General features: G+C 50.7%; 1 protein-coding gene across 8 annotated transcripts; it reads right to left on the minus strand.

Moving 5' to 3' along the window:
* Positions 1–334: 334 nt before the first annotated feature.
* LOC122380082 (afadin- and alpha-actinin-binding protein-like) lies at positions 335–43,111 on the minus strand. Of its 8 annotated transcripts, XR_006256277.1 has the most exons (15): positions 42,910–42,997; positions 40,009–40,129; positions 39,454–39,633; positions 39,095–39,226; positions 29,325–29,419; positions 28,709–28,837; positions 28,247–28,379; positions 27,883–28,033; positions 26,984–27,106; positions 18,047–18,204; positions 14,537–14,868; positions 13,785–13,921; positions 2,341–2,435; positions 1,741–1,784; positions 335–1,241 (listed from the first exon to the last, which is right to left on the minus strand). XR_006256277.1 is itself a non-coding variant. In XM_043362882.1 (14 exons), the coding sequence occupies exons 2-12, from the start codon at positions 40,126–40,128 to the stop codon at positions 13,789–13,791; spliced, it is 1,686 nt and encodes a 561-aa protein (XP_043218817.1). In that variant the 5' UTR covers position 40,129; positions 42,910–42,997; the 3' UTR covers positions 335–1,207; positions 1,741–1,784; positions 13,785–13,788. The 8 variants fall into 8 exon arrangements, 7 of the variants coding, with proteins under 7 accessions (XP_043218817.1, XP_043218816.1, XP_043218815.1 ...); XM_043362882.1 differs by lacking the exon at positions 2,341–2,435 and having other exon boundaries at positions 335–1,207; XM_043362881.1 differs by lacking the exon at positions 2,341–2,435.
* Between the last annotated feature and the right edge of the window lie 9,219 nt (positions 43,112–52,330).

Raw genomic sequence — 52,330 nt, forward strand, 5'->3', positions numbered from 1 at the left:
CCAGCGCAACCTGTTCCATGTACCGTACGCGCGGGTGACCACTGTTAAGCAGGGACTATTTTGTCGCATTCCGCGAACGTGCAACACATTTCTTAACGAGCAGCGTGAGGCAGACGTTTGGCACCTGAGCGCCCTGCAGTGGAAGAAACTGGTCGTGGCATATTGTCGAATGCATTGCTGATCCATTTTAGTGTATGTATCTTATTATGTGTATTTTTAACCCATTTTAACTTGTTGTCTGAAATGTGTACTTCACTCGTCAATGGGCCCACCATATCCCGTGAGTGTTTATGTAATAAACTAAACTAAACTAAACAGTGCCAAAGTCAAAACAAACATAATAAGCACTTTATTTATCAACAAGACAATTTAAAACAGGTTACATGCCACCTTGAGTGTACAACTCTTCATAATGACACTGGAACATACAGGACCCGTTTTGTGATTATCGTTGATAATCTTGCATTAACAACTGAACATTCTTCACAAAAATAAATTCTCTTTTGGTGCACATGAGACTCGATAAATCGATCACAAAAGCAAGGAGTGATGCACCACAGGTGATGCTAATCACTCCAGAGTTTGGACGGTTTGCGGAATGGCGTGCTACTTGAGATCGCTCGGGGTCGGCTAAAGGAAATCGATAAACCATTCGGAGTCGGTTGACATCAGTAGAGATCATCAGCAATCGGTAGAGATCGATAGATGCGGTAGAGATCAGTGGAGATCGGTAGATGGGCTGAGATCCATTGGAGACGGGCTGAGATCGGTAGGAGACGGGCTGGGTTCGGCAGTAGACGGGCTGAGTTCGGCAGTAGACGGGCTGAGTTCGGCAGTAGACGGGCTGAGATCGGTAGATGTGGTAGAGATCGGTGGAGATCGGTAGAAGACGGGCTGAGTTCGGCAGCAGACGGGCTGAGTTCGGTAGAAGACGGGCTGGGTTCGGCAGCAGACGGGCTGAGTTCGGTAGGAGACGGCTGGGTTCGCTCGGCGTCATGGTCGGCAGGCCGCCCGGGCACTGTGCTGATACCAGCTCGCTCAGCCCCCGTTCACGTCTCCCGCGGTCGGGAGATGAGACTCCGATCCCGTGCGGCCGTCCGCCGTCACCTGTCGGCGGCGCGGCGTCCCGCTGATCTCCGCTGGGGACTGCCCACGCCCGGACCGCGTCAGCTCACTGTCAGCTTTGTCACTCAGTATCAGCGCCGACCTGCCGACCGGCGCGGACACCTCGGTCACCGGAACTGCAAAAACGGCAACACCGAAAATATCATCAAATGGTCGGGCATCGGGCTCGTCTCAACATGTGTAAAAAAACACGAACTAAAATGTTAGACTTTGAGTAAGTGACAGAATTGAAGATAACTCTGGCCTTATTGTTTAGCCATAATAAAAATGGTTTGCATGCATAGCTTAAGTGAAAACGAATACCATTAATTCGAAGGATACGAAAGTGCTTTATACAAGGAACGCATCATAGACATGGCTGACTCAGTAATCCAACGATTTAGCGTATGCACACGCCTACCTCCCCTCCCATCTATCTACACCGGACACCTTTTCCACGTCCGATGCCAGTCTACCAACCAGTTCCCCTTTTTATAAGGAAGTTAACTTTTCACCTATAAGTACTGTGATTGGGCGATCGACGAAATAGCCTGTAAAGTGTTTCATAAGCTCGTGTAGGTTGAGGCAGCATGAAGGGTTTTATGATTGATTATTACAAATACTGCGTATGCTTACCCCAGAATGAGCACCGGAATCAAATGCCTCGGCAATCAACCACTCTGTAATCCAAAGAAATCGCCGGTAAGAAGGGCTCGTAAAATAGCCACGCTTTGTGTGGCTTGCTTGGTTGACATGATATAAATGCCACTGTAATGTGACAAACATTGCCTTGGCATTTTGTTTCTTACTGGTTGCCTACATTATATAAGTAGCATCCTTTACGTCCCATTTCTGTTCTATTTTAGTTTTGCTTGATACCCATCATATTCGGTATCCCCGCAATGCTACTCAGCGACATACCGGTAAAATTCCTCTCAGTTTCCGTCACAGGGGGTGACCCACAGATCCGTCTGTAAATTTAATCGTTCTGTGACGAGCCCCGCGGAGCAGTCGCGGCTCGGTCTGGCCACAGTGGCAGCGCGGCCCTGATTGCCGCGGCCGCGCAAAGTTCGGTAATCAGACGGCCAGGCGGACGCGGCGCAGTCCTGTTATGACACAAACTTGACGCAGGTACACGGAAGCGTCGCCGGGCGGGCCCGGGACCGGCGCCGATTGGCCATAATTAATACAGAGCATAGTTCAGCTCCGGGATTAGTTCAGAGGGCGAGCTCATACCTGCGCCGCAGCCGGCACGGGTGGAGCATTCGAACCACGCAGTTAGCCGTTACACACGGGCGGCATTCAAACGGAGCTAGCCAGGCAGATCTGTCCTGAAATTTAATGAGGTTTGTCTTGTAAGGAATGGTGTCCTCGATATAAGTTGTATTTCGAACAAGTCAGGAATTCTTAAAACCTACCTACTAGGAGGCTGGGTAAGACAGCTTAGGGTGGGATGGTCACTTTAATGCAGGTCATGGTTTGGCCACAGTAGAGCTGGGACTGTGTACAGGGTGTCCGGAAATTGATTGCGCACTCTTCTAGTCCACTTTACAAGGAAACAAAACGTGCATGGGTCATGGTTTATTTACCGATATACCCTCCACCCAATCGCACACACTCCCTCATACGGTCGTGCATGCCACACATCAGGTTATACAGTGTCTCTGCACTAATGCTGAGCCACGCTCGCTGGAGGTTTCTGATAAGCGCTTGCTCGGTGATCGCCGGCTCCATCATGTCGAGCTCGCTCTGCACGATAGCCGCAAGTTCTCGATGGGAGACGGGTCAGAGCTGTTGCCCAGTTACACACCCTTGTCCCAAAACCCTGGGAGGTTGTCCCAGCACCACCGTTGAGTGCTGGCGTCGTGATGAGCTGAAGCACCGTCTTGCTGGAAGATCGCCTCGGACATCTTCGGGAGCAGCTCGACCTGTGTTGGCGCCCCCGTCTGCCTCTTCCGCTTATCGCGGACGCTGCAGACTTCTTCAGAAGTCCTTCACGTAGTACTGGGCCGTCACGGTCTGACCGCGGGGGGAAGATGTGGAGCTCTGACAGGCCCCAATGACTCATCATGGCTCAGACCATGAGTTTCAGCGGCTGCTTCACCGTGTCGATGGCAGGCACTTCAGCACTGTCGTGCGCCCGGACGCGCTCGTTCTGGCGATTCAGCGGGTGCATGAGCTCGAACACAGACTCATTGCTGAACAAGACGCGCCGCCAGTCCTGAATGGTCCAGTTCTTCTGCTCCCGGGCAAATACCAGACGCTTCCGCTTCTGGGCTTCGGCCAGTTTTGGCTGCCGGCGCAGATTGAGCGGTTTGAGACCCAGGCACTTGGCCATGTAGTTGTGAACAGTGGTCTTCGACACCGCTTGACCCTTCTCAGTCAGCTTTTTGGCCAGTTTCCGCGTCGATTGGCGTCTTTTCAGCACGGCCTTAGCGAGCACGATTTTGGCCAATCTGCTCAGCACAGTTTTTCTCCCACGGCCTTGCAATTCTCCAGTGCTGCACCGCTGCGGTCGAGAACCAGTCAGTAATGAAGGGTCCGGCGAGATACATCCACTTGTCGGGCAACATCACCTACCGTCATCCCGGTTTCAACCATTCCAACCGCGCGGTAGCGCGTCCCCAAAGTGTGCTCCCTCGCCATTCCCGATATGGGGCCCGCGCGCGAAGACTGCCTCTCGGAAAGCGACCTGTGGCCACTCACTGCCGCTGGGGTCAGGTCACCTGCTGGGTCACGTGATCACCTGACACGCTGGGGTGCCCGGGGGCGGGGTCGCAAACCTCCCTAAGCGGTTTGGCGGGAGCACCTGCAAGATACGTGAATATGGACAGTGTGCAATCAATTTCCGGACACCCTGTATGTCAATTGTGCAAGCCTTTACAAGGGATGGCATTTGGAAGAATTAAAATGATTAAAGGGAGCGCTTATTATCATAGCAAATGAGCAAGCCTCCACTAATAGGAATGGGCAGAATGGCAGCAGCGACTCATCGGCATCAACTGCAGTATAGATAGCATGCCGTTGAACGTATTTTAAGGTCTAATTAACAGTAACAATTGCCTTACACGATGTTATCATATCGCACGAAGAACTGTCATGATAAATGGTCCCGTTTCCCAAACTCCATCTCAAGTGAGTATACAAGGTATAACGGAGAGTTGATCATGGATAGCCATGGACGAAACGGTCAAAACACTTGACCAGCACGGGCAGACAGGAGCACCTGGCTGCTTCCCGCCGACTGCCCCCCGGGCTCGGCCGGAGAGTGGAGTCGGCCCGTCCGCAATCAGCGGCTGTCCGACGTTCAAACGGACTCGGGACATGGAAGGAGTGGCGGGAACAGGCGTCGAGGTCGAGCTATCCAGGGTCGAAACTCGAAACCACCTTCGAGGTCTCCATAAGAGTGCAGCTTTGTTTTATATTTGCTTTAGTGGATTTGAGTGTTACGAATACAAGGATGTATAATGTATATTGTGCTTATCATGTTTTCTGAGAAAGGATGGATTGTTTTTGGTGAGGTTCTCAGTGTCACGCAGTAACGTATTTGATCTGGTATTGTGATTTCCGTTTTTCAGTTCGCCCCAGGCCGGGTCGAACGTCAGAAGGCGTTGCGGTTGAAGTCTTCGTGTACATTGAGTGGCGTGTGTTGCGGACGAGTTGTTGGTGTGTCTCAGTGTTCCCTGTTCCCTTTCTTTCCCTCTGACGTGTCCCCTCTGACGTATCCCCCTTTTCGTTGTCCCGACCTTTTGGTAAAGAATCGTTTCCCGTCACCTAATGTATTTACTAAACTACAAATGGGATAGCAGTGGCAAAGCAGTAAACGGTGCGGACTCAGGCCGCCAGCAAGCACCTCCGACCGATCTACCAGGAACTGCGAGTAAAGATAATCACGCCAGAAACACCTCCGAACCTAACAGGTGACTGATTACAGTTACATCGAACGAGCCGATGCCATGATGACGAACACGAACAATTATACCGAAACGTGCCGATGCCATGAGGACGAACAGTGGTGTAGTGGAGCCATGTCAAGTGTGAACCTGGGTCTGAAGGGCAGCTGTGGGTGCGAAGAGTGGAAATGAGAGTGTGTGCGGTCGGCCGGCCATTGCCGACTCACCTGAAGGTTCGGAGTACCAGGGTCCGTAAAGCTGGTCTCGAGCACAGTGTCCCTTTCTCAGTTCATACACGCTTTATATACCCGGTTTGGCACGCACAGCACGACCATATAACGGCGTCATGCGGCGAGCGTGTGGGAACCGGACGTCAGGAGCGTATGGGAACCGCGCGGAAACCTCTGCAGGACCGGTCCTTCGTGAACCCGGATCTGCAGTGATCTCACGCACCTGACTAAGGCTACGCGCGCTTGTCGCGCTAATCCTCTGTACAAAAGCCGGTAAATGAACTTATCCTGTTCGCTCTGTATCATGACATCGGCATTGTGTGTCGGGCCAGGGTTTCGGCATAATTTCCGAAATGCGCCACCAGAAACCCGTCATCGGTTCCCCCTAAGTCCGATGACGTGTCAATAATTGGGTAATCGAGAGTTCGAGCTGCAGTCTCTCCCTAACGATCGCGTTATGCCTTACGCAATGTGCGGGGTTCCTGGGGCGGGAACCGCACATCCCAATAATTGACAGCAACTCGTCAGTTGCACTTCTACTCCTCTTATCTCTTTATCTTCATCGTACTCTCATCATCTCAGCTTTCCGTCACTATTACACATGTTTCAAACTACGGTGTCTCCTTGTCTTCGCTTATCTCTTAGCATCATCTTCTTCCTCTTATCTCGTATCTCTTATCTCTGCGGTCTGCCTCCCCTTTCCCAATTTTTGAGAGCATTGTATGGTTATATGCGTATTACGGCTCACGTCCGGGTTCCACCGTGATCGAGCGTCTTTCTGAATTGCCTGTTTAGATACGGACCATGTCCGTTCCGATAATGCCTGGATTTCACTGGACTGTTAAGACGAGAGCTGGGGCCCTACGGTTCCTGATTAGATCTTGGTAAATCGGAAGCCTCGGGCGAACTGGTATGGGTGACTGGAAGTGATCTGAAATAAGTATTCTCGTTGGTGCAATGGTAACCATAATTAACAATAAGTATGGTTGAGCAGGGCGGTACTTGTCAGATCCTATGACGCGCACTGGTCCCTTGACAGGTAATTAAACGACCGATGGAATAAATCGCACACCTGTGTGACCGTGGCGTAGAATTCCGTGTTCACTAGTCGCCCTGGTGTGCTCATCTCAGTCTCTCCACTGATATTTGGCAACAGTCTCGTAAAATGTCACAAAAATGACATTCCTGGCTTGACGGAGTACAGTCACAGAATTGCAACTCGGTATGGAGGCAGGAACGCCTTTGCTGAGCCCTTATAGTAGCAATGAAAAACTATACAATGCTCTGATGGCTTTGAAAATTTCGTCCCATGAGACAGCGACTTGTCTCGCTACTTCTGTCGTGCGCATATACCTATCTTTTCTTCGACTACTTATCTCCTTCCGTATCTGAATCTCATGCAAACGTATATCTCTCTCTAGATACCTCTGTAGTGGATACCACTTATACATCAAGGAGGGTTCCAGACTCCCTGACCTCTCAATTTCTCTTTTCTCAAGACCTCTCAATCCCATTTCTCTATTCACTCCCTCTTTTCTTGTCCACGCACCGATGCTATGCACAGATCTAAGCGCGGAAACCGTGAATGCCTCTTCTCGGTCAGACGGCACCTTTGCTGCTTTTAGATGGCACCTTTGCTGTTTTTAATTTACCAGAGAACCGTAAGTTCACTCTGGGATTTAGAGTCGACCGGCGCGAAAAGACCAATCCTAGCGGCTTGCCTGCATCAAAAGGGAACATCTGCTGCTACCAATAATGCATGGAACACAATGAGCGCTTCAAAGTCGAACTGACGCGAAAACCATTCAACAATGGTGCAGACTGCTGATATGAGTACCTCGAAACGCATCTAAGTTGGAAGGACCTAAGGAGAACGCAACAGTGTTGTCAATGCTTCCGTATAAAGTGTTGAAGGTGGGAACGGCCTGTTGTTACGTAGCGACGCCGCATACGGTACTGAATGTGTTTCTGGTTCGAGAAAAAAAAAACGACATGATGATAATTCAGCAAGGGCGCAAGTGTGCTGTGTGTACCAAGATCGATAGTGGCGCGGATATCTCAAGACCGAGACGACAGAAAATGCAGCGACGGTGTATACGCACCTACTGTACCGGGCGTATCAAAATTGAAATGCACGATAAAACAACAAAGATGCAACTGGTGCCATGAGCGTCTCAAAATTGCAAACGATGGGACGAAAATGCGTCAATGGGTTTTGTTCAAGATTGCAACGACGCGACGAAAATGTACCAATGACGCAACTGATGCTAGAGTCGTCTCAAGATTACAACGGCGATGCAAACGGTGCCAGGAGCGTCGTATCAAGATTGCAAACGACGCGAAGAAAATACAGTAAACGAGCTAGGGGTGCCTCAAGATTAAAACGGCCTGATAAAGCAACAATGATGCAAACGGTACCGAGCTTGTTCATGGTTCGAAATATGGCGTGGGTGTCTCAAAACCGCAACAATGAGGCGAACGGATGGGGGAAGATTGCAAACGACACGACGATAATGCAGATGCAAAGGATGCCATGAGCCGAGCGTCTCAAGATTGCAAGCGACGCGACGATAAGATGCAAAGGGTGTCACGAGCGTCTCAAGATTGCATCGACGCAATGAAGCAAAAATGATGCAAACAGTACCGGGTACTCAGATGGAAACTGCCCAATGCACCATGCCGCACGTTGCATAGAGAACAGTGAATGTCTCTAAGGTAACGACATTAATACGGCACTCATAGAATTATAAAGCACGCTTACTAATGCAACTTTACGGAGGACGACCTTGTCTTTCTCGACAGCTCCTTAACCGCACGAAAAAGATAACTAGCAGTTATAACGTGCGTTTGCAAACCAAATGTGCCTGATGAAGCCAATTGAAGATCATATGAAAATTTTTGTTTTGAACCATCCACCACTTGAACCGTCTATATCAATAGCATGAGAGTAAGGTAATCAACAGACGAGAGGTTGAACTACAATGTGGGTGAGTTATAATGTAACCGTCAGTAGGTAGCATATGTAGCAAATAAGTACTTTTAATTAAAGTGCAGTGAACAACCACAAGACACGGCACAATTAAAGTGCAGTGAACAACCACAACACACGGCACAATATCAAGCAGTGAACAACACTTGTGTGATCTGTGAGAGCGTTCGTGGCAGTGGTTCTGGGTGGCAAATGGTTTCCGGTGGGAGAATCTGTTTGGTAGTGACACTGGCGCCTCAACGCGCACTCATTTGACCGCGTGTGGAAACGAGAGTGTATGACAAGTGAAAGCGAAACCTGGACCGGCCGATACCGAAAGTGAAACAACTGACAATAGCGGCGAAAGTGCTGATGATTACACAAAGCGATAAAGGCAATACGACTCCTTCCACGGCTCCACCACTTTTTGGAAGAATGGTCTTGCAAAGTGGACCGACCAAGATAATGCAAGACAAGTCAACCAAAATTATTCGAAGCAAACACAATGTACTGGACCGAACAGAAGTAACTAAGTAAATTTAAAGTAGGTTCGTCTGCCCGAACAGGATCAAGAATATCCCACTTCTGACACCAATGTGATTTCCGTTTTTCAGTTCGCCCCAGGCCGGGTCGAACGTCAGAAGGCGTTGCGGTTGAAGTCTTCGTGTACATTGAGTGGCGTGTGTTGCGGACGAGTTGTTGGTGTGTCTCAGTGTTCCCTGTTCCCTTTCTTTCCCTCTGACGTGTCCCCTCTGACGTATCCCCCTTTTCGTTGTCCCGACCTTTTGGTAAAGAATCGTTTCCCGTCACCTAATGTATTTACTAAACTACAAATGGGATAGCAGTGGCAAAGCAGTAAACGGTGCGGACTCAGGCCGCCAGCAAGCACCTCCGACCGATCTACCAGGAACTGCGAGTAAAGATAATCACGCCAGAAACACCTCCGAACCTAACAGGTGACTGATTACAGTTACATAATTCGCGGTCTGTACGGCATGTACACGTGGAGCAACAGCAACAAGTGTCAGTATGATGATGATAAACATGTGCACACACACAATTGTGAGAGAAGCGAGGCTGCGATGTGTTTTGGCGTTTTTTGGACGTTTCCAATGCCAAAGGAAACCAGACAACCAAGATTTTAATAAACACATACCATACACAAAGGTAAGAGGTGCAAGGCTGCAACGTCGCCTATTGGTCTTCACACTGGAGCTGTTCCCAAACGAAACCCGACGAGCAAGAAATATAAAGATGGACACACTCCATACACCAAGTTAGAAGTCCATAATTTTGGCTTCAGCTCATATTGGCAGAAAATGAGTGCATCTATGCTTTGTACCGTTGAACGTGACCCTGATGGAGTGTAACGCACGTGGCTCTACAGATTCGAGCAGGCCGGCGCGGAGCCGTCCGGATGTCGTCGTGCGGCATGTGGTCCATGTCGTCGAACGATGGTGTCGGTGTTGATGTCGGAAATTCTAGCCTAAGGAGGAGCCCAATACAAAGAGAAGGGTCATTGATACCGTCGCGGTCACTCGGAGAACCATGTCCGCCTTTGATGGCGGCATTGTTCTTGGAACGGTAAGACCTGCATTACAACGGATCTGGAATCACGATCCTTGGCTCGGTCGTGGTCAGCTGGTATAATATATAAAGTTGCCTCTTAGGAATCCGGAAAATGTTCGGCACCAATGTGTTTCTTTAGCAGCCGTCGCGCCCACTACAATGTATCCTTCCATTTAACCTAGTCACCTGGGACATCCCAAATCCTTCTTTCGCCATTTTCGTACCTAAATCGCGTTGAATCCCAATCCCCGCGCGAGACAAGAGGAGGCAATAAATAAATATGAGACAAAAAAAATTATGGTGGCGATCTATCTCTCTCTCTCTCTTAAACTACTCGGTCCCTTCGCATGGGCAACGATTCTGCAACAGCCGCGGCTGATGTCCGGAACAATAAGGCATCGCTATCCAAATCTCATGCGATCCTTAGGGGTGAAAACTCTTTTCTCTCATCATCTCTCGTATCATCACTGCTTCATCCGACTCGCGCGCGCAAAGGTTTCCTAACAATGCGAAGATAACTCGTTCCGGGGCATCGCATCAAGCCTTTAAGCAGTTGTTGAGAAGTTACCCAGACCTAATTTAGAGAGTCGTGTCAATGATAAACACCGTCACTCTCGCACCCGGCCTATCATAGCTGCTCAGGCGATGAAGTCACCTGCAGAGCTCTGATGGCGTGGTATCGAAATGCGCCACCAGAAACCCGTCATCGGTTCCCCCTAAGTCCGATGACGTGTCAATAATTGGGTAATCGAGAGTTCGAGCTGCAGTCTCTCCCTAACGATCGCGTTATGCCTTACGCAATGTGCGGGGTTCCTGGGGCGGGAACCGCACATCCCAATAATTGACAGCAACTCGTCAGTTGCACTTCTACTCCTCTTATCTCTTTATCTTCATCGTACTCTCATCATCTCAGCTTTCCGTCACTATTACACATGTTTCAAACTACGGTGTCTCCTTGTCTTCGCTTATCTCTTAGCATCATCTTCTTCCTCTTATCTCGTATCTCTTATCTCTGCGGTCTGCCTCCCCTTTCCCAATTTTTGAGAGCATTGTATGGTTATATGCGTATTACGGCTCACGTCCGGGTTCCACCGTGATCGAGCGTCTTTCTGAATTGCCTGTTTAGATACGGACCATGTCCGTTCCGATAATGCCTGGATTTCACTGGACTGTTAAGACGAGAGCTGGGGCCCTACGGTTCCTGATTAACAAAGCATAGATGCACTCATTTTCTGCCAATATGAGCTGAAGCCAAAATTATGGACTTCTAACTTGGTGTATGGAGTGTGTCCATCTTTATATTTCTTGCTCGTCGGGTTTCGTTTGGGAACAGCTCCAGTGTGAAGACCAATAGGCGACGTTGCAGCCTTGCACCTCTTACCTTTGTGTATGGTATGTGTTTATTAAAATCTTGGTTGTCTGGTTTCCTTTGGCATTGGAAACGTCCAAAAAACGCCAAAACACATCGCAGCCTCGCTTCTCTCACAATTGTGTGTGTGCACATGTTTATCATCATCATACTGACACTTGTTGCTGTTGCTCCACGTGTACATGCCGTACAGACCGCGAATTAATACCGTTCCAGCACTTCACACCTGAAAGACCCTGTACATATAACGCCAATCTGTACACCGGGAGGCATAGCGCATATCACCGTTCGTTATTGTATATATGTAATGTTTACACTTCCAAAAACATTTTTAAAAGTGTGACATATATGATTTATATGATTCGTTCGCCAGGTCTGCCACGGTCCACACGACGACGGCGCTATCACCTTCCGTATCGTATATAATGGTTACACTTCCGAAAACCATTTTTTAAAGTGTGACATATGTGATTATATGATTAGTCGCTTGTTTCGGTCAGCGCCTTTCGATTCTTTCTATGGCGCAGTAAGCACGGCCGGTGGGCCACATATAGCTCTCGTTTTCACTCGACAGGGCCATCTATCAACAAAGAATGGTCCTTCGCTTCAGCGTTTACATCACTTCTACAGGGCGTGGCCGCATGGTCATTGTCCGTCCACCGACTCCCAGCGAGGGTAAAATTACACACTCAGGAAACAGCTCACGGACGGCCGAAAAACAACGAGCGAGCTGCTGCGATGGTTTAGCAAATCTGGGCCATTCCGTCAACCGCGGTCCAGCGCCGCTGATAACCACCCTCTGCCCTCAGAGTGACAGATCGAGCGATTTAAAGGACGTCATCTGACCTCCCACAGCGGAGAGTGCGCCGTCATGGTTGCACCGACTGCGGCCGCATCCGTCAACCGCGGTCCAGCGCCGCTGATAACCACCCTCTGCCCTCAGAGGGACAGATCGAGCGATTTAAAGGACGTCATCTGACCTCCCACAGCGGAGAGTGCGCCGTCATGGTTGCACCGACTGCGGCCGCATGGCCCTCACGCGGCGCTCTCTCTCTCTCTCTCTGATGCGGTAACTCACGACCGCCAGTCGCCGACGACGCCGTCGCCATCAACCAAGAACGACGGTGCCCGATCCAGGATGACCGACGACAGATGGTGGCCGCGTATAGCGGACACACCGCCTGGGGATCGCGCCTCCAAGGGCGCCAAAGAGCGTCAAGGGCCGACGGGGATATTGTGTCACTTTATCCGGCCGTATGTGCTCTCTATTACGCTCGTAGGGTCACCTTATCTGACCGTGTGTGTTACCACGTGTTTAGTGCCGTTTATGCATCTGACCATGTGCGTTTAGCTGACGATCACATGTATATGAGTATGTACTATGTAGAGTGTGGTATAATATTGGAACGAAATTATGCCGAAACCCTGGCCCGACACACAATGCCGATGTCATGATACAGAGCGAACAGGATAAGTTCATTTACCGGCTTTTGTACAGAGGATTAGCGCGACAAGCGCGCGTAGCCTTAGTCAGGTGCGTGAGATCACTGCAGATCCGGGTTCACGAAGGACCGGTCCTGCAGAGGTTTCCGCGCGGTTCCCATACGCTCCTGACGTCCGGTTCCCACACGCTCGCCGCATGACGCCGTTATATGGTCGTGCTGTGCGTGCCAAACCGGGTATATAAAGCGTGTATGAACTGAGAAAGGGACACTGTGCTCGAGACCAGCTTTACGGACCCTGGTACTCCGAACCTCCAGGTGAGTCGGCAATGGCCGGCCGACCGCACACACTCTCATTTCCACTCTTCGCACCCACAGCTGCCCTTCAGACCCAGGTTCACACTTGACATGGCTCCACTACACCACTGTTCGTCCTCATGGCATCGGCACGTTTCGGTATAATTGTTCGTGTTCGTCATCATGGCATCGGCTCGTTCGATGTAACTGTAATCAGTCACCTGTTAGGTTCGGAGGTGTTTCTGGCGTGATTATCTTTACTCGCAGTTCCTGGTAGATCGGTCGGAGGTGCTTGCTGGCGGCCTGAGTCCGCACCGTTTACTGCTTTGCCACTGCTATCCCATTTGTAGTTTAGTAAATACATTAGGTGACGGGAAACGATTCTTTACCAAAAGGTCGGGACAACGAAAAGGGGGATACGTCAGAGGGGACACGTCAGAGGGAAAGAAAGGGAACAGGGAACACTGAGACACACCAACAACTCGTCCGCAACACACGCCACTCAATGTACACGAAGACTTCAACCGCAACGCCTTCTGACGTTCGACCCGGCCTGGGGCGAACTGAAAAACGGAAATCACAGTATGTGTTTCCCAGATCCATGTAGATCAGGTGCCACTGGTCTGACCTAGGATCCCAGTCGATTTCAGAAGCCATATGATAGTCGCCCTGACTGACCTCTGAGACACTGGGTGACCCCACTTCAGCGACCCTGAATGACCTCAGTGACCCCGCTGATCCCTTGTGATCGTGACCGATCCCAGTGACCGGGACTGATCCCAGTGATCCTGACTGACCCGCAGTGACCCAGGTGACCCGCAGTGACCCTGACTGACCCCAGTGATCCTGACTGACCTCAGTGACCCAGGTGACCCTCAGTGACCCAGGTGACTCTCAGAGACCGGGACTGACCTCACTATGGCTCGCAGTGGTCGTCGTCGACCATCCTGTCGGTTGGCTCGGCGGCCGTCGCTCCCGGCTCTGGTTTGTACAGGCTGGACGGCAGTCCGAGCTCAGATAGGCGCGGCCCCGAGAGACGCGGCTCCGAGCTGGAGACACGGGTCACGTCAGGGCGATATAGATACCACCGCTGGCCACCGCGGCAGATACTGGGATACCAGCCATTTGAGGACGCTCACTTGCATGCCACTATTATAAATATGCACCGCAAAAGAATGAGATCCCTGCACGGGAGACGAAACTACAGGGCAAATTTATCTCAATGGGATTGGCATTAAAAGTAAATTTCCGATATCATGTTGCTATCCAATCATTATTTGGCGTAATCTCCCCTGTAATTTCTATCTAGCGAGAAAATTACCCTGAATAGATCTACCGTTCCCGGCGCTCCTGATGCAATTTCATCCGATTATATGTTAGAACTGTTAGTACAAATTGTTCCAGGAAAGTGCGGCTGATAAGCGAAGTTCATTGCATTTCGATCGGTTCACTTACCGCAGTCATCCGATCGCGATTCGATTGTCGATCAGAGATTCGATATAATCACTTTCCTCTTCGTCAAGGACAAATGAGATGTGGCATAAGACCATTTGCAGAAGCAAGTCATCAAAATGGAAAAGGGTGGATAAGTTCGAGTTCCAGCATTACACTGAATTTGTGTGCGGCTAGCGCCTTAACCCCCGGCGAGTGACCCCCGGTCGCACCTGGCGGGGGAGCGCTGGACGGGGGTGCTCCGCTGGGACGTCGAGGGACTCCTGCGCTGGCCGCCGGCGCCGCGGCCCACCGGTGACGTCAGACGCGGCCTGGTGACGTCACCGGGAGAGAGCAGCTGCTCGGCGCTGGCCCGCAGTGCCGGCGCCGTGAGCAGCAGGTGGTCGCGGCCCGAGCTCGGCCGGCGAGTCGGTGACGGCGGCTCCACCTTGGTGGCGGGTAGGGGCGAGGCGCGCGCCGACGCCGGCCGACGCGACAGCAGCGGCGAGCTGGCCAGGAACTGGCGCTTCTTCAGCTCGGCGCGCTCGGCCTCGAACGCCATTCTCTGCGGACAGAGACCGGAGACTGCAGGTTGAACGGGGGCCGACACTAGGCACCAGTTGACACCACCACGGGCGCCAGCCGACGTCAGCCAGGACTAACATCAGTCCGAAGGGTGATGACGGGACGATAGACAGTTCCTTTTGGTATGTTTTTTTTTTTTTAATATTCATAAGACAAATTACACTATCAAATTTACTACACTTAGCTATTTCATCCTGAGCTAAGAATGCTGAAACATGGTAATTGGACCTCAGTACAACGAAAGACGCCCTATCAACCTTTGGGCAAGGAATGCATGATAGGACTGCCGATCATTCCAAAATCGTTTAACTTCTTCAAAAGCCTAAAACGTAAGCAGACTGATTTACGTATTATCGTTACTTGAGCCATGGTTCATGGATGACGCTATTCAAAGTCTTAAATTATGATCAGTGGACGAGCCACCGCGACTGCAAGCAGCGCACCGATATGGTCCAGCACAGCGCCGAAACTTCCCATGTAGTTTGCAAGCCGCCACTGCCGCCCAACCCTCTATTAAAGGTAGTGTGCCAGCTTTCTTGGACCGTATGGAGATAATGGCCCAGATAAGGAGAACCGGATTTTTAGAACTTATCCATACCTTCAAAACTCATGGAAACGTCTTAAATTCTTCAAATTTTGAGTACCCCAGTGCGAAATTCGCCCCGACGGGTTGTCGGTCGTACCCCAACCACATTTCACACCACTATGAACAATAAATGCACACACTGAAATCGCTATTACCGATATGCTCATCCAATCAAGTTTCGATAAACCCATTCATCATCAGCTCCTGCGGTTTCGAACACGCCTGTTAGGTGGTGCGGTAGACCACGCCCAAAGCCAGGGCCCCGGTAACGTGAGGTAGCCGAGTCAGGGCAGCGTGCGCTGACCCAAGCCGGAGCCGCGCGTCCTCCCGGTGTCATGTGATAGCCCGGGGCTGCCCGCGGGGATGCGGTAGACCGCGCCCAAAGCTGCGGCCCCGGCTTGGGTCAGCGCACGCTGCCCCGACTCGGCTACCTCACGTTACCGGGGCCCTGGCTTTGGGCGCGGCTTCTGCTCATACTTTGTGGTGCGGTGGTGGTGCGTCGGGCTGCGCGCTCTGACTTCGGCCAAGAAAAATGCGTCAGCTGATCATTGTCATTTCTGCCACTTGCGTGTGGTGAAATGGGGTCATAACTTAAACGACGGCTTTTTCATATCAATTATTTTACATAAAATCATATTTCAAACCATAAATAATGTTCGACAGCCAAATAAAAGAAACAATACCAATACGGGCTTACAGTTTAAGGCTCGACATTGTGTTGTCTACGATTAGACAGCTGATAACTCATTCCCGTACGTCGTATGGTCGTAACACTATAATGACCTTTGCTTATTGTCACAAGTGCGCCGCATTCGCGATTGTTGCCCGACGCCTGTTTGCAGGTGAGCCCACTACAGTTGTTATACACATCTAAAAACCGATAAACTTTTAGGCAAAAAAGGCACTATTCCAGGCCCATTTTTGATTTTTTTTTTTGCGATATTAGGTAAAAACAGAAGCTTCTTATCCTAGGAAAAATAAAATGGGAAATCTTTCAAAGGTGGCACACTACCTTTAATCGCCCGCCTTCGGCGCCGCCACCCCCAGCTTTCATCCATGGTCCCAATTAGGAACCATGCACACCGACCGACGCCGTGAATCGGCACTCCGACACCGGGCCTGAATGGGTGCCGGGCGGAGGCGGGAAGCGCAGGAGGCGGCAGCGGCCGGCCCGACTGGCACCGTCTATTTCCGACATCCAAATCGGAGCCGGCGCGGGCGGCGCGACCAGCTCGGAGCGTCGCGCCCGGCTCCGACAGCCGCTTTCAGATTGATGCAGCGCCGGCGGTAGCACTGGAGCGCGACCATCGGGAGAGGGCTGACCGGAACAGAGCCCGGCCCAGACGTGAGCCCCGCCCACCCGAGAGTGGTCACGGGACAGGGTACGGCCACCGAGAAACGCTGAATGATAGGTCAGCGCTCGGAAGTCCTTATGCATGTGCCAAAGTAGAGGTGTTCTTTTTTCAAAGATAGGACGTGAATGACATTATTCCCTATGTGGGTCTCAGCAAGTAGCGAATGAGGCAGTAAAATGGAGGATAAAAATTTAATCTCCGTGTACTTTTCCACCACACAGAAACTGGTCTCTTATCAACAGCGTTTCACGAGCGTTTCACTAGCTAGTCTCGCATATGACATATGACGCTAGCGTCTCGCATATGACAAGCTGATTATGAAGAGAACTAAATCCGGTCCCCCAGGACTATAAATAATGAGTCTTATAATGCCGCGCTTTCAGGGATCTGTCTACCCATCGCTCATTTGCAGATTCCCAGCTCGCCCCCGACTCGACAGCTCGGGCTGCCGGCCGGGCCGCGCTCCGACCCGGCGCGTCACTGACACAGACCGGTAACAATACACCGGCCCGTGCTCGACACCCCCGGGGCCGACAGGCCATATCTGTCGGTGGCACCGAGCCCTTCCGTCGTACGAGCGCGCACAATGACGCCGTCTCCGCTCACGGACCGCCCGAGGCTGCCGCCGCTCGGTCGCCATGGCAACGGCCGTCAACAGGCCGACCTCCCGCCGGTGCGGTCTGATTGGATAGCGGGGGTTAAGGTCGCCGCCGGGCGGCTTAGTTTAACGCCGGACGAGCGAAAGGTGGGAACAACAAGGAAAAATAAACAAGAAACTTTTGCAGCCATTTGAACCCCCAAAAGCCTACGTACGGCCCTCCAGCAAAAGAATGGTTGGTTAGCCTATGTGCTTTTGGTGTAATAGCTTTAAATGACAGAGACACTCCTGCAAAATGACTCAATAGAAATGAGAAGAGGGTTCGTGCACACATTCCGGCTGCGGTTTTCAACAGCCATTAGACGTATTCATCAATGCAGATCGATTATTGTGATGTTGGCAACCAACCACTTAATACCTGGAGAGCCGTACCTTCAATGATGAAAACGACTGAGCTCCGGCAGTCAAACAATATTTGGCACAGATACCTTCGAGTCTCAAATCCAACACCTGCTACAGGTACATCGACAACGCAAGCATAGATGGACCATTACCTGTAGCATGTTTTGCTGCGGAGCCAGTCCACTGATACAGAAAATAGCCCAGTTTGCCCGCTCACCTCTCGCCCCAGCCGCAGCACGGCCTCTGTGTACATATCGCGCTCCCGGGCCAGCGCCTGCCGCTGGTCGGACAGCATCTGCTCGCGCATCGCCAGCTCGTCGCGCTCCTCCACGAAGAAGGCGTTCCGCTGGAACGAGTCGTCGCAGGTGTCCCCGCCTGTGGACACAGGGGTGCTTTGGTGCTTACCGCCTGGGTCGGGGCAAGGAAAAATGCCGTAACAGACCATGTCGCCTTTTACCAGCAAAGGGTGAAAGTGAGTAGAGAGTAATATGATGTGAAGCATCGATAGCATCATGCACTATATCAAATTGCTGTGGCTTAACCCGCGCGGGGCTGGGGGGGGGTAAATTTTACCCCCCCCCCCTCGCGAATTTTTGCGATATCTCAAAAACGGCGGCGCGCAGCGCCGCCAAACTTTCAGTACCTTTTCTTACATCAATTTGACACGTTCCCTGAAAATTTGAGCGAAATCCGTCGGAAAATTTTTGAGAAATTGACGTTTTAGTGACGTCATGTTCGCGATTTTCGCCTCAAAAACGGCAAAAGTTCAAACGCCGCTAACATCTTCATTTTTAAAGGAATCAAGACGTAACAAAAAAGGTTATACGTAATTTTACTTTGTCTATCAAATGGCTATCTCGTTTTTTTTTTTTGAAAATTTTGGATTTTGGCTTAAATTTTATTTCAAAAAACTGATTTTTTTGGGAAAATCATTATAAAATCCAAAATTTTGAGTCTATCGAAAAAACCGGAACATATGTCAGAGAAGTGGTCTATGTGCACCTACATACCAAATTTTAGAAGAATCGGTTCAAAAATGTGGGAGTTATTCAAAAATTTTATGACGTCACGACACACAAAATTTTTTAAAATGACTTTTTTGGAAGTTCTAGACCTCGTACCGAAACAAAAATAGCACCATTCGATTCGCCGTGAAAAACTGCATCAGATAGACACCTTTTTAGGCCTTAACAACCAACTTCAAAATTTGACCTCACTTGACCTGACCTTGACCTGACCTCGACCTGAAATTCATCCAGAGGTGGTCCATATCACTTATTGAGTGTGCCTATTGAATTCTATGAGTAAAATGACCCATAAAACATGTGTCGCACATGCCCTTTTCTATATTTTGTGTTTTGGTGACCTGACCTGACCTGACCTGACCTTGACCTTGACCTCTGAATGATATTGTATGCAACGAATATTGTCTTGGTAGCCTAAGAACACGTTTTGGGCGATCAGTCTCAGTCCATGACTCCATTCTTCGGCAACTACGGTGCAAGGCCGATACTGTAGAAACTTGCAATTTGTACCCTTGACCTGACCTTGACCTTGACATCAAACTTTAAATTAAGTACATGTTTTAGTAGTTCGTGATGAGAGCTTTCGATTGGCGTTTGAATTTTCCAAATCGGACCATTAGTTCGCGAGATAACAGGGGGGGGGGTAAAATTTACCCCCCCCCCCAGCCCCGCGCGTTCGGCTGGAGACCCCAGCCCCGCGCGGGTTAAAGGTAGTGTGCCACCTTTGAAAGATTTCCCATTTTATTTTTCCTAGGATAAGCAGCTTCTGTTTTTACATAATATCGCAAAAAAAAAATCAAAAATGGGCCTGGAATAGTGCATTATTCGCCTAAAAGTTTATCGGTTTTTCGATATGTATAACAATTGTAGTGGGCTGACCTGCAAACAGGCGTCGGCAACAATCGCGAATGCGGCGCACATGTGACAATAAGCAAAGGTCATTATAGAGTTACGACGTACGGGAATGAGTTATCAGCTGTCTAATCGTAGACGACACAATGTCGAGCCTTAAACTGTAAGCCTGCATTGGTATTGTTTCTTTTATTTGGCTGTCGAACATTATTTATGGTTTGAAATATGATTTTATGTAAAATAATTGATATGAAAAAGCCGTCTCTTAAATTATGACCCCATTTCACCACACGCAAGTGGCAGAAATGACAATGATCAGCTGACGCATTTTTCTTGGCCGAAGTCAGAGCGCGCGGCCCGACGCACCACCACCGCACCACAAAGTATGAGCAGAAGCCGCGCCCAAAGCCAGGGCCCCGGTAACGTGAGGTAGCCGAGTCGGGGCAGCGTGCGCTGACCCAAGCCGGGGCCGCAGCTTTGGGCGCGGTCTACCGCATCCCCGCGGGCAGCCCCGGGCTACCACATGACACCGGGAGGACGCGCGGCCCCGGCTTGGGTCAGCGCACGCTGCCCCGACTCGGCTACCTCACGTTACCGGGGCCCTGGCTTTGGGCGCGGTCTACCGCACCACCTAACAGGCGTGTTCGAAACCGCAGGAGATGATGATGACCGGGTTTATCGAAACTTGATTGGATGAGCATATCGGTAATAGCGATTTCAGTGTGTGCATTTATTGTTCATAGTGGTGTGAAATGTGGTTGGGGTACGACCGACAACCCGTCGGGGCGAATTTCGCACTGGGGTACTCAAAATTTGAAGAATTTAAGACGTTTCCATGAGTTTTGAAGGTATGGATAAGTTCTAAAAATCCGGTTCTCCTTATCTGGGCCATTAACTCCATACGGTCCAGGAAAGCTGGCACACTACCTTTAAAGGAAGGGTGCCACCTTCCGAAATTTTTGTTCTATGAATCTATTTTACTTATTTGAATTTTTAGACGTGGTTAGCGCGCCCACAATATACAAAAAACCGAAACATTGCATTTAATACATTGGCCAAAAAAAAAAGATCGTTGTTTATATCACCACTACAACTCAAGGTCGTTTGATGTGGCAGCTAGGACGGCTGGCATATCCTGTTGTCATGGCAACATATCATTCTGCCATTTGCATTGATGGCGCAACTGAGACAAAAAGATGAACAAATAAAAAGGAAGAAGATAACATGATTTGAACTAAGTTGTAGGTAACCAAGTAGGTAACTGTTGGCCATATTTGCCACCATCAAATAAGTCGAGTAAAGGTTTTTCCTTTACAATGCTTAAGAGATCTATGGAACCCTTCACCCTTCATGCAACTTACTAGAAAAACTTCCCAATTAAAATTTTAAAACTTAAGTGTATACCATAAATAAAAAATATACCCTTTCAAAATGATAAAACATGCTTCAAAAGTATAACTTTTGTACATACCTTTGCTGATTTCATGTTTTATAAAATACCCTTAACACGACGAGGAAATAGTGCTGAAGATTTTTGCCTGCCCGAATGCTGGCAGCAAAACTCGCAAATGATAACTTCACGTGCGGATTCAATGCTGACCGTCTCGAGCATAGGTAAGTGAAGCCGGTTTTTAGGTTCATGTGAGGCTAATCTTGTAAAAACTGCGTTGTGTCCAAAAGGTGGCACCCTTCCTTTAAGGTTTCCCAGTGGCTCAGAGTCATGGTTAAATAGTCGATGATAATAGTCAAAGTTGCCTATGGCCGCTTGTCAAGTCCCGGCCGCTCGTCAAGCATATAGGTCGTAATCCACCCAAAGCTCGACACAAACATTCACTGACCTCCTGGAAAACTTCCGAACGACGCCCTACCGAACACGGCGCCACGCCGCCAGACACTCGTATAACCCAAGATTTCACAACGGACCGCGCGCGCGCCTGGTAGCGGCAGGGGCTAATACTGAGGCGGATAGGTACTGCACTGGTCCACCCGTCAGCCGGTCGGTGGAGAGTGGAGCTGCTTAGGATTAGAGTGTCGCGAGGTATTTATCGATTATCGCGCACAAGATCTGTGGGCTAAGATCCGTTTAAAGTTGCGTTCAATCAACCGTGGCTAATTCATGCTCTTCCTACTCAAAAACTTGGAGGAGTGCCTGAGGGCTTAATACTAGAAAATAACTTTTCGTTATGATTTCATTACGTAAATGTAAAGTTGCCCAATTTAAAATACCTTTATTTTTAAAAGGAGGGAAATCAATGTAAAACAAAGCAAAACACATAAACACGGTTATCAACAATGATCGTACTCTAACTAACACAACAGGACACGGACTGACAAAAACAAATCGTTTTCATCCCGAGTATATCTTCAGCAGTCCAGCTAAAGTCGTCGCGTCCCCGCCAAGCAGTTCTCTTCTCAGTTCGACCCGCCACCCAAAGCCTGCGACTGACAGGATCTGAAACTAACCGCCACGCCAACGACCGGCCAGTGGGTCCGTCGAGAACGGACAATTAGTCGAGTGGGACGCCGCGGTCGACGGCGAGCACCAGCCGCGGTGGCGGGGGGGGGGGGAGCCCACCGGCCGCCGTGGCAGAGGGGGGGGGGGACCAGTAGTCTACTGGCCGCAGTGGCAGGGGAGGGGGAGCTCAGTAGCCCACCGACCGCAGCCGTTTACATTAGCTAACGAGTTGGCCAGCCTGGTCGGCCATCACGGCATCCGTCCTGTCCGGCACTACCGCTCCATGAAATCTGGCCCGATATCGTTATGTGGTCGGTATTCAAGGCATTGGAGAGCAAATAAGTCAACTTGGATGGTCATCCAAAATCCTGAGGGAAGTCGAAATACTGTGCAAAGCTAGCGTTAAGCTGAAGGTCGACAAGCCCATTACAACCTAAAAATCGATGAATTTCGCGGAAGCAATAGCGGATGAAGCTAAAATGCAAACCAAAATCAAGGACGCCTTAAACTGAGATCGGGTTCGATCGTTAAGTGTCTGTCTAAGTGCTGAGGGATTGGATTAAACTTGCATGGGACCGAGACCCGATTAACCCTCGCACGACCAGGCCATTTCTCATAACACGAACTACCAGGGGGGGGGGGGTTGTTACGACCCCCCCCCCTGGCGTTTCAAAACGGAAGGTCGTAGAGCTTAGCGGAAAAAACCAACGGATTGCTCTCAACGAGATCTCGCGATTGGTGGTATATTTTTTGGTCCTAGGTCAACATTTGACCTACTTTTGACCGGTCAAAGGTCAAATTTTCGGAAAAATAGACTTTTTTTCAACTTTCCGCGGCGATTGCGGCAAAACGGTGGGAGATATCGACTTGAAACCTTCACTATCGTGTTCCTTGATCAATTCTCTATCGTTTGGTATGTATTTCGTTTCCCTAGCTCTACAAATGGCGCGTTGGGAGCGCCGGAAGTCGGCAAGGTCACAGTCGGCGGCAGAAATGGGTGAGACTAAATGCTTACTTCGAAATCTAAGCTGCGTTGCGGCATTGGCGGTTATGTGCGGCGTGTATGCCGCATGATTAGTAAGCGGCGACCACTAAATTAAAAACTCAATAGCTTTGACCTGTTTTCAATGGATAACACTGCATACCAAAAATGTCCATCGCTCTCGTCATAGGATATTTAGATTTAAATAACTAACTTATCTACATCATTGTTTTGAACCAAATTAATACTCAGCCGCGAACGTATAAAGTATAACCCCTTGCCGTTTCGCTCCTGATCAAGCTAGAGCTTCGCGGAAAAAAACGAGCGTGTTGCCCGTGACGAGAGAAAGCCGATGATACCCAATTTTAAGGTCCTAGGTCATCGGTTGACCTTCCAGGTCAGGTCAATGACCCAAAAGGCGGGAAAATTGGGACCTGTTAGAACGTCGTAGTGTGGCTGCTATAGGGTTTTTCGGGGTGCTGATCACGAATATCATGCTAGTTTTGATCACAGATGATGTCTTCATTCATTTAGGCCAGATCGGGTTAGGTCAGGTCAGGTCAACCAGTAGAGGTCCTGCCAGGTATTTGTAGTAGGTGTCAACCACCTCTGACAGCCTCGTAACATGTTACGAAGGCACCAAAACTACTTTGTAAACGTTCATGTGGTTGCTTAATTCGAATTCAGCTCGAAAAAAACTGACCTAGAAACATGTCAAACACGAAAAAGTGAACCGAGGTCACCAAAGGTCAATGACATGACCTGACCTTCAGGTGACCTTGACACCCACCCTAATGCATGGGGGCAACATCATATCACATGTTTGAACGCTTGAAACCACGAAAAGACTGCAAACGCGCTGCTAATGCGAGCCGACATACGCTGAATCGCGGTTCCGGCCAAACATGGTCTCGAAAAGTAGGTCACAGGTCAAAGGTCATTTGGGTCAGGGTCATGAAATTTTCAGGATGGGTGTTAAATTGATCAATGCGAGGGTACTGAAAGTTTCGTCGCGATCAGCCGCTTTTTAAGCGAGTTATTCGCGAAAAACCTTAGGGGGGTTGCATCAACCCCCCCCCCCCCCTGTGCGGGCGAGGTCATGTTTTGATAGCAAGACTGAAACAGACTTTTTTGGGTAGCCAGGAAATCGCATGCCAGAGCCTATTCAAATTCTTTTATCGGCCTTTATATGCACCAGTCGCATACAGGTACGGGATTTAGCATACGATTTCCAGACAATCGAAAGACTGTTTGGAGACAACAAAGGAAGGAATGAGTGAGTTAAGTTGAAAGTATTAATTTGGTTCAAAATGATGATGTAGATAACCTAGTATTTAAAGCTAAATATCTTATGACGAGAGCGGTTGGCATTTTTGGTATGCAGTGTTATTCATTGAGAACCGGTCGGAGCGTTTGAGTCTTTAATTTAGTGGTCGCCGCTTACTAATCATGCGGCATACACGCCGCACATAACCGCCAATGCCGCAACGTAGCTTAGATTTCGAAGTAAGCATTTAGTCCCACCCGCAGAAATTCGAAAAATCAAAATTTAAATTTTTGAAATCTGATTGTATTTTTGGATTTGGGAGGTCCATTTGCTCCCTATAGAAGCTAATATTGCTGCATATTCCCATTGAGGTGACAAGAATTAGCAAAATAGTGGTTCGGGCGCTTTTCAAAAATAGTACCGGACGCTGTTCCTCTTGTGACGTCATAGCTCCGTGACCTGACCTGACCCGGTCAATTTTCTTGCACCACACGATAGCCAATGCTTGCCCCAACATGCATGGGAAGTTTCATCATGATCCATCAAACAATGTGGGTATCACCGGCAGAAAACCTAGGGATTCGGCGCACACGTTTGGTAACTGTCGGCCGGAGGCTGTACCTCTTATGACGTCATAACTCCGTGACCTGACATGACCCGATCAATTTTTTTCGGCAAAAGATGCGCAAAGGTTGCCCCAGAGGGTATTGAAAATTTCAGCCCGCTACGACAAGCCGTTTAGCGTGCACTTCGAAAAAAAACCTCAGGGGGGGGTGATACAACCCCCCCCCCCTAGGCGTTCTAGGGTTAACCCTCGCCCGTAAACGGCGATCTGCCACCTTCGCCCATGCAGGGGGGGGGGGGTTGGTGCGACCCCCCCCCCTTGGCGTTTGAAAACGGAGCGTCGTAGAGCTTAGCGGAAAAGACCAACGGATTGCTCTCGCCGAGATCTCGCGATTGGTGGTATATTTTTTGGTCCTAGGTCAACATTTGACTTACTTTTGACCGGTCAAAGGTCAAATTTTCGGAAAAAATAGACTTTTTTAACTTTCCGCGGCGATTGCGGCAAAACGGTGGAAGATATCGACTTGAAACCTTCACTATCGTGTTTCTTGATCAATTCTCTATCGTTTGGTATGTATTTCGTTTCCCTAGCTCTAAAAATGGCGCGTTGGGAGCGCCGGAAGTCGGCAAGGTCACAGTCGGCGGCAGAAATTCGAAAAATCAAAATTTAAATTTTTGAAATCTGATTGTATTTTTGGATTTGGGAGGTCCATTTGCTCCCTATAGAAGCTAATATTGCTGCATATTCCCATTGAGGTGACAAGAATTAGCAAAATAGTGGTTCGGGCGCTTTTCAAAAATAGTACCGGACGCTGTTCCTCTTGTGACGACATAGCTCCGTGACCTGACCTGACCCGGTCAAGTTTCTTATACCATATGATAGCCAATACTTGCCCCAACATGCATGGGAAGTTTCATCACGATCCATCAACCGATGTCCGTACCACCGGCAGGAAACCTCGGGCGTTGGCACTCAGTTTGTGAAAATCCGGCCGGAGGCTGTTCCCTTTGTGACGTCATAACTCCGTGACCTGACATGACCCGGTCAAATTTTTTTTTTATCAAAAGATGCGCAAGGTTTGCCCCATAAGGTACCCAAAATTTGGCGGCGCTGCGCGCCGCCGTTTTTGCACTATTTCCGAAAAGCCTCAGGGGGGGGGGGGGTTGCACCAACCCCCCCCTACATGGGCGAGGGTTAATAGAACATGTCTAAGCGGATCTCCGCTCAGGAAACAGACAAAAGTGATTCTGTTAGAGTGTAGAATATGGCCCGCTATTCGTGCACTGGCAGCTAAACCTACAAACGAAATTCAAAAGACATCGGCAAACCCATTAATGGTTCCTCCTTTATGTAATCCGCGCTGATACCAATTAGCACGAATTAGTGGCAATCCCGTGTTTTAGTGGTTATGGAATCCGTATAATGACACAGCGGTAGTGAGTCGGAAACAGAAGAGTCACATACTGTAGTGCTTGGCCCATATCGTTATTTCAAACCAGCTGGCAATTACTGGCGAGAGGATGGCTACCTTGATCTGAATAACCATTTTAAATAGGACGCAGCCACATGACAGAAAATACAGTTGGCCAGCGTAAATTTGACAGAGCATGCTGTATTTATGCGGCACTGCAGCCCAGTCTAGCCCCAGATTCAATCACCATAGTGCTGGCGCTGGCCGCCATATTCAGCCTTCAGGTCTCTGGTTTTGTGGGCCAGTGTAGTTGGGTCCAGCGTTGACGACATTTGGAAAATTAGCCATCACAACCCAGTGGCGCCAGAAAGGTGTTTTCGGAACTTTATGCGACATTTTGAAAAGTAACGATATAACTTCAGAGAACTCAACAATCAAACCAGCAATAATGAGCGGTTAGTCGAATACACAGCCATCAATTCGGAGAACTGGCCGACTATACAAGCGCACGATCACGGTCAAATTCTATGACTCACTCGTCTCTCGTTTGCTCGTCTCTCCCCCCCCCCCCCCTCTGGAGCCGCGGTCTGGCCGCACCTGTGCTGGTCTCGATCAGGAGCCGCTGCTCCTGCACCATCCTCTCTGCCTGCTCCAGGCGCTGGCGCAGCTCCTGAGCGTCCCGCCGCGGTGAGTCGGCGCCGACCGTCACCCCAGACGACTCTGGAGCGGACGCAGGGGAGGCCGTGAGCAGGCTGCCTTCACACTAACAGATGGCTTACGCACCATTGTAAATAAGCTTCAGTTTTTATGGCATGCTCCCAAGCAACTACATTACTATGTTAAATTACCGTATTCTGACTCTTTAAACAGATATTTGTCGGTGGCATAGTCGTTAATCTGTACGGCGACAAGGACGGCCGAAGAGCAAGTGTTAAAGGGACCCTCCCACCTTAACATTAGATTTGAGTTGAGATAGCCAAAATGGGGTCCCTGGCTCACAATTACCGGTTTCGGCACTCACAACATCGAGAAATGCCTTAAATCGGAAATATTGAATTTCAAAATTGCAGCATTTTGATTCAGAGGGGCTAATGCATAGGAATACCCCTCTGAATGTGTGACGTCATCGCAGATATCTAACGATTTTTAAATGTTTGACTAAAACGTTTTGTAGCACGCGGTGGTGTAGGCTGCTTTGCGCGCAACAAATGCCGCACTTTCAAATAAAGTCGCTAGGAACAGCGGAGATCCCAAAAAGTAAACAAAAGTAAAAGTCTAATATCTTGAAAACCGGTGAATATTTTTCGATGAAATTTGGTAGATATTCGTTTTTGCTCTTTCTGAACCGAGCGACATCACTTTCATGCCAATTCATTAACTTTTTTGAAGGTGGGAGGGTCCCTTTAACAATTTAACTGAGCCTGGCTCCCTTCGAGCTCCACCATGAACTGAGCCTGGCTGCTTTGTGGCACCCCTTCGGACTGGCCCTGGCTCACCTGGCGCCTCTGAGAGCCGGGTCAGCTTGCTCAGCTGACAGGACACCAGACTGTCGACGGTCTCACTCAGCGGGTCGTACGGCAGGCCGAGCTCCAGAGCGTTCAGCACGTGCGGGTCCCCGCACAGGGTGCAGCCGTCCTCACATGCCACCTGGCAGCCACAGAGGTCACCGAATGTGTCAGTCACAGTCGCACAGCAGGAGGGCTAACGGGAGATCAGACAGAAGCGGTATAGAAGGAAATCATAGACTGCTAGTCAGTGGGCAGTAATTTCCCAGGCTAACTAGAACCGATCACTCCATCCCGTACTGAGACTCAGCAGGTTCCCCTCATATTCTGCTGAGAGGCGACACATCTCCCTCACCTGCTGGGAGGCGGCGACCAGCGCGCGCAGCACGGAGCCCAGCAGAGAGCGCAGTCGCTGCGTCTCCTTCACCATCCGCAGGTGTCGTGCCTCGCAGCCGGCCAGCACGCGTTCGTACGCCTCCTCACGGGCCCTGCGGCGCGGAGCGAGCGGCCGATCATGAGGCAAGGCAGTGGGAACACCAGCTGGTTAAACTCATAGTCCTGGTTGTGCACCTATTGGCGGTCTGTTATGGTCTGAACTTGCCGCCAGTCTTGACCTTTCCGCTTCTCTCTAGGTAAGGTTAGGTTAGGTTGGCTTACCTTAGGTTAGGTTAGCTTATGTTAGATTTGTCGGCGGACTCGACCAAGTCCTCAGTCTCACGTGTGCTGCCCTCTAGCCAGACTCCACGTGAAGGCGCCCCCAGATGGTCCCAGCTCTGCCCTCTGAGGATCCACCTTGTAGCGCCCTCTGCCGTCTCACCGGTCGGCGGCGGCCGGTGTTCGCCATCGCGCCCGGGTGCCGTCCGTGCGGCTGAGCAGACCAGAGATGACCAGACCGGAACGCTCCTGACCCCCGCCGCGACGCTCCCGATCCAGAAGACGATGCGTCCTGCGGCAGGGATGGCGGGGCGCGGTGAGAAGGCGACCGAACGGTGAACACAAAAAGTACAGCCTCCTGAAGCCTTGACCTTCAAGTGGTAGATCCGGGCAATGCCACCAATTTCTTTAATTCTCCCGGCAGCCATCATATCCTTCTGACCAGTCATCGGACAACGGTAATGCTCGTCAGGTATTTTGTGTTAAGGCCTAGCTACACTACCTATGCGTTTTCTGCGTGCGTTTTTTGCGGGTTTGCGTGTTTTGCGTAATATCGATCCAGAAAAAATAGATATTACGTTTTTGTGATGTTTTATCTTTTTTAATATAACAGTTATATAACTTTGGCGCATAACTAATGCACAACTAAGAGTTATATTATTTGTAAGTTTTTTCTTCAACGATATTACGCAAAGAACACACGCAGAAAACGCAAAGTGTAGCCAGTCCTTTACTGACGCTGATCCTCGGACAGCCGGCAGCCGTCCGACGTCACTCACATGTCTTTAAGTCGCTCAGCCTGTCGCTCCTGTTTCTTCAGTTCGTGCTGGTAGTGGGTGGTGCGCTGTTGCAGGAGCGACTGCAGTCGACGCACCTGAAAGAAAACGTGAAGTCTGACACACCAGCTGGGAGACATGGGGTGCCAAACGGACAACCTGATGAGCACGGAACGCCAAGTGGCCCGGCTGCTAGAGGGACTTAACCTTGATGGATCAGCAGCTCAGACACAGTCCCGCAGTGTGTCTCACCCATACGCATCGAGAGTAGCACACTACGTGTGAGAAAGGAAGAAGCTATCCCACACAAAAGACCGCGAGTGAATCGGTCAAGCGGTTGTGGAGATACAAGCTTTGCAAAGGCGCCCCCACAACGGCCGACTGCCAATAATTAGCAATAATCAGCGTCGCGTCCGCACATGGGAGGTATCCCCTTCACCTGTTCGTATATTCTAATGTGGTTGGGTTCAAGTCACAGTCGAGCCCTGCTTTTTTACAACTTTTCTTGAAAACGGCACACCGTGCAGTGACGTTCTATACATCAGTGGAAAGAGCATCAAAAGTTGTATATTATATTAACTTTTCACCTATATATATTACTAACGATAAAAGTTATAGAGGAATAAAGACGCTCCCATTGACTTTCCATGTTAAAAATTTTCATTTTCAAACGAACTTTATTAGAAAAAACGATTTCTGCCAGCTTAACGAAGCATACCAGCATGTACTATGCTCCTTTCTCTACAAGATATGAGAGTTTGGGCGAAATCTATCTCTAAAATTTTGTACAAAGATCGAATGAAAATGTCTCTGCAAAGTCTCGACATCGCCGTCCATTGACTTAACATGGGACACAGCAAAATTCCAACTTTGACCTCGTGCAAAGACACGTTCCGAGATTCTGAGGGGTATACAGCGCACACTGACGTGTACCCAAACGTGTTTGCTATAAAATGCTGGGAAGAAAACCAGCTCTTCCTTGGCTCGTTTTTCCGCTATTGGCGATCGCGCAAAAAGTGTCCAAAACCCCGTTCACTTAACATGGGGAAAATGGAATCGCACGTGCCACGTGCCACGAGATTCTGGCGGGTATACGGCGCACACGAGCGTGTACCTGAACGTGTTTGCCATAAAATGCTGGGAAGAAAACCACCTCCTTCTTGGCTCGTTTTCCCGCTATTAGCGATCGCGCAAAAAGTGTCCAAAACCCCGTTAACTTAACATGGGGAAAATGGAATCGCACGTGCCACGTGCCACGAGGTTTTAAGCGAGTAGCGACCGGTGCCATCAGGTAGATCGCCTCCGGGAGTCCATACACTGAACTTTTTACGAAGATTGTACATTTCGTCTAGGCCCCGGTCAAGATGTCTCGATTCGCTGCCAGACTTGCAAAACATAGCCCGGAGAACGACCGCTCCGGTTGTTTTTCAATAGAAAAACACAATTCTAACGAATAGTGTTTGTCTTTTCAAACAACCTGCGGTTACCAGCATCTGCGATGCTGGGCTCCGCATCGCTGGACCGCAGGTTGTTTGAGCAAGCACCTTTGGAAACGCAGCAAAAACGCCCGCCGCCAAACGAGAGGATGAGCCTTGCACGTGCAGACCGGAGTCGGTGTGCTACGGACTGACGTGCACGGCACCCTATTCGCCGGTCTATAGCGGTGTGCCAAATTTGAGTGCAATCGACCCGGCCGTTTTCGAGATCTGGAAGCGTGACCCTGCACGTGCGCACGTGCAGCCTGGGCCCTAATTGACTTGTGCACGGCACTCTATTCGCCGGTTTCTAGCGATGTACCAAATTTAATCTGAATCGGCCCAGCCGTTTCCAAGATCGGGAAACGACCCCTACACGTGCGCACGTGCAGCTGCACCCCAACCGCGGCACATGAAAATACATACTTACTGACTTGTGCACGGCACCCTACTAACTAGTCTCTAGTGGTATGCCAAATTTGAGCACAGTCGGTCCAACCGTTCTTGAGATATGGAAGCGTCAGCCTGCACGTGCGCACGTGCAAACTGGGTCCCATCTGACTTGTGCACGGCACCCTACTCGCCGAGCCCTAACGGTGTGCCAACTTTGATCACAATCGGCCCAGTCGTTCTCGAGATCTGGAAGCGTCACCCTGCCCGTGCGCACGTGCAGCGGCACCCCAACCGTGACACATGGAAATGCATTGCCGGGTGCGTGCCAACATCCATGCAAAGTACCAGCGCAATCGGCAAACTAACTACAGAGTTATTAGACTTGTTACTGAACTGACTTCTCATCGTTTTGCACGTGGCACGTGCATTAGGGGTCACCCATACGCATCGAGAATAGCACACTACGTGTAAGAAAGGAAGAAGCTATCCCACACAAAAGACCGCGAGTGAATCGGTCCAGTGGTTGCAGAGATATAAGGTTTGTAAAGGCACCCCACAGGCGGCCTACTGCTAATATTTAGCAATAATCAGTGTCGCATCCGCACACGGGAGGTATCTCCGTCACCTGTTCGTATACTCTAATGTGGTTGGGTTCAAGTCACAGTCGAGCCCTGCTTTTTTACAACTTTTCTTAAAAACGGCACATCGTGCAGTGACGTTCTATACATCAGTGGAAAGAGCATCAAAAGTTGTATATTATATTAACTTTTCACCTATATATTTTACTAACGATAAAAGTTATAGAGGAATAAAGACGCTCCTATTGACTTTCCATGTTAAAAATTTTAATTTTCAAATGAACTTTACAAGAAAAAACGATTTCTGCCAGCTTAACGAAGCATACCAGCATGTACTATGCTCCTTTCTCTACAAGATATAAGAGTTTGGGCGAAATCTATCTCTAAAATTTTGTATAAAGATCGAATGAAAATGTCTCTGCAAAGTCTCGACATCGCCGTCCATTGACTTAACATGGAACACAGCAAAATTCCAACTTTGATCTCGTGCAAAGACACGTTCCGAGATTCTGAGGGGTATACAGCGCACACTGGCGTGTACCGGAACGTGTTTGCCATAAAATGCTGGGAAGAAAACCACCTCTTCCTTGGCTCGTTTTCCCGCCATTGGCGATCGCGCAAAAAGTGTCCAAAACCCCGTTGACTTAACATGGGGAAAATGGAATCGCACGTGCCACGTGCCACGAGGTTTTAAGCGAGTAGCGACCGTTGCCATCAGGTAGATCGCCTCCGGGAGCCCATACACTGAACTTTTTACGAAGATTGTACATTTCGTCTAGGCCCCAATCAAGATGTCTCGATTCGCTGCCAGACTTGCAAAACATAGCCCGGAGAACGACCGCTCCGGTTGTTTTTCAATAGAAAAACACAATTCTAACGAATAGTGTTTGTCTTTTCAAACAACCTGCGGTTACAAGTTGCCCCAATTCGCGGCCAGACTTGTAAAACATAGCCCGGAGAACGACCGCTCCGGTTGTTTTTCAATAGAAAAACACAATTCTAACGAATAGTGTTTGTCTTTTCAAACAACCTGTATGGTCATGCTTAGAGGGGTCGGACGTGTTTGAAGGGGCTCTAGTATTTTGTCATTTTTTACCGTAACTAGATTGTGTCACGAGCTGAAAATAATATAGCGTGGTTAGGAATTTAACGTAGAATGTTTAACTGTAATTTATAAAGTTTAATGTTGTGTAACTTGCCAGATATAAGCGTTTGAAAATGGTAAAATTTTGAACTTTAGTTAAAAAAGTATTGTTGTTTGGACTGCTGATCCACGCTTGATTTTTGCCAAAAAAGCTCGTGGATATTAACAACGCGTAACTGCGACTAAAAGCTCCCACGAAATTAAAGCCGGCAATATCGTATTGATATTGCCGTATGGATATATCCATATATGTCGTATGGATATATATGAGCTGATTGCACCGAAGAAATCAACGGGAAGATGCGTTGAATTGCAACTGTATGAAGTCGGCCCATGAGAAGTAATCAAGTTTCTCTTGGGATTGCTATTGTCCGGATGGTGTAGCTTTCTTCGCTCTTCGTTTTGAATATTTGTTCGACATCTTTTACTCCAGTGCAAGATTATGCTCGGCCACTCTTTTCCAAGACTTCATTTAATAACTTGAACTCAAGCGCAATGACCCGGAGATTAACCAGCAAACATGTCACATAGGTACCCTTGCGGCGCATGCAGCCGGGGTGTCGGGAGCGGCTCAGTTCAATGCCACCAATGTAGCCGGTGGTTCCATGGCCGCTGCGCAGTCCTCAACCGGTCGAATTTGGTGCGACTCGCGAAGCTCCACACGGAATGGAGATGCACCACCTGCCAAAATACTCCTGTCGCCCAGCCCTGCGACCCGCAGCGTCCTACCTCCAACGGCGAGAACAGCCCACAGCCGCCTCGCGACGCCTCAACACCAGCCTCCTCGCCGTCACCGACACCGACCAGCCAGCCAGCGCGAGACGCCTCACCACCAGCCTCCTCGCCGTCACCGACACCGACCAGCCAGCCAGCGCGAGACGCCTCACCACCAGCTTCCTCGCCGTCACTGGTTCCGGTCAGCCAGCCACCTCACGACGCCAGAGACCAGCCGTCCACCCAGAGTCCTGCTGAGTGTGTCGCCTGCTCCATTCGCAGCCGCAGGAAGACAACCATCACCTGCGGCTCCTGTAGGCAACTATGGCATACTTCCTGCGCTAAGGTCCCTGCAAGGAAATCCCATCACCTCCCTGTTTGGCATTGTCCTGCATGCCTCGGCCGCGAGTCAGCCCAGCTCTCTGACGCTTTCAACGGAAGAGAGGTTCCAGACACTGGCGTCGTCGAAGGACTGGCAACTCTAAGGAGAAGCACTAAACTAATCTCGCGAATACCTAAAGGCGTAAGGCCCCTGGTGGCCGATGCCCTATGCAGCGCCTTAGAGGATGCCCTTAAGCTACGCACAATCTGCGCGTGGTGGACCTTCCTGTCTTTCGCGTTCTTCGCGCTACGCACACCAGGAAAAGGCGATAATAATGTCAGTGCCGCAGCGAGCATCAGGCAGCAGCTCTCCAGCCCCAACCAAACCATGACACCAAACCTGCTTCCCGAACCACCAACAAATGACTCAGCACGAGAACATCAAAAGCCTGCCACTGACGCCCTGGCCCGTCGGATCCTCGGGAAATGTGCAGATGGCGACATCCGGGCGGCCCTAAGGCTACTGACCTCAGACGATACAGTTGCCGAGCCTGACGCCGAAGTAATCGCCGAGCTAATGCTGAAACACCCAGCAGCTCCCAAGGACGAGCTTCTGCCGCCACCGCCCGCCCCATCAGACCCAGGGCCGCTCACGGTGACGCCGGAGGAGGTGGAGGCCGCTATCAACTCGATGCCTCCGGGATCATCAGCAGGCCTAGACGGCATCAGGCCGCTACATCTACGCCAGCTTATATCCAGGGAGGCGGCTGAGAGCGGCCGCCGTCTTTTGCACTCTTTGACGGTACTCACCAACCTGGTGCTGGCCGGCGAGGTGCCGGATTGTGCCAGGGACGCCCTTTTCAGCGCCTCACTATGCGCACTCAGGAAGAAGAGCGGCGGATTGCGGCCCATTGCAGTCGGGAGCGTCTACCGACGCCTGCCATCCCGCATCGGAGCACGCTTCGTGGCAGACAGCCTTGGTGCCGAACTCCGTCCTGTCCAGCTCGGGGTAGGAACGCCCCTGGGCTGCGAGGCGGCGGTCCATGCAACGCGCAGTTTCATTGAAGCCAGCCGACAGTCAGCTGCTCCACACGTGCTGGTCAAACTTGACGTGTCAAATGCTTTTAACACGGTGCGGCGCGACGTCTTCTTGACCCGCATTAGGGAGCGATGTCCGGAGGTGTACTACCTAGCCTACCAGGCCTACAGCTCACCCAGCCCACTCATCATCGGAGGACAGACCATCGCTTCGGCCTGCGGTGTCCAGCAAGGCGACCCGCTCGGACCGGCCGCGTTTGCTATCGCCATTGACTCCTGTGCCAGAGCAGTGTCAGCACCTCTGAACATCTGGTACTTGGACGATGCAACGCTGGCCGGTCCAGCCAGCGCGGTCGCTGCTGACATCGCAACACTTCCAACAGCGCTGGCAGCCGCTGGTCTCTCACTGAACGCGTCCAAGTGTGAGGTGGCCTTCATTGGCGCTGAAGATTCGGACCACCGCCACGCTGCCATCGGCGCCATCTGCTCTGCGCTGCCTGACGTCAAAGAGACTGAGCTCACAAACCTATCTCTGCTTGGCTCTCCCCTGACCGACGGCAGCATAGGAGCAGCAGGGGAGGCAGCCTCTGCTATGGTGCAACGCCTCTGCACCCGGCTGCGCGAGCTAGACAGCCACACTGCGGTGTTTTTCTTGGCGCACCACGTATCGGCACCGCGTCTGACGTACCTGCTGCGCTCCGCACCGGCGTTCAAAGCCCCACACGTACTCCAGGCTACTGACGAAACGGTGCGCAGCACACTAGAAGCGGTCTGCAACGTGGCCATAAACCCTGCGGCATGGGAGCAGGCGTCGCTTCCAGTGAAGTTCGGCGGCCTGGGCATCCGGTCAGTCGAGGCACTGGCGCTACCAGCGTACATTGCGTCGGTAAACGCAGCACGCCCCCTCATCCGTTCCATCTGTCCGAGTGTGACTGATGAACTCTCAGACACCTTGGAGACCGCAGTCAGCGCGTTCCTTCATCGCACAGGGGTGGACCGACAGCAGCTGCCGGACGGTGAGCTGGTCAGTAGTCAGCGCGCGTGGGACACCGTCGCCTGTACGGTGGTCCAAAGTCGCCTACTGGTACCAGCCAACCAGATCGACCGAGCTCGGCTCATCGCCGCCGGCCAGCCGCACACAGCGGCCTGGATCCAGGCGGTGCCGGTGCCGAGTCTCGGGCTTCACCTCGACGACGAAACCGTCCGCGTCGCTGTGGCCCTGAGACTCGGCGCCCCGGTTTGCGAGCCGCATCGGTGCCGTCTGTGTGCGCGCCCCGTCACCCCGCTGGGACATCATGGCCTCTCCTGCCAGAAAAGTGCGGGTCGCCACTCGCGTCATGCCCACTTGAACGACGTGGTGCGTCGCGCTCTCTCCGGCGCTGGCTTTCCCGCCATTCTGGAGCCAGTCGGCCTCGACCGGGGCGACGGCAGACGACCGGATGGCATCACCGTCTTCCCCTTCCGCGAGGGCAAGTGTCTGACGTGGGACGCGACCTGCGTCGACACTTTCGCCGACCACATAGCGGTGGAGTCCGCACTGAAACCGGGTGCAGCTGCAAGGCAAGCCGAAGAGCGAAAGCGGCAGCGTTATGCGGACCTAGCCAGGAGGTATAGCTTTGTTCCGGTGGCACTGGAGACAACCGGTGTCTATGGTCCAGCCGCCGCCGCTTTCGTCCAGGACCTGGGGAGACGCCTGGCAACCTGCACGGGTGAGCGTCGCGAGACGGAGTGGCTGCGACAGCGGCTGTCCGTGGCCATCGCTCGTGGCAACGCGGCCTCCGTCCTCGCCACCGCTCCCCAATCTGGCATAGAACAAGCAGGCCAAACCCGCAGGGCTGCCTCCAACGCTGGGAACAACCCAGGGACGACGCGCCGGTGGCCGCGGAGCCACGCGGTAACGGCGGCTACGCCATCGGCTAGCTGTGCGCCTGAGGTCGAAACCAGCGGCAAGAGGAGCACAAGAGCCACGCCGCCCAAGGCAGATTCTCCGACTGAGATCAACCTGGGCAACTCGTGCTACCGGCGCGGCCTGGTCAACCTTGGGAACACGTGCTTCATGAACACCGTGCTACAGGCGCTGTTCCATTCAGATCAGCTGCGCGGCGAGGTGCTGGCAGCGCGGCCGTCCCCCTCCCGCCCGCACCTGGCGGCACTACAGCGAGTGTTCGCCTTCCTGGCGTTCTCGGAGCGGCCCGTCTACAGCCCGGGCGAGTTCCAGCGGACCGCTCTGCCGCCCTGTTTTGAGCGGGGCCGGCAGCACGACTGCTCAGAGTTCCTCCGATGCTTTCTGGACGCCTTGCATGAGGAGGAGCGGTCTCCGGCAGCTTCCCCTGCCGCACCGGTCGCGGTCCCGCCGCCAGTCCCTCCAGCTGCTGCCGCCGCATGCACCAGAGACGACTCCAGCGTGCCGGGAGCAGCGGCGATGGAGCGGCCGCGGTCCCGGCGCCGGCACCGTTCCTGCGACACTGCGCGGGCCGGCGGGAGATCGCCGCCGGTGCAGCTCTCTGACCTGGCCAGCGACGATGTGGTGATGGCAGAGCCGGCCGGAGACAGGGCGGAGCGGACTGCCGCGGAGGGGGAGCCCACAGAGTCACCGGACACCGGCGGGACGCAGCAGACTGATCCGGACGGCCAGGCGCAGGGCGAGGTGGTGCGTGAGCACGGTACTGGCGATGCCGGAGCTGAGGAGCCGCCCGCCGGCCTGGTCCGTCGGCTACTGACCGGACGGGCTGAGACTACGTTCACCTGTCTCACGTGCGGCGGCGCTTCGCGCCACGAGAACAGCGTGACGGACCTGCACCTGGCTCTGCCGGAGTCGGTGACACGGTCACTGACGGCAGCCGCCGCGGGCGCCGGGGGAGCCGAAACTGCGCCGGCGTTCGGCCCCGCGCCGCGGCCGGTCGGTTGGCGGGGCACGCCACCGACGGACAACCAGACAGAGATCGAGCTAACCGTATCGCAGCTGCTGCTCGACTACCTGACGCCGGAACGACTGTGCGGTGATAACCAGTATTACTGTACCAAGTGCACCGGCCTGCGGGACGCCGAGCGCCAGCTGCGACTGCTCTCTCCGCCAGCCAACCTGGTCGTCTCCTTGATGAGGTTCGCGGTTGACCGGCGCACCGGTGCACGCCGCAAGGTTCTCACCCCTGTGGAGCTCACCGAGTGGCTGACAGTGCCGCTAGCCACCGGCCCGCCCGCCCAGTACCGGCTGTATGCAGTGATAGTCCACGCGGGCCATTCGCTGGACGCTGGCCACTATTTCTCATTCTGTCGCGCCTCCGGTGGCGGTGGTATTGATGGGATGGACGATACCGGCTGGTGGCGGCTGGACGATACGTCAGCGGTGCCGGTGCCGGCGGCCACCGCGCTGGGCCGGCCGCGCCGCTCCACCGAGGCAGCCTACACGCTGCTGTACCGGCTGACCGATGCAGCGGTGGCGGGGGCGGCGGGCGGCTTGTCGGCGCTGGCTGCCCTGCCTGGCCCCCTGCGAGCTGCCGTGGAACGAGACAACGCCGTCTTCCGACGGGAGCGGCAGAGCCGGACGGCCGGCGCACTGCCGATGGTCCACGACGGACGGCCGCCGCCGGGTGCCGGCTGCGGCGGCGACAGCGGGCCAGGCGTCCCTCGGATGCGTCAGCCGACGACGAGGCGAAGCGGTCCAAGCAGGAGAACGGCCACAACGGCGTCAACGGCCAGGCGGCGCCCCTGATATGCGCCCGCTAAAATAAAGTGCTGTGTAAACTGTAATATGCATATTATGTATTGACTCGTATACCTTGCCAGTACGATCGTGTGAAAATGTTGGTATTTTTATACCTCTTTATTGCGTAGATGCTTGTGTGCGATGGACGTCACCTTATCAATCGAAGATCAGGGAATAAAACAGAGTTTGGACAATCAAAGTCATTATTGATCCAGCAACGCAATCGTACGAAGCCCATTTGAGCGTATGACAGAAATCGGTGCCCATCTAATCGGTGCCTGTATATCCCCAAAACACAAGCAAGCTATCGCCAGAACTCCCCCCTCCCCCCCCCCCCCGAACACTTGGTCCCTGTCTCCGGCGCACCGTCTATATGTTCGATAGCCGTCAAACACAGCACCTACCTCATCCTTGGCCTCAGTCAGGCGTGTTTGTCCGGTACCGATCTGGGCGCTCAGCTGCCGCTGCTGCTCCTGCTGCTGTGCAGAGCGTGACTCCAGCGCACTGCACTGGTCCCGGCACCGCGCCAGACTCGACTGAAACCAGAAAACACGTCACTCCTTTCACTCCTTACCGACCAGTTACCCGGGTTGAGATGATGTCAACAGAAAAACATCGCAAACCAGACATGACAACAGCGAGGTGGTTTCAATACACGTTAGGAGTAAGTGGTAGTGCATTTATGGAGCCCTGGCTTTACTGAGCTCTCTCCGTCCCTTCCAGTCTGTCAAGTCCGTCCCTCTCCTGCCCCCCCCCCCCCAACCTCCAGCTGCTGGCGGTCAGTGTCGGCGCGGTTTAGCCGCAGCTGCAGCTCCTGTCGCTCGCTGAGACCATCCCGTGATGAGCGGAGCAGCCGCCAACACACGTTTACCAGCGCCACTGAGTCGAGCCGGCCCTGGCCCCCGGGCGCCACAACCGCCGGCAGGCCGACCAGCGTCAGCTCCTGCGGCACAGACGGACCGGCATCAGCTCCTGCGGCACAGACGGACCGGCATCGGCTCCTGAGGCACGCAGGTGCCACTGTAACATCGGCGGTCACCAACTCCCGCAGTGCTGTCCAAGACATTCTATTGTTTGATGATCAGCATTATGGACAATGAGTAATTGTAGCATTTCAATATGGTAGCAGGGTCACCGAATAATTGCTTGAAAAATGAAACTTTTGCACATTGCCATTGTTGATGAAAAAGCTTGAAATTAATTCTTCTGCATAACTTTCAACGAAACAGAACTGGTAATGGTTATGCAAATGCATAAAATGGGTATCGGTCAGCTGCATCCAAAATACCTGAGTAAAGGATCCAGTGTGAGTGCTTACCTGAGAGAGATAAGTCACAGCTGCATCAATATTACCAGGATGACAGAATTCATGCTGGTTTGTGTTCGTGCAGGAAGTCATAGTGCGGTCATTTCCTCTATTTCTATGTTGATTTTCCATCCTGGAACAAAATGATTTTTGAAGCAAGATAACTAATAGATCTATGAGCACCCACAATAACCACATGCAGACCTGGGTCCTGTTCAATTGCTCTGCGGCCGCCGCGGCTCCCTTGACTGGGGGCGGAGCCCAACTTCAGTTAGGTTGAACACACTCGCTGCTGCGGGCGCTTCGGCCAGCAACAAGAATGGCACAGTTGTTCTGAACAGAGATGCTAATCAAAATTTTGTGTAATAACTATACAATGGCTTATTCACTTCAATTAGTACCATTTTGAAGCAAGTAGGTATTCCAAAACAGCATCATAAAACCAACCTAAATAATGAGTGAAATCCACAATGTTTTGTCTTATGCATGCATTTTATGTTGAAGTTTCCCTGTGGTCGCCCCCGAGCGACCATGGGAGCCGCAGGAAGAGCTGTGCGATACCCAGGATGCTGCTCTCGCCTGATTGGCTGTCAGCGAAGCTTTGCCTTTTTGACCGCAGACACTTGAACAGGGCCCTGGCAGTAACAAACTCAGCATCATACCCGGTAGTAGGTAGCAGACATGGGCACGGATCCCAGACAACCAATCACGGAAATCGAGCTGGCCATTAGATTGACGGTCTTCAAGCATGAAATGATGGTGGAAAACATGGCTAATAGAAGCCTCTCAATGAACCAACTTTTTTGCATTCCTTCAGATTTAACAGTTCTGAGAAAATCCCTCAAGATCCATCTCAGATTCATGATTCGTGACCATAGATCCAAGATGGATCTTGAGGAATTTTCTCAAAACTGTGAACTCTGAGGGAATGCAAAATAGTTGGTTCATTAAAAGGCATCTATTAGCCATGTTTTCCACCATAATTTCATTCTTAGTCTTAAAAATCACCGATAAGACCAATAATCTAGTGGTCATCTTTATTTTCGTGTTTGGTCGTCTGGGATCCGTGCCCATGTCTGAAAGGTAGTAAAGCAGGCGTCTCACTTATTTTTTTGCAACCAATGAGCGGTGCTGAAGGTTTTAGGCGGTAGGTTTCAGAATTAGGTTGTAGGTTGCAGGTTTTAGGTTGTATGTTAGAGATAAGGTTAGATCAAGTTTAGTTTGGTTTGGTTAGAAAGCATCTCTGGGTATAGCGCCTCCCCTCGGCTGCAAAAAAAAAAACAAGTGACGCCAGCTTTACAACTACTTCATACCCTTGCGCAATTCGCCATGCACTCATGCAGGGAGGCTCTGCCATGTGTGCAGCAAGAGGTCGTATCTATGAAGCCAAGTACCTATGCAAATTTCAACCTCACATCCATGCGGCCCTATCCAATGACAAACTAGTTGTCGCACCAAGCACACCTTGACCCATGTCCCATGAGTAAGGGAGGTGCCCTCCACCCGTCCACCGTCAACAGCGAGAAACTCTGGGCAACACCTCAAAAAATAGTCTATTACTCTCAACCTATCGTCGCTGCTCCCCAGGGCCCAGACTGAAGACCTTTGCCTAGCCCTAGGCTGTATATACTGCCTCGCCTCTCCCCATAGTTAACCCTCGCCCGCACATGTCATTTTCTCATCCTAGAACGCACATGGGGGCCCCCATCCCCTGCGCCATTTCGTTCCTGTTGGAGATAGAGCTTCGCGGTAAAGACCAAAAAGATTCTTTGGGAAGGGACGAATCCAATACCCAGTTTTTTTGGGCTCTGGAAGAAGACGTCGAGGTCTATGTTGTAGCCAAAAACTTCACGAAAAGTAAATTCAGCTTGCCTACAACGCAATTATTTTAATGACCTAGGTTGACCTCGACCCTGACCTTGACATCTGTACATCGTTGAACAACATGTTCCATGATAGGTGGGAGGTAAGACTGGCAAAAAATGCTGAAATCAAGGTGTAAAAAGCTCACAAGGCCCATAGCCAACGCAAGATGTTGAGAATTGGTCATTTGGGTCATGACATGAACTGAAAAACAAGGTCATATCTCCAAAACCAAAAACCACAGAAACATGGAATTTTCAGTGGACATCAAGAAAGGATAGAGGAGCAGCGGTAAAAGTATACATTAAGTCCGAGTGACTGTTAAAAGATAAAGTTTTCATATTCTTACATTATTTGACATCCTGAATCCAAAAATGATACTTATATGTCCTGGAAATAAAAGAAAAACATAATCAAACCTGACCTAACCTTACCTATTTACCTACAACCTACCAACCTACAACCTACAAACCTACAACCTAACCTAACCTAACCTACAAACCTACAACCTAAAACCTACAAACCTACAACCTAACCTAACCTAAAACCTTACCTAAACCTAAAACCTTTTTGCTGTTACATATTTGTATCAACAGCGTCACAATTGTCCACTCGGACCTGATATATACTAATACCGGAGCAGCTATACGAAAAATCAGGCTTCTAGTTTAGAAAATGTGGTAAATAAATACCAAAAATGTTAAGTGCAGAGCAGAAAAAAACTACCTGGGGAGGGGGGGTGGCAACCCCCCCCCCCCCATGTGCGGGCGAGGGTAAGTGTACCGTAAAGTGGGGCTATTTGAGACAGTGGGGCTATTTGAGACAGTATTTAAAATCGCTATAAAATGAAAATCGTTTGATTTTTGTGTGATATTTCTGCACAGGGAGGTGTGGAATCGAGCAGTAAATCGCCTGAGCAAAAAATTAAGCATGAATCTTAAGTGGTTTTTATTTTACAGCAATTTTAAATACTGTCTCAAATTGAAATAGCCCCACTGTCTCAAATAGCCCCACCTTACGGTACCGTTTATATTCCAAGATGTATATTACCCCGTAATGATGTTAAGTTATTTTTTATGAACTAAAACAAAATCAAGAACAAAACGCCTGTTTGACTATCGCCATTTTCCTCCTCCCCTCCTACTGAAGCAGCTTCAAAATGCGCAAAGTGCCATTAAAGTTCCCGCCTCCCGCCAAAAAGAGCATGTCTCTGACGCGTCATAATAATTACCTGTTCGAAATAAATCGCCTGTCCTAAGCAGCGCCAGTTGCCATGGAAACTACACCATAACTGAACCGAAGCAGGCTTATAAAATATAAAAGCTATGTAAACGGGTGAGTATTGAAGCATCCAAGAGCGCAGCATCCAAGGGACGCAACATCCAAAACCTTAGCATCCAGCATTCAAAACGTCCAAATAACATCCAAAACCGACCCAAGGCTATAGAACTCCAGGTAAGGACACCAGCCGTTTGACCTTGAACGCCGCCGGCCGGCCGATGACGTCATTGGAGGCAAGCCGGCTCGGCGGACACACAAGGCGAATGCATAACGGAGGGGCGTTGGAACGTTGCGGGAGCCGGGGAGATATTTTAATGTGGTTGTATACCACCATTGTTATGTTTATTGATCTACAGACTGCATTCTTTTAAACCTCGATGCACTCTAGGCCTGGATGGTTCGTACATTCGTGGAACGATCACCCCGTCCGAAGTCCGTGGTCGAAGCTGTCATAGTATTAAAGACACTAAGACGGGTGCAATAACGGCGATCCGATCCCGTCTCTGGCGAATCTAGAGGGGTCGTAAGAACCCAGGCCGAATCTGACCGTCTATTTTTAGGGAAACGGGGTGGGTGAATTGACAACCGATGGCTTAAGAGATAATGAGAAGAGATCCCGTCGTCGATTGTTGTTTGACAGACAACACATGTTGTACTGGACGTATGACCATCAGAGGTAATGCCTGAACGTAGGCAAGCATAATTGTTCTGTCATACTGTTTAGGAATATAAAATGGTAATGGAGATTATTGAGGATATGATCTCTACATTACAGGAATTCGCTAATTACTACGGCCCATAGGGGCACCGCCGGAGCTGTTGTTTTGCCATCGGTCCCAGGCAACTCCAGGGAGCTGCAGTACCCGGCGGCCAAAGCGGCCCACCTCGTCGACTCGCAGGTCCTGTGGGATTCCGTGATGCTTTAGTGTTTCACCCACAGAAGCACGGGCATAGCAGTAGGATGTGGGGCTAGGTGTCTGTCCACCTCTTCATTGAAAGAACAACGTATACAGCGCCTGGTCCCGCCGAAGCTCGGTATCGACCGTGACTTATTCACAACTGGCGGATCCAGGAAGCGGTCTTGGACACTGCGGGGGCTTACCCCAAAAAGGTTTCTCGGAATTAATTAAAAAAAAAAACTCTGATTTCGATTCCTTGCGCACTGCTGTGCAGTGTGATTAACCAACATTTCCTCAGAAAAGTTGTGAAGTTTTCTTTGATTCTCGAAAAGCGATTTCGGGCGCTGCCAATGTGGGGGAAGACATTTGCCCCAAATGCCTTCCCCTGGATCCGCCAGTGGGTTGCCCCACTCCGAGCTTGACTAAAACCATTTTCAAACCCCACCAGAAACCGATGGTAAGGTGAATTTAAATCCAATAACTCATCTCTGTCTGCCCGCCTAAATATGTATACAACACATGGTATGGCACCCGGCCCTGTCTGAGCTATGAGCCGATCGCGATATTTTCGGCTTTCCCCAAACCAAGCTCGATTAGGAACGTTCTCCTTCCCCACCCGATTGCTGATGTCAATTCAAATTCAATACCTCATCTCTGTCGGCCCGACCATAACCCATTCATTGCACACCGTTCAGCGCCCCGCCCCGCCAGAAGTATCCTAGCGCGCTGAGCAGTTGCCTCCAGCCGCGTCATCGCGAGGCCCCGCGCGGCCCATAAATTAATACATTGCGCGAATAGCCGTGTCGCCCCCCTGAACCGACCCCTTAGGGATGATTCAGAGCATCCAAGAGCGAAACATCCAAAACTGCAACATCCGGAGGGCTGTTCACGGACCCTGTGTGCGGTCGGACCGCACACAGCCTCCAAGCTCCGCCCACTGCGTCCCTACGTCAGCCTTGCGTCACCGCACATAGCGACCGCTGTGGCCGGTCGGGACTGGCCACAGCGGACCGTCCACCGCACGCAGCCGTGACGTCAGAGCCGCCTACCCATCCCCTACCCCCACGCCTGCTGGACGTACCGCACACACCGCACGCAGCAGTGTGCGGTGCCCGTGAACACCCCTCAGGACCACAGCATCCAAAATCGTATCATCCAAATTGGCAGCAACCAAGGACGAGGAATTGCAGCATCTAAGAGTGAAACATCCAAGGGTGCAGCATCCAAAACCGTATCATCCAAAAAACATTTTTGGCACCGCAGCATCCAAAACCGTATCATCCAAAATAGTGACATCTGTTGTACAAGCTGTAAACTATTAGTTCAATGGCTGTCCGATAGGTGGTGGCACGTACGGTTCATAAGTGACGGAATTGTATGACATCACTGAGTCTCTATACAGTGGCATCCCTATAATGACCTTACATCCTCAAGACGGAGGTGCGTAGCTGCTGGTAGCGACATCGCTGCGATACCACTACAAACCTGACATATGACATGAAGACGCATTGCAGCGTATCCAAGCGCGGCACGTATGTAGGTAGGCTGAAGTGTCGATAATGGAGACCGATACCGAAAGTGGGTTTATTAATTGCCATTTGTTTTCACACCAGAAGTGCCTAATAAGTCGTGAAGAGTCCACTATCCCCGTAACCAAGCCTCCGCAAGGATCTTCATCTCACCGTCAGATCGCGCTTATCATCGTCAGCTCCTCCCGTTCCTTCACAGTTAACCTTTTTCCTGTCCTATGTGATATATTCCATGTTCCAGAGGGCAAAAAATATAAAAATAGCCGTTTGTACCAGGGGTGCGGAGCCGGAGCCGGAGCAGCCGGAGCCGGCATATTTTGCCCGGAGCCGGAGCCGAAGCCGTAAAACAATATAGCCCGGAGCCGGAACCGGAGCCGGAGCCGTCAAAAAAGGGGTGACTCCGGCTCTTTTTTTTAAGAAGAAAAAATTATTGACCTAGTTCGGTTTGACAGTACAAGGCCATGTGGTATTCACTATTCAAATTAGCCTTGTTATGCAAATACAGAGGCAACGTGTACCAATCCAATTTCAATCGCCCTTTCTCTTCCACCCGTAGGTATTTAATTAATCGCATAGGGGATGTACCTACTGAGAAGGAGCCGGAGCCGCCGGAGCCGGACCATTTTACTCGGAGCCGGAGCCGGAGCCGGACCGTCTGAAATTTCCACGGCTCCGCATCCCTGGTTTATACGAAAAAAAAGTTTTAGGTAACAGATTTTGACTGAAGTGAGCCACGACATTACTTTTACCAGCAACGTGTTCCCCTCGTCGAGTCGCGTCGAATGAAATTCGGACTTCTAAGGTCATTTGGAAAATTTGACCTCGGGTCAGGGCATGGCCTGACCGGAAAGGGTCATGCTGCATATCAGTTGATCCGTATCGCCGAGTTGAACACATCTGACATGTTTTTACCGCTCTAGCACGTCTGTCGTCTCTTATATCAATTCAAAAGAAATAGTTTAAAAAAACTGCTGGTGACCCTTCATGACCTGAGATAACCTCAGGGTCACACAAAGGGGTAACGGGTGCAATATTCGGGTGTGTCATGTTTTCCAATAAACCGATGTTTGATAGTGTTTATAGATAGCATGGGCGTCGAAAGCGGGGGGACGGGGGACCCCCCCCCCGCCGGCAGTCGATGAATCCGGGGGGGACGTCCCCTAAAAAAATCGGCCATAAAGGATTTCAAAAGTGACTATTTGCAACGGTCATTCAATATGGAGTCATGTAAACAGAAATAAACCATTTTTAAAAGAATACCTACTGATGCTGGTCAGTTCGACGGTACAACTGAGAACTCAGACACTTCAGCGGCTCAGGAACAGCCCACCGCTAAAGTAATGTAGGGTTTTACCAATCTCAACGGTTGGCTTTGACTGGCGATTGTTTAATGCGGAGTGATCGAAAAGAAGATGTCAATAGCTAAAGTTGCAGCTGCAAGGGTGACGATACATATACCTAAGCTACATTCAAAGTTTCATTGTAGTCTGGCTAATCGTTCCTAAGCTTCATAAGCAGAACATACCCATGACTGAAACCCCACATTACTTCTGCTGTGGACTGTACACCCACCAAAGGCTGAAGTTCGGTCCTCTGGGTGGGGTGACAGCTGCATAAGCCACACATTCGAATATTCACAATACTCAAGCAAGACCCCCACTTCTAAACGGCCATCCTCCCGTGCTAGGCAAAACGACAGCCGAAGGGGCTCACCAGTTCACCATGACCTTAGAGTACCTGATGCTGGTGTGAGAGGTCAGAGGACCACGCCACGGTCTGGGATTTTTTTTATTGGGTTAGGACTTTTCGGTCTGACGAGACCATTTCAGAGCCGGAAGGAGATGGGAATTAGGGGGAGGGCGAGGGGGGACATTTGGTCTGGGCGAGCACCCTGATGAGTCGACGAGGCTGAGCCCGTCCAGAGGGCAGGCCGACCAGCACCCCAAGCACACACCAGTCACCGCACCCGGTTACGGTCGTGCTCTTATCGGGGTTCCCGCATGGGATAAAGTTGCCCGTCCAGCCCGGAACAATGAGTTGAGGCGTGGAGGAGAGGGATTTGACTATCCTGAGGATAGAAATGACGGAACGGTGTGTGGTATGAGAGGGTCCAGGAGGTTTGAATACTCAGTGCGGGCCTATATTGGTCTGACCTCTTTACTGATACAACCACCGTCCACCAGTCACAACGGTCAACAGAACCTACAGCTCTTATCCCACCTGCCCACGATCGGCTAAAACGGCTTCATAAATTTCGACTAGCCAGTTAAGAGCAATGAGCATGACTTCAAGCCAGAGAATGTCGACTCTGACTTCGGAGTCGAAGTACAAACGACTTCGGTGACTCCAGCTCCGACTCTGGCCAGAGCTGTCAAGTCAAGCTGACGAGCTGTCAATCTCCGGCTCCGATCCCGCAGTCCTGCACTTGCACTACACAAAATTTCAAACTTCTAGGAAATAAGTTGTACGGTTAAAGGACCACATTTTTTTATAGGGCTATTTGACTTTGTGACCAGACCTTAGTTAAGTGTTAAGGAGCGGACCTTAGTTAAGGAGCGGGTTGGATGCCATGCCACATTTCGAGTCGGGAGACGTCACTGCAGACTTCGAAACTCCAAAATGACTTTATTAAGCGGATTGATAAACTATGGATATCTATATGGAGAAAATCCGGGAACAGCTCAAGCCAGTAGCGGCGGAACACCTTCAATTAAGGGGGGAGGGTGGGCACTGCCGACTTTTGGTCCCATTCTTTCCATGCATCGCCCATAGGGCTCATGTTAAAATGCCAAAATCAAAAGGGGACACGGTGCCCCGGTGCCCTCCCCGTTCCGCCGCCTATGGCTCAAGCGGCCACAATAAGCGGCTGGATTTATTATTCGAGGATTTATTAAGCAGATTCCACTGTACAGCATTAAAAAATAAGTCCACTGCAGGCCTGCGTTGCTAATGGGTAGGTACATCGAATAGTGACTATTTGCTTAGTTTTGATATGGCCCGAGTTTTGATATGGCCGTGAGGAAAACAGTGGGTTCTAATACCGCCCTGTCGGTATTAGAACTGCCCTACCGGCCGATTACCTACTGACCGGCCCGAATTTATACGGGCCGGCCTTTACGGTCATTATTAATTTGGGCCGGGCAGCATTAATACGGGCCGAGTTTTCAAACGGACCGTAACGTTAAACATACCAAGTGTTTAGTGTTCTACAAAAAGCAAGACTGTAGAGCTTTTGCGTGTAGATCTTTTGCGCTGATGTTGATATTTTATTATACAGAATAATTATATTTTTAAAAACACTTTGGATTATGGGGCTGCGGATTCCGGCGGGGGGGGGGAGGCAGGGCATGTGCAATTGCAGACGTTGAAAATCCCAAGGTGTGCAAACTGCAAACACCAATTTTTGCACATCCACATTTCATTGCGGGCTCATGCGGGCTAATAAGGGCTCTCACAGGCGCTTGCTTGTCTCAGCCCGATGCTCGAGGGCCCCAGCCCGAGCCTGATGGCCCCGCACCAGAACTTTGAGTCCTAAACAGGTACAGTCCACAGCAGAAGTAATGTGTGGTTTCAGTCATGGGTATGTTCTGCTTCTGAAGCCTAGGAACGATTAGCCAGACTGCAACGAGATTATAAATGTAGCTTACATGTATCTACACCCTTGCAGCTACAACTTTGTCTATTGACGTCTTCTTTTCAATCAGTCCGCATTTAAAAATCGTCGGTCAAAGCCATCCGTTGAGATTGGTAAAACCACACATTACTTTAGCGGTGGGCTGTACGTGCGGGTGTTCACTTGCAGGTTATCTCAGGGCCCCATGGGCCAGTATCGAAAGGCTCTCGCCGGCTCTTAAGGGCCCCAGCCCCCTTAGGTCTCTTGGGGCCGAAGTCTGAGGGCCCCGCACCGGTACCTAAAAGCCCAGTTATCCCAGCTGGCCCCGCCAGTTTCTAAGGGCCCTCACCGGCTCTGGAGTGGTGAGGATGACCCGGATACCATTTACTGAAATGGATAGGTCATCTGAGGTCAAATATGGTAAAAAGTAGTTTTTCCACGATATAATGGTGCTTAAAACTAGTAAATAGTGTGGCACCAAACTGTCATGACATGTCGATCGCTAGGTGCAAAAAGACCTGCTTGGGTCAAGACAAGACCTGACCTTGACGTGGGTCGAATAGTGAAAGTGACCTACCGACTACCGAGGTCTATCAAATACATATTTCGAACCATCTCGACGGAAAAAGGATGGTACAAATTTTATGTCTAACGAGTTCAAAACGATTAAGCTAAAACGGTCGGAGCTTGGGCGGGGAAGCTACCCCGCCTGCCCCCCCCCCCCCATCCCCGTGGCGACGATAATGATTGAAGCCCAGAGGCATTGCCTGTAACCGTACTAAGTTGAATTATCGGGCTGCAAATGTAGGTACAGGTAATCGGTCGGCTACCATTAACCCGCGCTGGGGGTGGGGAGGGGGGGGGACTCTACAGAGAACTCCCCTCGCTTTTCTGCAACATCTTCTAAACGACTGGGCGTATCCATGCACACGAAACTTGCAGTAGGTACCTACTACCTTGAACCTTCGGCTCCATCACTTTGACACCTCGTGTTGCAATGAAAATTTATTCGCTTCTCATAGGTCAACCGGAAATAACGTCAGAGTGACGTCATGTTCGGCCAATTTTGATGCAAAACATTCAGCTACGGTAATCGCTCCCAAGAGCTTAGTTTCTTAACTAAATCATTTTTCTTAGATGAGAGAACTCAGAATACATACGGATCTGTAGGGTAAGGTGCCTAATTAGCGACCCCCTTAATTTGAACCGTCATTGCTCACGCTCTATGGGTGCCACTGTATTACTGGCTTGATCTTCGAAGAGATCGTACATTTTGCTATTAAAATCCATTCATTTTCTGCACCAATATCCACTAATTTATTTGCACTGAGCATTTTGGCAAACCATTGCAAAAACGTTAATAGGGAACTCGTCCCGATTAGCGACCACGGTGAGGGTCGCTAATAAGTCTATGGGTTTTCCCATAATAAAAATGGCAAAAAAATGCGACGCCTGCAAATTTGCAATATGATTCCAAACAGGCAACTTATACGCAAAGCACTCAATCATTGGAACAGGAGCGTTTGTCCAACACCTTTATGAAGGTGAAAACTGATCACGTGATGCACCAAAGGCAAAAATAAGGCGAAAACCCATATATCGCGGGCTATCTCGCATGATATTCGAGGCCCGCCCTGGATTCGGCATCGGCACCCCTGCAATCGGTGACGATAGTTGCCAGTTGGTATCACCCGCCACACATCGCAAACTTCAGCAACACCTCATTTTAATTTCTGTCTGTTTCCTTTCTTTCCCTTCTTGAGCTATTTGCGACCGTGTTGGGCGCAAATAGGAAATATGGGTTGCGACACATTTTTGACTACCATGCAGTGCACAGTAACAAGATTCACTACGGGAAAACGGCAATCAATTGGAAAAGGATTGTCGATTTAGAATAAAAAAGGTGCATTATCTTACTGTGCATCGCTTTTCATCAGATAGGGTCCAAATGCACACGTTTTGGATAAGAAACTGGCCATTTTTATCGCAACTCCCCTAAAACGTTCCACCAGAAGCACCAACAACCGGAAAATAATTTAGTTTGATAACCAAAGTATAGCAGGCCTTTTGACATTGTTTTTACCCCGATTTATCTTCCCAGCTTTTCTGTAGGGAGGTAGGTCGCAAATAGGAAAGGGTCGCTAATTTAGGCACCTTACCCTACAGTGGGGGAAGCCGGGGGAAGCCCGGCATAATAAGCTCTTTTTTATTTTTATGACATACCTTGCGTGATGTATAAAATGTTGATACCCTGTTAGCTTGATAAGTTAACTGGCCGTGTTGTCCCAAACACGGTTGCCTGGCCGTGTTGTTTATGTTTTTTTTAGATTTCACCTCTGTCGATCGTCCCCCCCCCCCCCAGTCAAAAATCCGTGGCGACGCCCCTGCCTGCAGCCTCAACGAATAACTTCTAGTAAAGTTATCCATCAAACCAAAAACCATCGACCTCCTAACCTTTCGGTAATGCCACCAGGCGCCAACAGCCAACAGCTCTGTCCGCAATTCATTGCTTTGTTAAGTGCATCTGTACCGGCCGAGCAACGAGTTGCCACGCGGCGCGCAGCCGGCGCCAAGTGCAGCTGCACCTAGCGAGCGAAGAGCTAGCACGCGGCGCGCCGATTTGGCGCGCTTTTGGTTCCCGCGCTTTCCTGCTATTTGGCGGGAGACAGAGTGGCGGCGGCGGCGGGAGCACAGAGCAGCCACCGGCAGTCGGCTCTGGTTGTTAATAAATATAAGCGGGATCCACTGTATAATACCTAGTGGCGTCATATTACCTAGTGACGTCACATCGTGAAGATGTGCCGCTAAACATGACGCATTCGCCACCTGTCAAGCGAGCCTAAAACTAATAGTTTATAACAAATATGCCAGGTGGCGCTACTGAGTCTCTTGAGTGGATCCATCTTTTCTGTATTGTTTTGGATGATACGATTCTGGATGTTGCATGCTTGGATGTTTCGCTCTTGGATGAACCGTCTTTGGATGATACGATTCTCAGATATTCTCGTGCTGCCATTTTGGATGATACGGTTTTGGATTCTGCATCCCTGGATGTTTCGCTCTTGGATGCTCTGAATGCTCCCAAAAGGGCCGATTTTGGATGTTATTTGGAGGTTTTGATCACTGGATGCTGCGGTTTTGGTTGTTGC

This window comes from Amphibalanus amphitrite, unplaced genomic scaffold (assembly GCF_019059575.1).
Source record: "Amphibalanus amphitrite isolate SeventyFive unplaced genomic scaffold, NRLGWU_Aamphi_draft 000091F_arrow, whole genome shotgun sequence".
Taxonomy (NCBI): domain Eukaryota; kingdom Metazoa; phylum Arthropoda; class Thecostraca; order Balanomorpha; family Balanidae; genus Amphibalanus; species Amphibalanus amphitrite.

Bases quoted from the DNA above. Each gene is read 5' to 3' on its own strand.
- LOC122380082 (XM_043362880.1), bottom strand. From the start codon at position 40,128: ATGGAAAATCAACATAGAAATAGAGGAAATGACCGCACTATGACTTCC. The intron at 39,634-40,008 runs GTAAGCACTCAC...TCTGTGCCGCAG, and splicing joins CTGTGACTTATCTCTCTCAG to GAGCTGACGCTGGTCGGCCT. The intron at 13,922-14,536 runs GTGCGACCGGGG...CCGTGTCTCCAG, and splicing joins GTCCAGCGCTCCCCCGCCAG to CTCGGAGCCGCGTCTCTCGG.